This window comes from Bactrocera oleae, chromosome 6 (assembly GCF_042242935.1).
Source record: "Bactrocera oleae isolate idBacOlea1 chromosome 6, idBacOlea1, whole genome shotgun sequence".
NCBI classification, from domain to species: Eukaryota; Metazoa; Arthropoda; class Insecta; order Diptera; family Tephritidae; genus Bactrocera; species Bactrocera oleae.
Genome location: NC_091540.1, coordinates 35,422,194 through 35,494,282, shown reverse-complemented (window position 1 = coordinate 35,494,282; position 72,089 = coordinate 35,422,194). Strand labels below are relative to the sequence as shown.

The 72,089-nt window shown below is 35.5% G+C and overlaps 1 long non-coding RNA gene and 1 pseudogene across 1 annotated transcript; both read right to left on the bottom strand.

Moving 5' to 3' along the window:
- Positions 1-46,955: 46,955 nt before the first annotated feature.
- LOC138857840 (uncharacterized) lies at positions 46,956-50,092 on the bottom strand. The gene is made up of 2 exons (XR_011397040.1): positions 49,939-50,092; positions 46,956-47,495 (listed from the first exon to the last, which is right to left on the bottom strand). It is a non-coding gene; the product is annotated as an uncharacterized lncRNA (long non-coding RNA).
- A 2,157-nt stretch (positions 50,093-52,249) lies between these two features.
- On the bottom strand, positions 52,250-53,106 carry LOC138857898 (uncharacterized; annotated as a pseudogene).
- Between the last annotated feature and the right edge of the window lie 18,983 nt (positions 53,107-72,089).

The window sequence follows — 72,089 nt, the reverse complement described above, 5'->3', positions numbered from 1 at the left end:
ACAGAAAATGGTGAACTCCTTGATCTCAATTAGCCGTCCAATCGAGCATCATACAAAATTCAATTTGCACCTTCTCGTTCTTCTAAATTATCTGCTTAAACGAAGCTATATCAGAGGTAAATGCTGGAAATTATACTTTTAAGCAAAAACTTAAACATATATTTTACAAACTTATCTCAGGCACAGAAATATCTGCACAAGAAGCAGTATATTTCTGCATTGGGCTCCAACTTTCGGAAGCAAGTAATGCAGAAATATTTATAAATACCTTTCGACCTGAGGAACGTGTTTGAATGGTGAAACCTAGAGCAGAACTTCAGAACCTTCCTTCAGGTTCGACTGAAATATTCGTAGCCGGTACTTTAGACCGTTATGTTCAAAGATCCGATCAGTTAGAAACTCTTTGCTTAGCTGATTTTGCATCTAGGTATAAATATGATAAATCTAGTAGAAGAGCACAAGACAGTGATCATGAAGAAGAAGAGAGGGAAAACGATAATTTACCAGAAAGCGGGGTTATCATGCCTCTTAAAGACGGTAGCGGTTTTGTTAAGAAACGTACCAAACCTTGTATTATTCGGTATAGAAGGTTTAACCCAGATTTGGCCAGAGTTGAGTATATCCGCGAAATGTTAATGCCTTACTATCCTTGGCGGAATGAACAGCAAGATCTCATTGTAAACGATAATGAGCAGACTTGCATAACACATCGTATTATAATTGAGGAAAATCAAAGAAAATATGATGTTTTTGAGCAAAGAGAACTTGAAAATGTTCTAGAAAGTCTTTATAATGAAATAGACTTAGAGGAAGGTGCTCAATATGAACTACCTACAGTGTAAAATGAGTTCAGAGTGTTGGTGAAGATTCAACAGATAATGGCACTGAATCTGATTGCAATATTATATTTATTAAACTACCCCTTTTAATTCCAGTTGCGGAATTATTTTCCTTTGTTCAAAGTCTAAATACTAAGCAAAGAACTTATTTGACGCACCAGCTAAAAACAAATCGCCCATTTTATGAGTTCATTGACGGCGGTGCAGGTGTAGAAAAGAGTCGTTTGTTATCTGCAATATATCAAGCACTTAACCATCGTTACAATTCTACACCTGGATCCAATCCAAGTTCCTTAAAAGTTCTTCTTTGCGCACCTACGGGTAAAGCAGCATTCGGAATAGGTGGAATGACCCTTCATTCAATATTCTCTTTACCTGTTAATCAGTTGAATAGAGAGTAGAGGCCACTTAGCAATGACACAGTTAATTCATTGTATTCCAGACTTATCGATTTAAAACTAATCATAATTGATGTAATATCGATGGTAGGTACTCGTATGTTTATCTCTGTTGATGCGAGATTACAAAAAATTTTCAAAACAGACAGCCCCATCGATGGTATACCGATCATAGTGTTTGGTGATTTGAGGGAGGATCAGGCCTTTGCAATTGCATTAAACCATGTGGCATCTGGTACTATGACAAATGAGGACATATCACTCATTGAAACTCGAGCAGTTAATTTCGAAGAAGTTCCCGATGAGGCCATACATTTACGGTTTTATTTAAATGTTTCCGTATTAATATTCTGGTTCTATACAGAAATTCAGCTTTCTCTGTCAGACATTTAAGTGTAGAACTTCAGGAAGTCCTTACTTCTGAGTTATACAATCAAAATGTGCTAATTGTAGGAGATTTCAACATTTGTTTAATGTCTACAGGGAATTCAATAGGAAATCTGCTCCAAGAAAAAAAACTTTAGTTCCCTGCTTGGTGTAGAATATTCAACTACACCTGCCGGTACACAAATTGATTGGGTATTTTCAAATATGGATGCTTGGCATGTTAATGAAATTACTTTTGAGACAGTACACAGCTATCATGACAGTATTTGTGTCTCTATTTCGAACTGAAGTTTTCAGACTTAGTGCAATAGTTCTTCATTTTTTTTCCAAATATAATCGAATTGGAATGGTATAGGAATTTTGACAGTAGTTTTTAAGACAATTTTAAGAAAAATATGTAAATAATATAATTAAGAAAATTTAAATTATATATATAATTTGTTATTATATATGACATTATTGTATAAATATATGATAGAAATTAAATAGTATGAGGAAAAAAGAAATATAATTTGGATATGTGTATTAGAATCTATATAAAAATTTATGTTTAATATTGTAAATATTATATACAAATTAATATAATAATATTATATAATTTTTCAAATTGTTAATATTTATTATTTTTAAGCTAAACATGTATAATAATATTGATATAATAAATAAAAAATGTTATTCATTGTCCAAAAACGATTTCTTTTCATACTTGTCAATACAGTTGTAATGCATTCTATACAAAATCAATTGTAAGCGTATACAAAAAGCACAAGAACGAATTCTCATAATTTGAGTAAATTTAGTTTACAAATTGCTCTAATTATTTTCACTGTGAATGTAAATAACTAAGGCAACAGTTCCTACTTCTAATTATTAAAATATATAAAGAAATCTCAAACGAGTATACCTATGCGAGAGTATAAAATGTTCGGTTACATCCGAACTTAGCCCTTCCCTACTTGTTTTTGTTTATATTGTTTGGCACTACATCAAGGAAAGACTTATGCCTGAACAACGTTTATAAATCGTTTAACTTTATTACGAAAATTCACGTTGTAAAAGCATTCATTATTGGATAATATTCGACCGAATAGATCACGTCCAGCACAAAGTGAAGAATATATAGTGGCCGTAACTGAGAGTGTACACGAAGACCGTGGAGAGCCGATTCGGCGCCGTTCGCAGCTCTTGACAAATTTCAAGAAGATCGGACGTTTTCGAGCCAAATTTTGTTTAGCGATGAGACGAATAGAAATGAAAAATCAACCGTTTGGTGTGGTTAGTGAGCCGGTGGAATCATCGGTCCATATTTCTTCAAAAATAATGACGGTGAAAACGTAACCGTCAATGGCGACCGTTATCGCGCAATGACAACCGACCATTTGATTTTTGATTGAGATATATATAATATATATATAAAGTCACCCGGAAGTTCGAAAATCTTTATATTAGGTATATGGGGGCTAAGGTATGTATTGACCCGATTCAACCCAATTTGGACATTCAGACTTAATATTGACAGCAAAGGATTCTCTGCGAAGTTTTATTATATGTATATCTTACACATTGATCGATATTGTCGGTAAAAAGTTAACTATAGGCACCGGGGTCCAAATATTCGGTACCAAGGGACTTGAAGGATTTTGGTTCAATTTGAACAATTTTTGGTCATAGGGTGGCACACTTCGAGTAAGAGCAAATTTTTATCGCGTTGATACGTGATTTACCTAAATGTAGTCGATGCCACGCACATCGTCCAATTTCGACACCGGCTCCTCTAAAACTCTCGTGTGTCATCTCGGATGTAAAATTTAATGCCTCGGATTTTCGAACTTTCAGTTGACTTTAACAACATACCTCGTATATCGGCCACTATGTGAGTAATTTTATGGAAATTGGGAAATTGGGAGAGCGTGTTATTCTAATAACAGTGTATCTTTGTACCTAAAATGGATAAAATCGGACGAAAACTTGCTCTACCTCTCTCAATTTTCACACATCCGGCTGACTTTTCTTCGTATTTACTGGTGATGGTATGTGAGGTACTTTAATGAAATTCAGTCAATAATATGTGGTATTGCCAAAATTGGATAAAATCTGGTCAATACTACTCTTTTCCCCCAAATACCTAATAAAAGATTTTCAAACATTCCGTTATACCTATGTATACTGTATAAATAAGTCAACATTTAAGACATCTTTGCAAAATTAACTGAGCGTATAATATGAAATATAATATAGTTTAATTTCAAAAAATTTAAAATTTGTCTACGAATTACCCCAACTGCCGTATTCTGCAATGATTATAATTGTTCTAACAAACCTTTTGACGAATAGATCGGTCAGTGTGGGAGTTATATATTTATAAAATTGCTTGAAAATAAGTTGACAAGGATACCTGAGTATTGTAAAAAATTAATTTAATCAGCCTTTCCGTTGATCTGCCCCTAATATAGCAAATATTATGATTTCCGACTTTCCAGCTGACTTTAAATCGCTTAGGTTGGGCAAACTGTGTGATATTTGAATGGCATTAAGTGGACAAGTTTACTTAAAACTTATGAAATTATATTAATGTTGTAACGCTCAATATGAAAGGAATTTGTCTTGGTCTAAACCACACATCCTAAATATCATGAATTCCGATTGTTTGGTTGACTCAATATATTAAACTTAGCCTATTCGGTGGGGTTTATTTCTAATATAATATATCTCAGTTGGGTATTATTTTAGTATAATTTTCGCTGACTGGAAGTTAAATATAGTTATAAAATTAAGAGAGTCTATGACTTTAAAAATAATTTTGTAAGATACTAAGTTGGAACCATTCACGATTTCGTCGAAGTTGAAGTTGAAGTCTTTCGCTACAGTTGTAAATATGAAGTTTTGCAAACACCTGAAAGTATTTTCCCGGCTTTAATCCTTGCAAGTTGCAAGAGTATAAAAAGTACGGTTACACCTGAACGTAGTCCTTCCTTACTTGTTTTAAAGGAATTTCGTTGAGAAAGTCTTCACTCGGATGAAAAGATTGAGACTGGATTCGGAAGTTCATTTGGTAACTATAAACCATTTTACGAATCTTGTTGGTCATAAGATTTGCCTAATTTCGATATAAACAGTGGTAATCGATTGCAATAATATCCCTTAAAAATATTAAGTTTACGTGTGGACAAGCATGGAAAGAAACCCTAACGTGCTTGAAAGCGTTAGTATGAATAACTACTTGAATCGAGTTGGCGCCACATGTGCGAATCAGCCACACAAAAGCCTGGCACTTTGCCGTTTGTTTGTTTATAGCTTCCCGTGTAGGCGCAGCGTCAAATGGGTACGAATTTACCCCAATCGTTCTGCTATATTGCAAAAACAACAACAGTATTGCGTCAAAACCATGATTTTTCGCACTTCGTTTTACACTGTTATAAATAACTAGGATTTATGTGTATTTGCGAACTTTCGATTGCGACCAATAACTCAAAAAGTTAATCGGCGTTGTTGGCTCCACAAAGACCAAATGAGGCCATTTCCGGCAACCAATGGTCGCCAATGAATCAACAGACGTAATTGTTGCTTGCTTGTTTGTACAAGTATATCCGTACAGAATTCTATGAGAGTATGTGATTGCCTATTACATTCCTCTCTAAAGTGTGTAATTTTCAAAATTAAAACATATGGTAGTTATGAAAAATTGCAGGAAATGTGCATTTAGAAGTAGGAGTGTTAAATTTGTTAGAAAAACCCGTTAATAACACAAATTGTATTATTATACCAGATAATGTAAATTATTTACATTCTTTGATTGTACTGCGTTCACAGGGGGACTCTTTTGTCGATCATCGGCAAATCCTCTTGTGCGTCCAAAGTCCAGCAACTCGAGTCGAATTTTTCTCATTCTATATCATACAATTTTCGAAAATGCTTGTGCGGTTCGGCTACGCGACAATATGCATAATACCCGCAAGCTAATTGATATCATTAATTGAATAAAGATATTTTGCCGATCACAAAAGCCGTAGATGTTGGTTTGCTTCACTTTTGCGAAAGAAAGAAGCTAATAAAAGACTTTTAACGTATAATTCGGGTTTATTGATTTATGACTGCCAGCTATTGAATGGAGCATTTATGTGTGAACTATTTACCTAGTAACATCCTTGTTATAAAGAAAAAGCTCTTACGTATGTAGGTATGTAGGGTAAAAGGTTTACCAAAAATATTGACGTGAACAATTCATACTCTTGAAATTTGCCAGGATCAAATCCAGGGGAATAATTTTGCTAAGGTATCTTACTTATTTGCCGATATATGCGTTATAAAGTTAGCCGGTAGTTTGAAAATATTTCTGTTTGGTTTATGGGGGCTAAAAGAATTATTGACCCGATGCAACCCATTTTAAACAAACAGACATATTATTATCAGAAAAGGATTCTCTTCAAATTAATATAATACAAGCATATCTCACAGATTGACCGATATTTTTGATACAATTTTCGTTGTAAGAACTGGGGTCCACATATTCGGTATCTGGGGGCTTGATAGATATGCAGATATATATATATAAATGATCAGGATAAAGAGACAAGTTGAAGCTGTGCACAAAAACTTTTGACAAATTGATTTCAACCAAATTCAATAAATAGCAATATGCTTACATCCCGATGTCGCAGTGCAAAAATGGGAGAAAGCGGACTACAAGCACGCTAAGATATGTATATGTATGTGATATTAACTCGACCAAAGAGGCTAAATTCAACATGTTGGGTTGATGTGGAAAACGAAATCAACGGAATTGATTATATTAGGGTAATGAGGTTTAGACCAAGATATAGACCAATTCCATTCTAAATTTCATTAAAATATCACACATTGTGACCAACCTAAACGGTTCAAATAGGTGGAAAGGCAGAAATCATTATGTGGGATATATTGGGGTAATAAAAGGGATTGAATATTTTATTGATTGATTTGAATAAATTTTATACATTAATATATAATAAATACCGACATATTCGCCATAAAACTGATTTTAGTTATATGTGGTCTAGGTCAAGTCGCCTAATTTTATCTTTTTTAGGCACAAAGATATACTGTTATTAGTGAAACACGCTCTCAAAATTTTAAGAGAAAAGTATGGACCCGATTCAACCTTTTTTGACATACAAAAATACTATTATCAGGAAAGGATCCTCTCTGAATTTCAATTGTATATCTCACACATTGACCGATATTTTCGGTCAAAAGTCACGTATATGTACTTGGGTTCACATATTCGGTATCTGGGGATCTAAACAGTTGTAGTCCGATGTTGACAATTTATGGCCATAAGGTTGCCTAACATAAGCACACCAGTCGCGTTAAGTTTTATCCCGATACATTCTTTGGTGCTTGATTTGCATACTGGAAAGTGAAAGAATCAGATGGAATTTAAAATTGTGTTATATGGGAAATAAGCTTGGTGGTAGTCCGATTTCGTCCATTTTCGCACTATGACATGGAACTGTCAGAAGAATGTTATGCATCGAGTTTGGTGGAAATTGGTACCGAATGTCCCGAGATATGTGATTTCAGTTTAAAGTGGGCTGCACCATGTCGAGAGTAAAATAAAATGTCTCTGTTATTGATTGTGACAACAAATTGATAATTGTCAAGTGTAGAATTCACTTTTTTTCAGATTTGTAGATATCCACCACAGTAGTCGGTCTTGTCTGGAATCAGCGGCTTAAAATACTTTCACTGCCAATATCAAAATGAAAATATATTTTTTAACTTTATATAATTATAATAAGTAATAAAAAATACGTAAGGAAGAGCTAAGTTCGGGCATAACCGAAAATTTTCAATCTTGCAGCTTCCAGGGATCAAAGCTGGGTAAATACCTTAAAGTATTGGTAAAACTAGTAAGGAAGGGCAAAGAACATTTCACACTCTTGCAAATTATCAGGATCACAGATTGATTTTAGAAATATTGCGGAAAAATTCAACATTCATAGTTCGACGAAATTGTAAATGGATTACAAGCAAATTTGTATCTAATTAACTTATATTATAGGTCATAGACTAAAGAAATCACTATATATACTATATATTATATACTTATAGGTCCACATATGCGGTGCCTGGAGGTTTGAGTAGCTTTTATCCGATTTGTACAATGTTTAGTCGTAAGGAGGCGCACCTCAAAGGCACTATTCGTGCAAAGTTATATCCGCATACATTGATATATTTGACTGATTTCACCCACTATAATGTAGGAATGTCAGGGTAATATTACCTACCGAACACGGTTGAACTCGGTCGAGTTGGTCCCGAGATGTGGGCGGTGCCATGCCCGTCGCCCAAGAGAGACTATGTTTCTGGCGCATTCATTTAAAGATTTATCGCACTTTTAGTAGGTTTTAACAAAACCGATATATGGGAGTAGGCCCCCCTCTTAAACGGACAAAAATTCAGGAACTAAGTTTTACGTTGGGTTTTCAGAACGAATTCCTCTCTAAAAGCCGGGCACTCTCATGACCGTACGTGGACACTTTTTTAATATTTTTTATTAACTTTCGTAAGCGGATGCCGACCTCTCGATAATGAAAATGAAATTTACTGGCTGTACAAATGTGTAAAGAAAACAACAAAAACAGCTCTGATAAACGGACGGAAAACTGTTTGCGGACAACGAAGATTAATAATTTAAATAAAGGTAGAGTACTAACCGGAACAGCCGAAATCTATATAAGTGTTAAATGAGTTAATACACCCACCATATGTAAAGATGGGAGGACGAACATACACATATTAAGATGTAATGGAATCTATATGTTATAAACTGTTGCTTTCAGCACGAAAAGATCAAAAAATATAAATCATTTGAATTGTCCTTACAAATCGTTTAACATTTAACTTACCCACGAGAATTTAAACTTAAAAACATAGAGCTGATCTTTTTACCTGCTATTACAACATCCGTTTATCAGCCCCTCGATCAGGGCATTAATCGGTTTTTCAAATAAGAGCATTATGATTTGTTTACTAAAAAAACACACTAATTGTTAATTATGTTCTGAATATAACATCGTTCAAATTGTCGAGGAGGCCAACATTATTTCCAGGAACGAATTCGATGAACCCAATTTTCGAGTACTTTTTAAACTAAATCGAGTCGTATGGCATGAATAGCACGTTCAATATTGACTTCTAAAGCTTGAAGAGAGTCTGGTTTATTGTTTAAGGCCAATCATTTCAAATAACCACACAAAAAGTAGTCTAATGGTGTTAAATCATAACTCCTTGGAGGCTACTCAATGTCACAATTTCTTGAAATTATCGAATACCCAAACTTTTATCGGTTAACTTAATTCGGTTGTTACACGTGCTGTGTGGCACGCAGCCTCGTCTTGTTGCAACCAAATGTTGTCAAGATCAACTTCTTCCAATTGCGGCCATAAAAAGTTGGTTATCATCGATCTATACCGATCTCCATTACGGACCGATGATTCCACCAGACCAAAAACCACACCAAACTGTCAATTGTATGTTGTGAATGTAATGGTTGTTTATGAATCGTGGATTTTCTTTGCTCCGAAATCGACAGTTTTGTTTCTTTACCTCACCCCTCACTATAACCGTAGGGACAATTAAAATGTCAAAAGCGTACTAAAGTTGCAAGTGGAGAACGATTATTTTGATAGTAAAATTGGATAATTCGTAAACGTTGTTCTTGCGTATATCTTTCCCCGATGAAATTTTAAACATCAGAGATAAAGAGATGCCAAACTCATCTCTCACTGGAAATGAGAGCGCAATTGCTAAACGTCAAAACCTCCTGAACTCAGGCAACTGTCACATTTTTGCCCTTCAGGCAAATTTGTATGATCTATCTCACAAATTGCCGGATATTTGCGGTAAAAAGTTGGCCACTGAAAGTTTGCTTGATAGAGCTTTAAAGGTTTGGAAGATATGTACATTAAACCTTTTAGAGGGCGGAGAGCTACGAACACTTTTTAAAACTGTTCACCCCTCATGTACCCCTCATTTCTGCACCAAATTCCAGATTTATTGTATTATATATCATTATTGAAAACTTAGTTATAGCACTTAATAGGTTTTTGCTTGATATCATTTTGTGGGCGTGACAATGGGTCGTCTTCCCAATTTAACCAAGGACCAGGTGTACAAAGCTTCATGATGATATCTCAATTCTTTCTAAAGTTACAGCGTGGGCAGGCAGATATACCGACGGACGGATAGACATACTATCACTTAGAATTCAACTCGTCTCGTCATCTTGATCATTTAACTATATATGTATATATCTCGATATATTTTAGATGACAAACAACCGTTAGCTGAAATGCATTTTGCAAGAGTATAAAAATGTTGCGAAAGAATTCAACATTCATTATTCGACGATATAGTGAATAGATAATCAAATTTGGTATTTCATTAAGTTATTATTAAGGTCACTCATTCGCTTAGTTCTGTTGCTATATTTTATTATTATACCAAAACGTCTTCAAATGAGATACATATAATATATGTGTTGTATATTATGTAATATAAGCCGAACTGAAGAGGCAAAATTCAATATATTGAGTTGATGTGGAAAACATCAACCAGAGGATCGAAATTCATTATACAAGGGATATGAGGTATAGAAAAAAGGTGTAGAGCAACCCCGTTCATATTCAACGCTTAAATACATAATTGTTAAGAAAATGTGTTAACTTAATTACAATACTACATATTATTAAGATAAGAAGATACTATCTGAGTTTCATTAAGGTACCTTACATATCATCACCAAAATTTTAGCAAATCCTTAAATGAATATCCATTGATTTTACTACAAAGTTTTTGAAAGAAGCCAGCTGTTAGGTGGAGGGTCTCGAGTATTCTGACGTTTATAACTATTAGGTAGGGCTTTGGTTGGACTGTGCTTTCGGTGAGGGTTTCTCGACCCATTTCATTGAAGCCATTGCTATACCAATAAAAATAATTATATGTATTATATATACTTGTACATAATATATGGAGGCAAGGATAATTCATGGAGTAATTTCACGTATTTTCGGAATTAAACTCAATTATATTAAATATTATACGTTCACTTAATTTCCCTTAAGTATCTTACATATTGACCGATATATACGTAATTACGCCAAACGGTAGCTTGAACTTTTTATATTAGGTATACGGGTAGTACTGACCAGATTTAATCCATGTCTGGCAATATGACATACTATTACCACAAAAATGTGCTCTCAGAGGGTCATAAAGGTACCTCATTTGTAGACGTAGCTTAGAGAAACAGATGGGTGAACAATCGGAGAGACAGTTACCTTGATGTCAACCCTACTCGTCACTCTTATCCTGTATACATATATTTAACTCTATATCTAACTCGATTCGTTTTAGGTGATACAACTCCGTTAGGTGAACTAAACTATTATACTCTGTAGCAACATGTTGAGGGAGTATAGAAACCAAGTGCTGAAGTAATTTGCGCTGTCAGCAATGTAAGAATGAGGACGATGCAATAGGGAACTGTCAGTTGTATGTATTATTTCCAGCATTGGAAGAATATAACGATTAATAAACTGCGATTTTTATTTGCTTTTTACATTTTTCTCTTTGAAATGACTTCAATGGGATTGTGGAGCTTTACAGGATGTCATAACCTTTTCGTAATCCGTAATGGAATTTTGAAGTAATTTTTTTGCTATTGTTGTTAAAATGGGAAACAGTGAAAGTAACTCAGCATTTGGCTCTGACTAGATTGCCTATGGCTTGGTCTATTATTTTCATAGTGGCAAATTCAGCTTCATTTACTTCAATTCAAAAGCAAACTACCCTCATTGAAAAATACATATGTACTATTAAAAATATTTTCGCATTAGAAATGAAATGGCTCGCGTTTTGGATTGAAAACCCATGCATTTCATATCATATGTATGTGAGATAGTATCTGGTATGTTTTTAATTCAAGACATGTTATGTATATAGTTATTTACCCCTGTTTTAAGTTCTCTGATACAGCTCTCTTAACTTGCCCAACGGCGAATATTGAAAAGAATATAATAAATATGTATGCCATTTGAAATATATTCCCTTTTATTGAACTATTATTTATTATTATTATTTAAATTATTTTATGTTAATTCATTTTTACTTTATTATAAGTTATTAGTAATAATTTGTAAGTATTTTGATATTCTTAAAATAATTCATGTACTTGACAGCATTATGGAGTCACAATGTATATAATTGTGTTTTGCCGTCGGCATTTTCATATCATGTGTACATGTAACGAAACATGAAAGAAAAATATAAGTTTTGGAAATTCAAAACTCCAAAATTTTTCATATTGAGTCAAAATAAAAATAGTAAGGAAGTGCTACGTTCGGGTGTAATCGAACATTTAATACACTTGCACCTTGCAAGGATCAAAGCCGGGGAAATACCTTCAGGCGCTGATAAAACTTTATATTAAGAAATGTAGCGAAAAGCGTTGTTCGATGAAATGGGGAATGTATTACAACTAAATTTGGTATCATATTAACTTATTGTGAAGGTCAATCACTTAGTTTTATTATTATATTTTACTTCCCGGCAGCAAAAATTATACTAAAACCATTTTGGGCATAGAAATGGTAAGGCTGATTGCACTAATTTTTGACATTGCTCAGGTATACATGAGAACTTATTTTTAAGCTATTTTGTAAATATATAAATATAAACATATATATGGAGTAAATTCAGATGGACGTTTCAAAATCTTGAATATGCGTTATAAGGGGGCTAGGCAAATTTTCGCCCCATTTTACCAATTTTAAACATTTTGTGAAAGTGAGCGGAGCGACGCCCATTGCAAAATGTTTACACTTGCTTCTATAAAGCCTTTTGTGTCATTTAGGATGTTAAATTTATTGTCTCTGACGGATTTCATTACTGATTTATCTCAGTTTAAGTAGTTTTTAACTAAATGGTTATATGGGGAGTGGGCGTGGTTATCATCTGATTTCACTTATTTTCATTCTGTCGCAAGGCCTCGACAAGATATGCTTTCTGCAAACTTCGGTGATATAGCTTGAATAGTTTGGAAAATATATACATTAGACCTATTAGGAGGCAAGGCCGCGCTCAGTTTAAAAAAATTTTTGAAACCACAGCTGGCCCTCATTATTGCGAATTGTTGTACCTAATACCGGTTGTCTATCTTAATTGGCGGCTAAGTTATGGCAGTTTGTAGGTTTTCGATTAATGACGTATTGTGGGCGTGGCAGTGGTCCGAGTACGGCCATCTACGTGCTGGTCCTTCCTTTTTCCCAAGGAACACGTCTTTCATTAAGATACCTGAATTTTTACTCAAGTTATCGCTTCCACAGACAGACAGACATCGGATTTCAATTCGTCTCGTCACCCTGATCATTTATATATAAAACTCTATATCTATACCGAAGTTTTAGGTGATACGAACAACCGTTAGATGAGCAAAACTATTATGATATACTTTGTAGCATCGTACGAAAAATAAATTTTGAATGTATTGTATATTTTGATATTATGATCACTCTATAAAGGTGAGAATCTGTTTTTATTATTCCTTTAAATGTCAAAGGCAATATTTATCCAAATTTTTTCGATATCGTTGTCTTTGTATTGTATTGTCATCCGTAGAGAGATGACGTTGCTGTCCATTCTAATGTTTTTGGCACTCGCTTCCACCAAAGCTCAAAGGTCCGAAAATTTTTCAGAAACTTCATCTCAAACCTCTACGACCTGCATCAGAGAACATTATAATATGAACCATATAGATTTTAGATTTAGACATAATGAAAATTGTATAAAGTGCAAGTTTTGTTCATCGGTAGAAAATTATTTCTCAATTTCCCACTCAGTCCAAAATAGGCATTTATCAATAGTTATTCATGACTTAAATTTTTTTCTCCAGTAGCTGTTAAAGACCGCATGGGTAAAAAATGCATGTTTATATCAGAAACGGCTTATCAAAATGCAATCAGAAAAAACTTACTTCAAATGAAACAGCGCAGAATAAACAAGAGGTTATTCATTGCATACGTTTCCTCTTGAGCTCGTATTTCTGGCTCATGCGAATGTTTGTGCAAATTTATAGTGCCGTAAAACTGCCGTTCCACTCGACATGCCTACTGCGGGTGTAGCGTCGTTTCAATGATCGTAAATCTGTACAAATTTACCACAATGGTTATACAAATTAAACTCTGAACAATTTCTTCGGAGACTACATACGCAACAATATGCTATAGTGACCCGAACTAGACAATTGCTTTGATGATTCAATTTCTACCTTAAGTAATGATGGTAAAGTTATTTCCGTAAATAAAAAACTTGATTCTGATTGTTCAGTTTGTATGGCAGCTATATGTTATACTGGTCCGATATCGGCCATTCCGATAAATGAGCAATAGGCTAAAAACTAGAGGACTAGTTTGTATATATACAGACAGACAGACGGACATGGCTAAATCAACTCAGCTCATCATGCTGATCATTTATATATATTTTTTTTATAGGGTCTCCGAAGTTTCCTTAAAGGTGTTACAAACCTCGTGGCAAACTAAATATACCTTGTTCAGGGTATAACAACGACATTGGGCGTTAAACTAAAAACCGTCAACATCTTACTTATATACTGTGGTAAATGGTGCACCGATTAGAATGCAATGGAACAAAAAATTAAATAAGAATAAAAAAACTAGTTTTTTATTAATTTGTATGTATTATAATTCTTAAGCTATTGCATAGCTTCTATCGCAGGCTTTGAGCATAGGGACTGAATCAAGAAATTCCGTAACGGGTAATAAACCTAACATGATCCCAAAGTATGCGCATAATGTTTGCATACTTGTAGGCATATTTTCGCATATCTCAAGCGGAACAAATCAATTAAAGAGCAGGGTGATTCAAAAATATTAATATTTAAGATAAACTTGTTTTTACTGGAAAATTAAAAAATAGAATTTAATACAAATTTAATTAATAAAAAATAAATTCAATATTCGGAGTCATAATATTGGTAACATTATTATTATTTTGGTAAATAGCTTGACTTGAACAATACAATTGAAATAAAGTACTTCAATCGGATTATCAATTGTTATAAATTTCCACTTATCTTGGCTGGCGATTTTAACATCAACTGCGCTGATAAATATCAGAACGGTTGACATTTTCCTGAACCAATCCTTCTGACGCATTCGAGTTAAAATAGGAACAAGGGAACATACACACATATGTACATACCTACTTCTATATATACCTATCCCTAACATAGACTTTTGATAACATAAAACCTTTATAATTTACAACATTTTGTGTGTCCCTTGGACTTTAACTTATCGAGGTTCTACTGTATTACAACAATGGAGATGTATATACGAGGCGTACTCATGCATATTATAACGATTACAACTTTTATACATTTTTGAATTGTTATATATATATAATATTATATTATAATACAATAGAGATAATTTCATAATCTACAATTTTGGTCTAAGAAGTTTTTATTTATTAGCTTTGACCTTGAAAAGAATTTTTTCATAAAGGGGAAAACTGGGGAGCTTTGAAATTTTATTTATAATTATATTTGAAACAATCTCACCAATTTTCAGCTTGTTGTGAATTTATGTAACTTCACTCTCATTTTTTGGTCTAATTTGACCGGACTAATATTTGTCTACTCATGTAACATGTTACTCCAGATTATAATAGTTTCGTTCACCCAATTTTTCTATTTTCCTTTTTCTTTTTAAAATCACGTCGTTCTTGTTGGTAGACCCTTTACATAACACCATTTACGATATACACACAATGAATGGAGATGAAAATTATCTCTCCATTTGTCCTTGCAGTGTGCATGCCACTTAAACGCTCCTATGCCAAAATGATATAATAAAGCTGAATAAGCAAAATTTGACCCAAGTGGCATAACATTCCCATAACACCGCATTATCACTATTTGGAAATGTAAAGAATTATGTAAGCTTCCTATGCAGCGCCTTCCAATCAGTTTAATTTATCTTGGAATCAACAAATTAAGCATCAATGAATATTTTCTAACAAAACTTATTGCCTTGTTTTTAAATAACTTGTTTTTGTGAAATTAAAGTTTTTAAGTTAAGATAAAAAGTTGTGAACACATTTGTGAATTTGTAACCCAGTTAATATCAGTAGTCGAAAAAATTAATTTTGTTAGTGATGTGGAATTAGCTGTGAGACTTGGAATGTCACCATCCGTTATTTGAAACTTATTATCTCTAATCAAGCACTATGGAGCCGCACACAAAGAGATCCCTTGCATTTCGAAGTTCCTAAGCGCAAGTAGGCATCAATTGGACACACCTAGCTCAAACATGCAAATGATATCGCAAAAAATATTATGTTAATCAGTATGAACGTTGTAATATGTACTATTTGCCGATACGCCAAAATACAACTAAACTACTCTATTGAATGACTATTAATACCATGGGCGGCAATCAACTATCACAAGTTCAGAAGCAGTCATTTTTACTTTTTTTAATTCCAATAAAAGTTAGGTTTGTTTTTCGTAAACTCAACTTGGAAATGGGCGTAAAAAATAATAAACCTCTTAGAACTACCAGTAGCTTCATATTTTCGTATCCCACGTGTACAATTGACTCGAAATAGAAATAACGTCAGATATATTAAGGAGCTTCCATTCACCACCAATGCTTACCAAATTTTCCCTCATCTTGAGTAATGTCATTATTTACTTTATTTTTATACCCTGAACAGGGTGAAGTTTGCCACAAAAATGATAACACACAGAAAGAAAACATCGGATGCCCTACTAAGTACGAGTCTATATATATTCATAAATGATTTAGCTATTCCGTCTGTCTGTCCGTATTTCCGTCTTTATATACGCGAAGTAGTTGGTCGGTTTTTGAGATGTCGATATGAAAGTTTGCACATGTTCCTTCCTGTTATACAAACTGACCGATTGAATCAAGATAAGCAAATACATAGGTGCTGTAAGAAATGCTCCCGAGAAGGGTATTATAGCTCCGGTGCAGCCGAATTAACGTTTTTTTTTTGTGTAATTAGTTTTATTGATTTCGTTTAGTTCATCAATTAGTGATCACTCATCAAGATATCTTAGAAAAAAATTCTGGTTAACGCTTGAGTAAACTGCAAGCGACAGAGCGGTTATTACACCCAAATTGAATAATTATCAGCAATGAGTATGATTTTCAATAATCATTACAAATTACGGCTGATAGTCATGCAATCAAATTTCGGTCAAAACAAAATTTTTTTAACAGTAAAGCGTGTAAAGCAGAAACTGATACGAGCTCACTGGAATATATATCTGCATATGACCAGTTTATACCAAATATGGTCAATCGCCCAAATAAAGATGAGAATGGTGTTTTAATTACAAGGAATCGAGAACAATTGGCCACAAACCGCCAAAAATATTAATGCTCTAGCATTAACATCTGTCAACCATTCTTCATCAACATCATCTTCTACGGCCAACGTGGTTTCCTTTAACTCTTTTTTATATTAAAATAAAGAAATAGCAGCTGCTATTAAACAACTTAAACTAGGAAGAGCCTCAAGTGGTGATATGACTACACCCGTAATCTTTGAAGTTGTTATTTAGAGCGGATTGATATAGCATGCCGTACAAATTTAATGATCGGAATCAAGTTCTTGTATGGAAAACGCTTTTATTTGACGAGGTATCTTTACAAAATTTGGCATGGATTATTATTTAAGACAATAATGCAATTTCAGAAGAAATTGTTAAGATCGGATCACTATAGCATATAGCTACCATATTAACTGAACGGTGGGAATCAAGTGCTTGTATGGAAAACTCTTTCATTTGACGAAATATCTTCAAGGAATATGACATGGATTATTGTCTGTGGAGGGTATTATAGCTTAGGTACAGCTGAAGTTAACGTTTTTAGATGTTGTTCACTTGCCACATGTTACTACAGAGTATAAGAGTTTTGTTCCTCTAATGGTTGTTTGTATTACCTAAAACTAATCGAGTTAGATAAGAGGTTATAAATATATAAATGATCAGAATGTCGAGACGAGTTAAGATCGGGGTGATTGTCCCTCCGTCTGTCCGTGCAAAAGATAACTTGAGTAAAAACGCCCACAAAACGCAATTAAGCGAAAACTTATAAACTGCCATAACTAAACTCCACAATGAGGCAGAAGACTGTTATTTGGTACAATAAATCGCATTAAGGAGGGGCATCTACATTTGCAATAACGTTTTAAAAGTTGGCGTGGCCCCACACTCTAATAGGTTTATTGTTAGTACCTCCCAAGCCATACAAGCTATATCACCCAAGTTTGAATAGGAAAATCCTTTCAAAACCTTTTACGACAGTGTGAAAATAGGTGAAATCGGATGAAAACCCAGTCCACTCCTCATAAAATGGGTTTGTTAAAAACTACTAAAAGTGCAATATATCTATAAAAAAAAATGCTCCAGCAAAAGGGGGTCTTTTAGGAGCCGGTGTCAAAGTTGGACCATAGGCGTGAAACCGCCTACATTTAAGTGAAAACCCATATCTCGGGACATACTCCACTCTTTTCAAACAAATTCGGACGACGAAAAAGGACGAAAGCACGCAAAAACCACGCCACAAATCAAAAACGAATATTGCCTATGAGGTGTGCCACCTTATGACCATAAATTTTCCAAATCGGATCAAAACTATACAAGCTCCCAGATACCGAATTTGTGGACTCCTGATTTTAATGCAAAAATATTGCGTGATTTTCTAATAACGGTAGATCTACGTGCTTAAAATGGATAAAATTGGATGAAAACTTGCCTAACCTCCATATAAATAATTTCAGGATTTATAAACATGCTGTTGACTTTACTCCTTTTACATTGATTATGGTAATGTCAATAATCTCCCATATACTTCAAACTTCCGATTAGCTTTGTACCGTATATATTGATCACAATGCAAGATATCTTAGCAAAATAACTGAACGTACACTACTACATAACATGATTCATACTACAATACATAAAATGATTGTCGTTAATAGTTTTGATCACCGTAAACTAATCGAGATAGATATGGAATTTTATATACCATATATATAATATATTATATATAAATGATCAGGATGACGAGAAGTTTTAAGTCGGGGTAACTGTCTCTCGGACTTAACTTGATCGTTGTCTCATTGGAATTTGGAATGCTGTTGAAAGTAAGTTTAGTACTAACTTTACTGATCTGTCCGATGAAGGAATGTTATTCTGTATCCAAAAAAAAAATTTATTATTCTTTTAGGTCATATTCCTTATTAAATATGCAACCTCAATGTCACAGGGACACAATAATGAAAATTTGTTCAGGCAATCAGAACTGCTTTGTTCTATTTGTCAAGAATACGTCACTCGGGATCAAAAAATATTACGAACGGCTTGCAATCACTCATTCTACCGTTCTTGTTTACTAAATTGGTTAACACCAAATCAGTCGTGTCCCCAATATGGTATTGAAGTAAGTCCTGCTCAATTTTCTGACACCAACCTAACCGGAATTAGGACAAAATTACAATATGTTTCAAAAAGGGACTTTAAGGGGTTACATGGGTTTCGTCGGGCAAAAAACGCCATATTTTCATTTTTTTTTCATATAGGTACAACATGAAATATTTTATTCAAACTTTTTATTATCCCGAAGATACATATTTGATAAAGATTTTGTGAAATTTTCAAAGGAAAATATTCAACACTCGGTCATTACGACGACATTTCCGGCAGTGCCTCGGAAAGAAAGCACTTTCGCGTTGACAGAAGAACTTTTGACAGGATCATCAAAAAAGTAAAAAGAAAAAAATATCTGTTTAAACTAAGACCATTAATTAGGTATTGAACGAAGAAAAAACAAATAAAGTGAAAATTGTATTTTTGCAGACGTTTAAAAAAAACGCAAATTTTGGTGTAAATTTTTCACTTTTTTTTATACTCTCGCAACCTGTTGCTACAGGTTATAATAGTTTTGTTCACCTAACGGTTGTTTGTATCACCTAAAACTAATCGAGTTAGATATAGGGTTATGTATATATAAATGATCAGGATGAAGAGACGAGTTGAAATCCGGGTGACTGTCTGTCCGTCCGTCCGTCCGTCCATCCGTCCGTCCGTCTGTCCGTCCGTCCGTCCGTGCAAGCTCTAACTTGAGTAAAAATTGAGATATCTTTATGAAACTTGGTAGACATGTTTCTTGGTACCGTGAGACGGTTGGCATTGCAGATGGGCGTAATCGGACCACTGCCACGCCAACAAAACGCCATTAATCAAAAACAAATAAATTGCCATAACTAAGCTCCGCAATAAGATACAAGACTGTTATTTGGTGCACAGGATCACATTAGGGAGAAGCATCTGCAGTTAAAACTTTTTTTTAAAAGTGGGCGTGGTCCCGCCTCTAATATGTTTAATGTGCATATCTCTTGAACCGCTAATGCTATAATAACAAAATTCACTGGAAGCAAATTTTTTTAGCACTTCTATTGACGGTGTGAAAATAGTTTAAATCGGGTGGCAACTCCGCCCACTCCCCATATAACGGTACTGTTAAAAACTACTAAAAGCGCGATAAATCCAGCACTAAACACGCCAGAGACATTAAATTTTATCTCTGAGATGGTATAAGATGACTTTATAGGAACCGCTTTCAAAATTAGACAGTGGGCGTGGCACAGCCCACTTTTAGGTGAAAACCCATATCTTGAGATCTGCTTAACCGATTTCAACCAAATTCGGTGAATGACGTTCTTTTCATGTTTCTATGTCATAGTGCGAAAATGGGCGAAATCGGACCACAACCACGCTTACTTCCCATGTAACACCATTTTCAATTCCATCTGATTCTTTCACTTTCCACTATGCAAATCAGGTAACAATGAATATATCGGGGTAAAACTTTGCGTGAATAATGCAATTAAAGTATGCCACCTTGCGGCCAAAAATTGTCTAAATCGAACCAAAACTGTTCAAACCCCTAAGTACTAAATATATGGACTCCATTGCCTATAGTTGACCTTCTACCGAAAATATCAGTTAATCCACAAAGAAATCTCAAACGAGTATACCATTTGACTTTGCGAGAGTATAAAATGTTCGGTTACATCCGAACTTAGCCCTTCCTTACTTGTTTATTTTTAATTTTATTATTTTTAATAATTGTAATTGCAAGATGATAATTGTAATTGTGTAAAATTCATAAAGATCGGTTGAGTAGTTCGCGTGCGGTAGTTCTTGACAATGGATTTTGAAAACACAGTTTCGAGAAAAACGTGTTTAAAGTTTTAAGTAACTATACACCTGACCTCGAGCGCGTATCTTTTAAAGTTGTACCTAAACTATTATTGGCATCAAATTAAGAATTTACGACAATATTCTAGAGATGTTATAGAATTAAATAAGACAATAAAATTTTTTATTATTTTTTGAACCCATGTAACCCCTTAAAAAATTACGCATCAGCAACGTCTAGTCAAAAAGTAGCGCTTGACTCAGAATATTAAACAAACTACACGTCCAGGTGAAAAAAAGCAATTAATTTCAATGAAGGCACAATTGGTAGCAATTCAAACGAAATCCGCATTAGAAACATTCTCACAACTTTTTTTCCGACAAACACACTGCTATCTTAGAAGATTTAGAAGGTAGAATAACACAACTAATTAAGATTAACTTGAAAGTTCTATACATGCAGCTCTAGGTCGAATGAAATGAAGCACTCCGCAACAATGCAAACAATGGTACTAATCAGGATGCCAACAATGCAACATGACCTATGGAGGAGCCACGTTTTTCTAATTCTACGCCTAGATATGACAATTTCAGTTGGGATATTAAATTTGACGGTTTTAAAAATCCCTCAGTAGAAAACTTTATTTACCGAATAGAATTGTTAGTTACAGATACACTTGAAGAAGAGATGTTAATTCGCTCTGTGACCATTCCTGATGTTTCTTCAAGGGAGAGGTAAAGTATCGGTTTCGGCGATTTCGGAAGGATTAAAAAAAAAAAAATTGTTGAACATTCTATTGAATTAAAGCCTAACGCAAAACCTATAAAGCAGAGATACTTTCCGACATCCCCAGCTATCGAACAACTCATACACAAAGAGATCGATGAGATGTTAGAATTCGGATTAATTGCGGAAGCCCCTAATAGTTAATGGGCAAACCCTTTAGTGTTCGTGCGAAAACCTACTAAAGTTAGATTATATCTCGGCGCTAGAAGAATTAACAGTCTTACAATAAAAGATGCGTATCTTTACATTGATGTAATACTCATTTGATTGCCCAAGACAGCATATATTTCGTCCCTGGATTTGCTTTTCTGCTTTCCTTTAAAAGAAAACTCTCGTAACTTTACTCTAAACGGCATTACACACTTTACAATGCACCATAGGCCGTATGTCGTTTAATGGATCATGTTATCCCAGCTCACTTACAGGACGTAGTATTCGTATACCTTGACGATTTACTTGTAATTTCTAGTAGATTTTATAGATACCTGTTTGGGTTGACCAAAGTTGCACAAAAACTGAGAAAAGCTAAAATACAATATATTATATATATATATAATTTAAAATACTGAATAAAGTCTACGAAAGTTTACAATGAGTTCCGCTATTTTAGCTTTATTTTATTGAAAAAAGCAACGAAAAACAAGTAAGGAAGGGCTAATTTCGGATGTAACCGAACATTTTATACTCTCGCAAAGTCAAATGGTATACTCGTTTGAGATTTCTTTGTGGATTGACTGATATTTTCGGTAGAAGGTCAACTATAGGCACTGGGGTCCACATATTTAGTACTTAGGGGCTTGAACAGTTTTGGTTCGATTTAGAAAATTTTTGGTCACAAGGTGGCATACTTTAAACGTATTATTCACGCAAAGTTTTACGCCGATATAATCATTGTTGCTTGATTTGCATAGTGGAAAGTGAAAGAATCAAGTGGTATTTAAAATGGTGTCATATGGAAAATAGGCGTGGTTGTAATCCGATTTTGCCCATTTTCGCACTATGACATAGAAACATGAAAAGAACGTTATGCACCGAATTTGGTTGAAATCGGTTAAGCAGATCTCAAGATATGGGTTTTCACCTAAAAGTGGGCTGTGCCACGCCCACTGTCTAATTTTGAACGCGGTTCCTATAAAGTCATCTTATACCATCTCAAAAATAAAATTTAATGTCTCTGGCGTGTTTAGTGCTTGATTTATCGCGCTTTTAGTAGTTTTTAACAGTACCGTTATATGGGGAGTGGGCGGAGTTGCCACCCGATTTCAACTATTTTCACACCGTCAACAGAAGTGCTAAAAACATTTGCTTCCAGTGAATTTTGTTATTATAGCATTAGCGGTTTAGGAGATATGCACATTAAACCTATTAGAGGCGGGACCACGCCCACTTTTTAAAAAAAAATTTTAACTGCAGATGCCCCTCCCTAATGTGATCCTGTGTACCAAATAAGAGCCTTGTATCTTGGTATGGAGCTTAGTTATGGCAATTTATTTGTTTTTGATTAATGGCGTTTTGTGGGCGTGGCTGTGGTCCGATTACGCCCATCTGCAATACCAACCGTCTCACGGTACGAAGAAACATGTCTACCAAGTTTCATAAAGATATCTCAATTTTTACTCAAGTTACAGCTTGCACGGATGGACAGACGGACGGAAAAAATCAAGATATTTTAGAGGATTTACATAACATAATTTAACACCCAAATTCGTCTTTATTCCGTCGATTTTGTGATATAAATCTGTAAAATAAGCATGTATACAAACATATAAGTAAATGCAAGCCAAATTCCACATGCAATTCCCCTGGTGCATCAAGTGGATTACTGTGATCTCTTAATTTCTTCCTTTTAATTTATACTCTCGCAACCTGTTGCTACAGAGTATAATAGTTTTGTTCACCTAACGGTTGTTTGTATCACCTAAAATTAATCGAGTTAGATATAGGGTTATATATATATAAATGATCAGGATGAAGAGACGAGTTGAAATCCGGGTGACTGTCTGTCCGTCCGTCCGTCTGTCCGTCCGTCTGTCCGTCCGTCCGTGCAAGCTCTAACTTGAGTAAAAATTGAGATATCTTTATGAAACTTGGTAGACATGTTTCATGGTACCGTGAGACGGTTGGTATTGCAGATGGGCGTAATCGGACCACTGCCACGCCCACAAAACGCCATTAATCAAAAACAAATAACTTGCCATAACTAAGCTCCATACCAAGATACAAGGCTCTTATTTGGTACACAGGATCACATTAGGGAGGGGCATCTGCAGTTAGAATTTTTTTTTAAAGTGGGCGTGGTCCCGCCTCTAATATGTTTAATGTGCATATCTCCTAAACCGCTAATGCTTTAATAACAAAATTCACTGGAAGCAAATTTTTTAGCACTTCTATTGACAGTGTGAAAATAGTTGAAATCGGGTGGCAACTCCGCCCACTCCCCATATAACGGTACTGTTAAAAACTACTAAAAGCGCGATAAATCCAGCGCTAAGCACGCCAGAGACATTAAATTTTATCTCTAGGATGGTATGAGATGACCTTATAGGAACCGCGTTCAAAATTAGACAGTGGGCGTAGCACAGCCCACTTTTAGGTGAAAACCCATATCTTGAGATCTGCTTAACCGATTTCAACCAAATTCGGTGCATAACGTTCTTTTCATGTTTCTATGTCATAGTGCGAAAATGGGCGAAATCGGACTACAACCACGCTTACTTCCCATGTAACACCATTTTAAATTCCATCTGATTCTTTCACTTTCCACTATGCAAATCAGGTAACAATGATTATATCGGGGTAAAACTTTGCGTGAATAATGCAATTAAAGTATGCCACCTTGCGGCCAAAAATTGTCTAAATCGAACCAAAACTGTTCAAACCCCTAAGTACTAAATATATGGACCCCATTGCCTATAGTTGACCTTCTACCGAAAATATCAGTTAATCCACAAAGAAATCTCAAACGAGTATACCATTTGACTTTGCGAGAGTATAAAATGTTCGGTTACATCCGAACTTAGCCCTTCCTTACTTGGTTGTTTTATTTTTATGTTTTCCCCTATATAAATAACCATAAATTAAATCGTAAAATAATATTTATATTTTCTTAACTTACATTTTAAATCTGTCAGCAAAAATTCTCTTGCTTTGTTTCTGATAACAAAACCGATAAAATTTCTGTTTAGAACGTTAAACCAATAACATCTGAACTCATGACACCTACTAAATTTTTTTATCGATTTCAATTCTGATTCCAACAACTATCAGATTCTACAACACCGCTGTATGATATTTTTCGAAGAAGCAAACAAGCCAACTACAGTATAAGAATGATACTAGAATGCTTAGCCATAAAAAGTCTTAGAGCGTGATTACAGACAATGCAAGTATAAAATAGCGTGTGTGTCGATCAGACCTTCTGTCCTCACTGATTGGCTATCCCGACAAAATTTTAGAATTTTCTGAATTGAATTTAAGTCCAATTATTGAACTCCCGAATTTGAGTCTGAAGAGTACAGAAAATTACGTTCAAGAAATTCAGTCTCGTCTACCGGATTTACAAATTGATGACGATAAAATCTATAAGCGTACAGAACATCCAAACGGAATTGTCGAATCTGAACGATACAATTGGAATTGTGTGTATGTTAACAAGGAAAGCAATTGAAAATGTACATTCTGCCGCAAACAAATGACTTGCAGGCACAGCCAAGACATTAGATCAATTACGTTTAAAACTTATATTGGCTAGACAAACGATTTTTATCAACTGTGATATTTGTGAACAAACCAAATCCCCCAATACCGTGCTTAGACCTCCAATGATGAACAGATTACAAGTTTATGGCCCACAGCCGAGATCAACAGCCGGAAATATAGGTATATAATAGTTGACCATATGGCTAAGTTTCCATTTATAATTCCATTGAAAAAGCTTAATTCATCATTAATAATAAAACATCTACGTGGGCAAGCAATAACTGTTTTTAGAACACAGGAAGTTATTTTAAGTAACAGCGGTAAAGAATTTAACTTTAAAAAAAAATTAAACATAAAACATGTCTATACAACAATTTGTAGTCCACAGGCTAACGCTAGCGAAAGAGTTAATCGTTCAATAATAACCGCTACACGTAATTATGTTTCTAAAGAACCGGGATACCGAGTTAACAGAATTCTTACGTAGCTTTGATAAATAAACTATTGGCTACAGTATTATCCATTAACAAGAAAACTACATTTCAAAGCGTACCACTGACTTCCACGGATAAACAGAAACTAATTCGGAATACTATTTCGAATAACCTTTCCAAAGCATTCGATGCTTCTGCTAAGAGATATAATTTTCGCAGTTCCGATATAACTTTTAACCTTGGAGAAGAAGTTTATCGTAGAAATTATGCCCAAAGCGGTGCAACAAGTAAGGAAGGGTTGATTTCGGGTGTAATCGAACATTTTATAATATTGCAACTTGCAAGAATCTAACTTCATTACGATTTCTTACATATTGACCGATAGACGTGGTATAAAGTGAACCGACGGTTCGAAAATATTTATGTTATGTATATGGAGGCTAAGGGAAGTGTTTTTGCTGCTTTTACACATTTTTGGCACAAGTTATGTATAGTGCAGTTTCGACAATTTTTGGAGGTAAGATGAAATACATTTTTTTTTTGCACTCTTTGCGCAAAGTTTAATTCTGTTAACTTTATTGATGTTTGATTTGTATACTGAAAAGTGTAAGAATAAGACGGAATTAAAAGTTTGTTATGTGGGAATTTGATTTCGCCCATTTGCAATGTCTAATAGGAATGTTTGTTGGTTCAAATCGGTCAACTAGTTTCTGAGATATAGGATTTTAACTAAGGGATGGCGGTGCCACGCTCCTTGTCCGATTTTCGCACAAGATCCTCCTGGTTGGGAAATTAATTGCTTGTGACTCATTTATTCAGTGAGGTGTAGTACTTTTGTAGTTTTCAGCATAACCGTTATATCGGAAGTGGGCGCCGTTATTATCCGATTTAAACCATTTTCACTTCTTCTCAGATAATTAGGGTGATAAATCTTAAGCGGTTTGGAAGATTCGTACATAAAACCATTTAGAGCGGGGAGCTACACCCACGTTTAAATAATTTTTAGTCCACAGGTGTCCCGGGCCGCTGCTATCTCCGGTATTGAATTACAGATTTGCATCTTAAATTGCGGCTTGGTTATGACACTTTAAAAGTTTTCGCTTAACGAAATTTTCATTACCAACTTCCCTTGGGTGCCCAGAATTATGTGTACCAAATTACATAAAGATATCTCAAGCCGGATGGACGATTTCAACTCATCTCGTCATTTTGACAATTTATATATGCATAACCCTATATCTATCTCGATTAATTTTATAAATATATTACTCAGACATTGAACGACATGTTCGGCATAAGGTTTAATAAAATAACGAAAATCAATGTAGGTAATATTTGGGAGTTGGGGTAATTCGTAGACTAAATGCACATATTTTCGGCATTAAACTGTGATACTTGTATATTACAAATTATACGCTAAACTATAGTACATTCAATATTATTCAGTTATTTTTGCTAAGATATTTTTCATATTGACTGATATATAATATTTGGCATAAGGCTAACCGGAAGTTTAAAAATCTTATGTTCGGTATATGAGAGATTGGGGGTAGAGTTGACCTGATATAATTTTAGTTTGGGTCGATTTCGACTATCTTTAAACTTGTGATGACATATATCACAAGCTTTATTCCTGCATAGTTTTATGACGGTACATTTATTGGTGCTTAATTTGTATAATGGAAAATGAAAGAATCAGATGGAATTCAAAATTGGGTTATATGGGAAGTAGGCGTGGTTGTAGTTCGATTTTCGCCGTGTAACATAGAAATATCAGACGAATTTTATGTACCGAATTTGGTTAAAATCGGTCGAGCAGGTCCTGAGATATGGGTTAAAAGCAGTCCCACGCCCCTTGTCAAATTTTTGGCTCTTATAAAATTTATATGTACCATCCTATGTGTAAAATTTAACGTCTCTTTTCGCCCATTTCCACACTGTCAGTAGAGATGCAAAAAACATCCGTGAATTTGGTTATTTTAGTTTTAGTGGTTTAGGATTGAGATGCAAAACTATCGAAAGGGGTCCGACCCCTCGAAAGATATGATATTTGAAAAGGTACTATCGATAGTATTTTTCCCCTAGAAATCGACATACTTTTCACTGGTTTAAATTAAGAGGCCTTGGCTTTGTACACTTTTATGAAATAGTCTTTGAACTTATTTATAAAACAAAACATGAACAAGTAAGGAAGGGCTAAGTTGGTGACAACACCGCCCACTCCCCATATAACGGTACTGTTAAAAACTACTAAAAGCGCGATAAATCAAGCTCTAAACACGCCAGAGACATTAAATTTTATCTCTGAAATGGTATGAGATGACTTTATAGGAACCGCGTTCAAAATTGTACAGTGGGCGTGGCCCCGCCTACTTTTAGGTGAGAACCCATATCACAAATTGGGATGTGCTTAACCGATTTCTACCAAATTCGGTATATAACATTCCTTTTATATTTCTATGTTATAGTGCGAAAATGGGTGAAATCGGATTACAACTACGCCTGCTTCCCATAAAACACCATTGTAAATTTCATCTGATTCTTTCACTTTCCACTATGCAAATCAAACAACAATGATTATATCGGGGTAAAAATTTGGGTAAATAATGGGTTTAAAGTGTGCCACCTTGTGACCAAAAATTGTCTAAATCGAATCAAAACTGTTCAAGCCCCTAGGTAATGAACATGTGGACCCCAGTGCCTACAGTTAACTTTTTACCCAAAATATAGGTCAATGTGTAAGATATATAATTGAAATTCATATAATAAAGTAAATAAATGAAACTTTCGATAATAGTATGTTTTGTGTCAAAAATGGGTTAAATCGGATCAATACTTCCTTTAATATAAAACTTTGCCAACACCTGAAGTAATTTCCCGGGCTTTTAAATCCGTAAGTGGCGAGAGTATAAAATGTTCGGTTACACCCGAACTTTCTTACTTGTTATATACCTATATAACTCTATATCTGACTCGATTGGTTTTAGGTAATACAAACAACCAACTGTAGCAACATGTTGCAAGAGTATAAAAAAGGGAAAGAAAATAAGGCAAGAGACAGGTCGATACCGCAATTGTCCGTTAGGCTCGTTCGTTAAGTGCTTCGCTCCGGCCCTGTTAATTATTTACATATAACATACATATATGTATGATATGGTAGGGTATATTTCACATTTTCAGACACATTTTCTTGGGTAAAAGTAGTTATTTTAAATCGAAATTATTGACCTTTATACGGCTAAGCACAGGCGTACAGTCATTACGTGATGTATGTACATTGATTGCAACAGATAGATTTGTATCCCTTTTTGCAAACCGTTTAATAAATAACACGTGTAAATATACATATACCGATGCATTGATATATTATTTACATACATACATATATATCTAGTTTCGAAGATTTGTAATGCGTGATTCACTGTTAATCAATTATGTGCTCGATAGTACATATGTATATAACTATTTACTTCTCTTACTCTCACATTCTTAACTAGTATTCGCATGTTCAACTGTTTAATAAATAAAAGTAGGTCATACAGTTTATATAATTCGTACAAATAATAAAATACATTGCGAAATAGAGTCTAATTTCAAGATTTCTTTTTAATAAAAGGTTGGTTTGTTGATGGTAAATATGGGGTTTCTAATTATCTAACACCTGAATAAAGAAACCATTGAGAAGATGGTTATGTCAACGTTAGATGGCAATACGGCAGAGGATGAACGTTGTGGCAAAGCAGACAACGAGTAGTCAGTCGAAACGAGGCAACGAGACAGGACAGGCAACGTAGCGCGAGTTGCGAGGATTATTCAGTTAAATAAAATGTATACTTTGAATAAACAAACTTTGAATAAACAGACTTAAATAAACAAAAGCAATATTTATTTTGGTCATTTTCAGTTATAGCATGGTTAATACAACGACACATAAGCGAATTGATTGAACATGGAAGACACTAAAAAATAATATTTGTTTTTTAGTTAGTTGTGATTTTTGTCGCTAGTTTGCACATTGTTCTTGTTTGTTTTGTAACCGTCTGGTCATTGCTTTTTTCTTAGTGTTGCTCTTATTTCTTTGACTCACGGCATATGTTAAATTTCCCAAGCAAGGTGCACAACAAGCAAGAGGGCAACTAAGAAGAATCCTGGAGTATATTTCATTTTAATATTTCAATTTCTATTAAAGTTTTCTTCACATCAACCAACACACCCATAACATTACGACGATGTACGTATGGAAAGTTACTTGGTGGCGCGCGAATCGTGCTACAGAAATAAACCGTAGTAACATTTTTTTAAATCAACGCATTACATTTATTTTTTATTGTATTGAAGAGTTGAAGACGGGATTGCCTCAATTATCGATTTAATAGACTGCTTCAATTCAGCCGGATTCCATAAAAAAAGTCTGTTCCAGTCGGGTCAGGTGACCTTGGGGGCCTGCGTAAGTTTCTTGATATAATTTGTTAACCACAATAACCGGTCTGGCTATATGTGCAGTTGCTTTATCTGGGTAAAAAACTCATTCACCATCTTTAAATAACGGTGCTCATTGACAGTTACTGTTACACCGTTTTCTTCAAAGAAGCATGGCCGACAATACATCTTGATGAAACTGACCACCGCACAGTGGCTGGTTCTGGGTGAACTTCCGTCTCGTGGATTTATTCTGGATTTGACATTACATATACGGCAATTTTGCTTGTTTACATTCCCGTTTAGATCAAAATGGGCCCCATCGTCTTCTTCGACCATTTCAATAATTTTTCGGCAAAATTCCAGGCGAAAAGGCAAATCTAGAGGGTTTAACCGGCTTGTTATTTGAACTTTGTACGGAAACAGGCTTAAGTCATTATGAATCATCCGTTGTACTGACCGTCAGTTAAGTGGTAGTTGCGCCGATAGGTTACGACTCGAAACTCTTGGATTTGCCTAAATTGACGCTGCAACACCCGCGATTGTTTCTTAAACGCTACTTTCAGATTCGGCAAACATGTTTACCAACCTCATAATGGTCCATCTACTTGGGGGAGTGCCGCCAAAATCCCGTCTGAATTCCCTTTGGACGGAAACGACGAACTGCAAAGCATGGTGCCGCTGAACTATATAAACCCAAAAAGTATGTTGATTACTCTCACAGAAAAAAGTTATTAGAGTTTGTTTTTGTAGCACGTTTCGTACTCTACGCTGTATGTAGATAAGTAGGTGGGGCCCCCCTCTATACAGAACTATTTCTAATACCTCATAAATTTCAAAATTTGCATCGTAAACGTGTCTGAGGTGAATAGTCTCGTTCCACAACTTATCAGATACATCAATGAAATACTTTTTTGCAAAATTTTTTGCAGTTGCGTTGAGTTTATCTTCTTTCATAAAACGGAACTCCCATAGAAATAAGAACGATGCGCTTATGTCACTCACTGCGGCGAATATTCTCTTTATTCCACAGATATAGCTGTCAAGTATGACATAGAAAGTGTTTCTTTTAAATTCAGTTTCTTCTTCGCTGCAATTTTATTCCTCTTCTTGTAGGTCATTTTCGTTTTTTTCCTGCTGATGGTAACATTGTCTCGGCATGCTCTAAATTCTCTGCAACAGTTTTACATCCATTATAAATTGCTTTCCGCTGGTTGGGCAGAAATTGCGAATCTACAAAAAGACGTTCTATATATCCAACTTCAGCGTTCATTGATTCATCGTCTGACTTAAGGATTTTACACTATATGGAAGCCATAAAAACTAAACTAGTTTCTGCCGTAACGTTGAGTTATTTTAATTTCTTTTAAAGCGGGAAGATTGCGAATGCAAATGGATTGGCATGCATTATTCAATGAAACCAAATGGATTACAAGCATATTTGGAAGCCTTTTACCATTTACCAGGTATTCATATTAAAATCAACCTGAAATGAGATGTATGTGATAAAAACTGAAACAATTTAATATATTTGGCTTTTGATATTAACTAGAGATATATACAAGGCGCGTTCCAAAGTAAACAGTAAAAAAGTAACAAAGTAAACTCTAGTCCTAGTCTAGTAAATCTGTCCCTTATCGACTTCCAGTAAAAATTTCATGACATTGGAAGTGAAGTTATTGCGTTTTAAGTGTCAGTATGTTTTTGTCATCGGTGTGAAAATGATGTTGAAAATGTTCGAAGCTTCGAAGAGCCAACATTTAATTTTGTTTTAAAATTGGTAAAACTTTTACCGAAACGCTTCAATTGATGAAACAAGTTTATGGCGATGATTGCCTATCCCGTAGCAGAGTGCACGAGTGGTTTCAACGTTTTCAAAGTGGTCGTGAGGACATAAATAAGAAATGAGCTGAGACCCGAAAAACCGCGCCTGGAGAAGTCAAAAGTGAAGACATGTGGTTTCTTTCTTTTTAACACTATCGAGGCGATGCCTAAAAGATTTTTCTTCAGCAAATTAGGTTGACTTAGTGATTTGGGAGATATGTATGCACATTAAACTTATTAGGAGACGGGCCACACCCATTTTCAAACCACAGGTGTCCTTAACTAAGCTTTGTAGGCATTCTGCACGCGGTCAGTTGACTTGAAAAACGATAGAATAGTTAGGGACCCTAAATATTTCGATATCACATCAAAGTGAGTGAGGATTCCGCAGTATCTAGGTAGGTCTAGGTTCAAATAGATACCCAGCTTCTCTGTCTATAATAGCAATTTTCTCTGGTATACACCTTGCGGCTAAGTCGACGGATGCTACGAGCAAAGTGGCATTAAATGTCACATGCGAGTGAGCGGGGCCCGTAGACCACTCTCGAGTTTATTGCCCTTTGTAATGCTTTTCACCATTAGACTTTCAAAAAATCTTCTTATATAAGATTTCTTCACCTTTTTTGGCAAGGCTGTACTTATGAAATTTTTTTATGATTATCATACATCGTCTGCGTAGGCATCACGCGGTAGCCTCGTATCTTTAGCAGGTCGTTGAAGACCATAGTCCAGAGAATTGGGAAAAAACCTCCCTTGATACATGTCGAAAAGCGCAAGTGCCACCCCACTCTGTTACGATTATTCTATCGCAGAAAATACTGAAACACCTCATTTTCAGTTGATTCATCCCCATATCTATCTAAAGCTGTTATGATCGTCTCCGGCGATCGCTCGATATATAGGAAAGTTTCTACTGCATATGTATACCACAAATCTGTTGGCTTTCCCTAGCCATGTCACGATAATGTGTTGGGCATTCTTTATTGACCTACCTTTACTATAAGCGTACTGCGCTTCTGAAGAACGGTCCCTTGGAATACGATCCCTAATTTTGCAGCTTTAACATTAACCACAGAGATTGGATTCTTTCGAAAATTTTGCCTGCATCTTAAGTAAAAGTCCCAGTTCCCATTTTTAGGGCTCCCATATGGTTTCCTACGTTGACGTGCTTCGTCAAAATGAAACATATCTACCTATAGTCAGAGAAGTAATGATATTCAAAAACCCTTCAGGGTAAGATAGAAGACCTATGGATTTATTGAAAAATCTTTTTTATAATACGCATGGATGAAATTTCTGATTATTTCCATTAACTATTCAAAAGCGACTTTGAACTTTTTAATATGCGACAATAGAATATTGACTACCGATTCATCCAAACACCTATTCGATTTTCCGGTGGGCACTCAATGTATCAATATTTAGTTTTTATAATATTAAATCCGTTCAATACTTTTGCTTATCATAGACTCTCAGGGCTGTTACTGTTGTTATAAATTTTCACAAACATATTCCAGTTTTACTACTTTCTATAAAAATTTTTACAACTTTCTATAAACATTTAGGACAAGCCAAAATTTATGGTTTAACTATGGCGCTCAAATGTAGTAATCAATCACATTTAATGTGTCGGTTAGTTGAATAATTTATTTTAAAAAATGTCAATAAATTGGCTAATAATGGCTTTGACTACTTACATACATATGTACATGCATCAACACCGACCAAAGTTTAGTTATATTTAGTTATGTAAACTCTAGACAAAACAACATATTGAATTCAAAAATTATTTAAAATGTTTAGTAAATTTATGTTATCAATAGAACAGGGTTGATTGATTTCAATATATTTTTTATTTAAAAAATAATGAACTATTTCTCAAAAATCAAAGAAGTTTTCAGAATAAAACTTCGCATAAATGGTGCCGACAAGTAATTTAATCGTATACCCAAAAATTGTCGAAATCGGATCATAATATTTTAAGGATCCGGTTAACAAATATAACTATCCAAGTGCATATGGCTGATTTTTTACCTAACATATCGGTCAATTTGTGATCAATCTAGTATTGAAATTCCGGGAGAATATTATAGTGATGACCGCATGCCCTTGGGCTAAATATTAAAAACACCAAGTCAATACTTCATTTAGTTCCCACATATCTAATATGAATATTTTCAAACTTCCGATTGACTTTATACCTCATATTTCGGCCAATATGTAAGAAATCTTAATGAAATTCAAAAGAAATCTTTTTCTAATAAGAGTGTATCCTCTTACCTAAAATGGATAAAATTTGCTTAATGAAATATAGAGGGAGCCTTTATTTCTGGTCATGATATTTCGTAATAGCAAAACTAGATAAAATCGGGTTAAAATATTACCTAACACACATATACCTTTTATAAGGAAATTGATAAGAATTATATAAGATTTTCATATTTCCGGTTTGCTTTATACCGTATATATGTAAGATATCTTATCAATATTAAGTGAAGGTATAATATTGGGTATACTACGTATATTTATATATAGGTATAATAAAGTCTAATGCCAAAAATGTGCTATATCGATCCACGAATTACCCCAGCTTCCATGTAAAGAGTCTACCAACAAGAACGACGTGATGTTAACATGAAATGAAGTAATAAAATTTGCTCAAAATGGGTTCTGCTTTTTTTGTTATGCATCTATGCCATTTATGATTTTAAATGTCGGTCAATTAGCCACCACGGCTCAGTTTGCATATCTCCACCCGATTACTACAATTTTCGATGACCCGTTGCAGCATTTCGGCTGGAATTTCGACAATAGTCCGCTGAATGTTGTCTTCGAGCTCATCGAGCGTTGCTGATTGATTGGCGTAAATCTTTGATTTAACATACCCCAGGGAAAATAACCTAGAGGCATTAAATCCCATGATTTTGGTGAACATTTGACTGAGCTACTTCTGGAAATTAACGAATCGTAAATATTTAAGGGTGTTATTGCATTTCCGGAACCACATGAGAATTTGAGTCACCCCAATAAGAAAATTTTTGTGTTGACGAAGCCATTAAGCCAGAAATGGGCCTCATCTGATAAGACGTTTTTTGAGGTAGATACATGAATTTATGAATTCTTCGTAGAACGTGAATGTGCATAATAATCTTGGATAATTTCCAAGCGTTTTACCAAAGTGAAACGTGACATGATGAAATGACAAACCTTACTGAACACACTGACAAAAGTTGGCACAAATCCGTTAACCGACACGGCCACCACGAGCTGTCAAAATAGCATCATTCCTATTGGTCCAGAAAGAAATTTTGATTTCTTATCATTTGTTGATATTTTCCTTATTTGCTGCAACATGTTGCTACAGAATATAATATTGTAGTTTTGTTTACCTAAAGGTTGTTTGTACCACCTAAAACTAATTAAGATAGATATGGAGTTATATATGTAAATGATCAGGATGACGAGACGAGTTAAATTCCGAGTGACTATCTGTCTGTCCTCCGTCGGTCTGTCTGACTTTGCAAGCGATAACTTGAGCAAAAATGGGGATATTTTGATGAGTGTTGTTGGTAGGCATGTTCCTTGGCACCTAAGGAAGGTTCGTAATGCAGATGGGCGAAATCGGACCATTGCCACCCCCACAACACGCCATTAATAATAAACTTAGAAAGTGCCATAACTAAGCTCCACAATAAAATAATTAGAAAAATGCTTTTAATTTGCTTTTATGTATAAAAAATTAAAAAATGCAACTCAAAACAATACACAAATATTTTTCATATAAATAATGTATTCAAAGATACGGGTCATCAAGTTAGGACTCATTTTACAATAGACATTTTAAAATAGATTCCAAATGTGTCCAAATAAACACTCTAATTTTTCCTGTCATGTACCGTAGAAGTCTTTCTTATAAATTTCTCTCTCAAATTTCATTATATCTTGATGGTATCGTTCTCCTTGTTCTTCCGAATAAGCTCCTATATTGTCTCTCAATTTATCTACGTACGCATATATACGTTGAGTATATAAGTCTACGGCCCTACGACACTGCATACTCTTCTAACAAAAATCATATGGCTATCTGCCCTGAACTCGCTATAAACGATATTAACTATCGAAATACAAAAACTGTGCAACTTGTAGTCAGCCGAAGGTATATTCACGTTTTCGAGGTGATGAGCTGCCACATTGCTTTTGACTGTCCTTATGATCAGAGAATCTAAAAATATAGACATAGACTATAGACCCCAATACTGCAAAATGTATACCTCTTTTACAGAGAGTGAACCAATATAACAACGATATCATATATGACAGGTGTTAATAAGTGTATGGGTATGTTTTGGTTAATAGGAGTTCAAAATATAAAATAGTAGTCATATGGACGATCGTAAAGGAGTTTCATGGGAAGCTTTGTTTGTATTTACAAAGCAGATTTATGTTATAAAATTTGTACATTTTATAATCTAGATATATATGAATATATGCATAAAAGCATAATGATAGTATTGAGATAATTAGTACGTTCTGACTTTAAGACAATTAGAGGACGAGCCCACGCCAAATTTTTAAAGAATTTTAAACCACAAATGCTCCTTCCTAGGCGTGGAAATAGTTCGATAACGTTTATTTGTAATAATAACCTTCCTATAGGGATGTGTACATCCTATTCCTATACATGTGTACAATAAGATTTTTGACCTTCCGGTTGACTTTATACCGCATATGTCGGTCAATATGTTAGTTATGTTAACGAAATTCAGAAAACGTGTTGCTCTAATAGCTGTGCACCTCTGCGTATAAAATGAATAAAATCGGGTGAAAACTTGCACTAGCCCCATAGAAGTATAACATTTATCACGGTTTTCAAACAACCGGTTGACTATACACCTTTTACATTAGTAATGGTATAAAACGAGTAAGGAACCTTAATGAAACTCAGAGAGTATTTTTAATAATACTTGTATATATTGTAGTAATGACAAAAAAAGACAAAATCGGGTCAATACTAAACCTGTACTGTATATTTCAGTAAACATGTAAAATATCTTAGCAAAATTAACTGAGGCTTTAATATTGGATATAGTATAGTTTAATGCCGAAAATATAATATTATATATGAAATTATATTCTAATATATATAATGATTTTCGTTATTCTAACAAACCCTTTGCTGAATATGTCGGTCAGTGTGGGAGTTTTATAAAGAGAATTTATAAAATTGTTTGACAATATGTTTGTTAGGTATGCATGAGCAATCAGCCCAGACTTTTCTCTGCTCCAATATACCCAATAATTTTACTTCCTACTTTACACTTAATTTTAAACCTTTTAAGCTGTTCAAAATGTGTGATATTATAATATAATGAAATTAAGTAAGTAAGTTTTTCTAAAAGTTATGTGATTTAGCACTATTAATGAAATTATTCTAGACCTTAGTCGAAACCTCGTATCCCTAATGTAAAAAATTCCGATCTTCTAGTTGACGTTTTCCAATAACAATATAATTTTCGCTGATGCGAAGTAAAATATTGTACTAAAACTAAGTTAGTTTGTGACTTTCAGTATATGCAAGTTAATAAGATACAAAAGTTTATTTAAACCCATTCAAGATTTCGTCGAACACTGAATTTTGAATCCCTTCGCAACATGTTTAATAAAAACAAGTAAGGAAGGGCTAAGTTCGGATGTAACCGAACATTTTATACACTCGCAAAGTTAAATGGTATATTCGTTTGAGACTTCTTTATATATTTTAATAATTAGAAGTAGGAACTGTTGCCTTAGTTATTTACTTCTCACTCACAGTGAAAATAATTAGAGCAATTTGTAAACTAAATTTACTCAAATTATGAGAATTCGTTCTTGTGCTTTTTGTATACGCTTATAATTGATTTTATATAGAATGCATTACAACTGTCTTGAGAAGTAGGAAAAGAAATCGTTTTTGAACAATGAATAACATTTTTTATTTATTATATCGATATTATTATACATGTTTAGCTTAAAAATAATAAATATTAACAACTTTAAAAATGATATAATATTATTATATTAATTTGTATATAATATTTACAATATTAAACATATATCCAAATTATATTTCTTTTTTCCTCATACTATTTAATTTCTATCATATATTTATACAATAATGTCATATAAAATAACAAATTATATATATAATTTAAATTTTCTTAATTAGATTATTTACATATTTTTCTTTAAATTGTCTTAAAAACTACTGTCAAAATTCCTATACCATTCCAATTCGATTATATTTGGAAAAAAAAAGAAGAACTATTGCACTAAGTCTGAAAACTTTAGTTCGAAATAGAGACACAAATACTGTCATGATAGCTGTGTACTGTCTCAAAAGTAATTGCATTTACACGGGAAGGATCCATGTTTGAAAATGCCCAATCAATTTGTGTACCGGCAGGTGTAGTTGAATATTCTACACCAAGCAGGGAACTAAAGTTTTTTTCTTGGAGCAGATTTCCTATTGAATTCCCTGTAGACATTAAACAAATGTTAAAATCTCCAACAATTAGCACATTTTGATTGCATAACTCAGAAGTAATGACTTCCTGAACTTCTACAATTAAATGTCTGACAGAGAAAGCTGAATTTCTATATAGAACCAGAATATTGATTATGAAACATTTAAACATAACCGCTTCTAAAACTTTGCGGCCTGAATAAATTTTCTTTACAGCCTTTGATTCTACAGAGCAAGCAATACTATGCTTTGCATATATTATAATGCCCCGTTTATTTCTGTTGGTTGTTTCCGTGCTATCTATCCTCAGCTCGTTAAATGAAGTAAATCCTGGTATATCAAAACTTTCGCAAGGATAACTCCAAGTTTCTACAAAACATAAAATATCTGAAGATAGCATCAAACAGTCGGTTTTTATATCACTAATGTGAGCGTGAAGACTCTGAACATTATGGAATAAAACTTGATGTCCTGCTGTTCGGGAAATTATAAAATTGAAACTTGTTGTCAGAGCTTTATTTGTGTTTAATTCCCTCAGTTCCCTAAATACAGGATCCGATTCAGAAAATTTGTTAGAAAATAATAAAATTTCCTATGATGAATAGACCGTCTGCAGAAATAGTTCAACTACAAGCGACATATATTGAAGCTCTAGGCATTCTTGGTCGAGTATGAACTACAACTTTATTACATCTGGCACCCTGACTTTTATGAATAGTTATTCCCTCAGCCGGAACAACTGGAAACTGATTTCTTTCAATTGAAATTTGTTCATTTCTTTTATATTGAAAAGATTTTAGAACTTTTTCAATTGGTGTCCAAGAACTTTCTAGAGGATGAGGCTTTTTTGATCGTGCTATCAAACCAACAGAAGGTTCCAAAAATTTAATCCACAGAATTGTTGGAAAAGAACAATGGAAATCAATTTGCATAAATTGTCCAGCTTCCCCATTAACCAAGCCATCACACGTGTTTATGTTCACTATAATCATATATTTGGCGGAGGTTTTTAGTGTCAATTCATAGGACACTCCCTGCGTTTCAGAAGTTTTGAAAAGTTTAACTCTTTCCAAAATATTATCATTTTCACTTATACCAATTCCTTTAACTAAGTCTTTTGTAGTTGAAAGGCTAGCTTCAGTTGGGATTCGACTAAGGTTAAGGGCATTGAAATTATTTGTCTTTTCATTGGACCAAAATAAATGTATGGCATCATGCTCTTAGGTGGTGCATCAAATGTGTCAAAAGGTTCTTTGCTTAGTATTTAGACTTTGAACTAAAGAAAATAATTCCTCAACTGGAATTAAGGGGGGTAGTTTAATAAGTCTAATATTGCAATCAGATTCAGTGCCATTATCTGTTGAATCTTCGCCATGCAAGTCCAGCAAATTTATATTTGGGTTTATTTCTGGAAGTGCCAACACTCTGAACTCATTTTCCACTATAGGTAGTTCATTTTGAGCACCTTCCCCTAAGTATATTTCGTTATAAAGACTTGCTAGAACATTTTCAAGTTCTCTTTGCTCAGAAACATCATATTCTCTTTGATTTTCCTCAATTATAATACGATGTGTTATGCAAGTCTGCTCATTATCGTTTTCAATGAGATCTTGCTGTTCATTCCGCCAAGGATAGTAAGGCATTAACATTTCGCGGAAATACTCAACTCTGGCCAAGTCTGGGTTAATCCTTCTATACCGAATAATACAAGGTTTGGTACGTTTTTTCACAAAACCGCTACCGTCTTTAAGAAGCATGACAACCCCGCTTTCTGGTAAATTATCGTCTTCCCTCTCTTCTTCTTCATGATCACTATCTTGTGCTCTTCTACTAGATTTAACATATTTATACATAGATGCGAAATCTGCTAAGCAAAGAGTTTCTAACTGATCGGATCTTTTAACATAACGGTCTAAAATACCGGCTACGAATATTTCAGTCGAACCTGAAGGAAGGTTCTGAAATTCCGTTCTAGGTTTTACCATTCGAACACGTTCCTCAGGTCGTGAGGTATTTATAAATATTTCTGCATTACTTGCTTCCGAAAGATGGAGCCCAATGCAGAAATATACTGCTTCTTGTGCAGATATTTCTGTGCCTGATATGAATTTGTGACCTATATGTTTAAGTTTTTGCTTATAGATAATACTTATATAATTCAGTCCGTCCGTGTGTTAAAAGTTGGATCCTTGGTGCTGCTCTCTTTCACTGTTTCCTTGTAAGTCCTTGCTATGCTATTGCTCGTCACTGTACACTGTACTGTGTAATACACTAAAATTAGTTTGAATAAAGCCATCTAGTGAAACTGAAACTACAAACACAGTGTACTGATATTTATTATACTCTTGCAACATGTTGGTACAGCTTGCGTACTTTTGTATACCTATATATTACTTAGCTATTCACTAACATAACAATACATAATATTTAGTTATATTTATATTTTAGAAATTAGTAGTTTATTTGATTGTATTGAAATTAAGTTCTCGGAAAATCCCTCCGTAAATTACTTTTGTTAAACGCTTTCTAAAACAGGGGGATCTATGGTATCTATTTTGAAGGGTCTACCCATGAAGGCTAAATTAACAATAACTTACATATAATTAAGTATGGTAAACACATATGTAGAGCAGGTATGTAGATTTTCTTCTTTCTGTCTTAATATCTAAACCTTTCATAAGCTGCCAACGGCGCTAGTTAAAAATTTAATTTTCTTGAGTTTAAAGTTCACCTCATGACCTTCATATTAAAATGTGTCGCAAAACTGAAATAATAGACAGTAGCATGTAAGCCGATGGTCGCAGTTTAAGGGTCTTAAACCCTTTTGATACTACATTACTAATATTTATTTCATGAAATTTTTTCTAGAAAGATTTTTTTGCTCTATGCAAAGTCCAGCACTCTAAGAAACTTTTTTAGCATTGTTGTCTGGTATATTTTATAATAAGTTCAACATGATGGCTGAAAAAATATACCTAACCACTGATTATCACCAAATATTAGAAGAGATATATGTATATAGAAATCTATATCTATCACTTTAGGTGATGCAAACAACTCTTTGGTGAACAAAACTATACTCTGTTGCAACATGTTGCGATATTTCATTCATCATATGCAGCGATATACATTATTTTTAAGAAAAACTGTCCATTTAATTTCATTAAATTATCAAATTGACGAAAAAAATCATACCATAAGTAGTACATGTGAGCTGGGAAAATCAAAGACCAGAAAATTCCTCCAAACCGTATATTAAAAAATGTTGAATTAAACATGCATTATTAAATGATATCGTGATTAAATTACAATCAAATTTGGTATCTCTTCTTGACTTATATTAAAGGCCATAAACTTAGTCTCAGTTTTATTGCTTGAAGTGAGATATACATAAGTATGAATGTGATATTAACTCCACCAAAGTGGCTAAATTTTATATTATAAGCTTATGTGGAAAACGTCAGCCAGAGAATCGGAATACATTATATGAAGGTGTGAGGCTTAGACCTACAATAGTATATACTAATTTCATTCTAATTCAGGGTCAAACCACATAATTTTTAAGAAATCTTTTCCACTTAATTTCGTTAAAATATCACGTTGATCAACCGGAACGGTGTAAAGTCAGGTGGAAAGACGGAAATCATATATACTTATATTGGGGATAGAGAAATATATTAATTTTGAAATTGCTCAGCTATACTCGAGAACATATTTTGAAGCAATTTTATATATAACAAGTAAGGAAGGGCTAAGTTCGGATGTAACCGAACATTTTATACTCTCGCAAAGTCAAATGGTATACTCGTTTTAGATTTCTTTGTGGATTGACTGATATTTTCGGTAGAAGGTCAACTATAGGCACTGGGGTCCACATATTTAGTACTTAGGGGTTTGAACAGTTTTGGTTCGATTTAGACAATTTTTGGCCGCAAGGTGGCATACTTTAATTGCATTATTCACGCACAGTTTTACCCCGATATAATCATTGTTACCTGATTTGCATAGTGAAAGTGAAAGAATCAGATGGAATTGAAAAAGGTGTTATATGGGAAATAGGCGTGGTTGTAATCCGATTTCGCCCATTTTCGCACTATGACATAGAAACATGAAAAGAACGTTACGCACCGAATTTGGTTGAAATCGGTTAAGCAGATCTCAAGATATGGGTTTTCACCTAAAAGTGGGCTGTGCCACGCCCACTGTCTAATTTTGAACGCGGTTCCTATAAAGTCATCTTATACCATCTCAGAGATAAAACTTAATGTCTCTGGCGTGTTTAGTGCTTGATTTATCGCGCTTTTAGTAGTTTTTAACAGTACCGTTATATGGGGAGTGGGCGGAGTTGCCACCCGATTTCAACTATTTTCACACCGTCAATAGAAGTGCTAAAAACATTTGCTTCCAGTGAATTTTGTTATTATAGCATTAGCGGTTTAGGAGATATGCACATTAAACCTATTAGAGGCGGGACCACGCCCACTTTTTAAAAAAAAATTTTAACTGCAGATGCCCCTCTCTAATGTGATCCTGTGTACCAAATAACAGTCTTGTATCTTATTGCGGAGCTTAGTTATGGCAAGTTATTTGTTTTTGATTAATGGCGTTTTGTGGGCGTGGCAGTGGTCCGATTACGCCCATCTGCAATACCAACCGTCTCACGGTACCATGAAACATGTCTACCAAGTTTCATAAAGATATCTCAATTTTTACTCAAGTTAGAGCTTGCACGGACGGACGGACGGACAGACGGACGGACGGACAGACGGACGGACGGACAGACAGTCACCCGGATTTCAACTCGTCTCTTCATCCTGATCATTTATATATACATAACCCTATATCTAGCTCGATTAGTTTTAGGTGATACAAACAACCGTTAGGTGAACAAAACTATTATACTCTGTAGCAACAGGTTGCGAGAGTATAAAAAAAATATTAATACTCACTGACCGACATATTCGGCATAAAACTGGTTAGAATAACGAAAAGCATTATAAGTAGTTTGTGGAATCTGAGGGCAGTATTTACCCGATTTTATTAATTTTTTCCAATACCACATACTACTAACTACCTACAGACTAATAAAATGCTCCCACTGTTTCATTAAGGTACCTCACATACCATCACCAATCAAATGGAGTAAAGTCAGACGAATGTTCGAAAATCCTGATATTAGTTACATGGGGGCTAAGGAAAATTTTCACCCGATTTGATCTTGTTATGAGTAAAACACTCTCTCTCATTTTCATTGAGATAACTCACATATGCGGTATAAAGTCACGCGGAGGTTCAAAAATATTTATATTAGATATATGAGGACTACTAGAACTATTGATCCGATTCAGCCCATTTTGAAACAAAGACATACTACCAAATTTTTTCACCTAAAAGTGGGCGGTGTCACGCCCACTGTCAAATTTTGAACGCGGTTCCTATAAAATCAGCTCATACGATCCCTGTGTTAAAATTTAATGAGCGTGTTAAGTGCTTGATTTATCGCGCTTTTAGTAGTTTTTAACAGTACCGTTACATGGGGAGTGGGCGGGGTTGTCACCCGATTTTACCCATTTTCACACCGTAGGTAGAGGTGCTAAAAACATTTGCTCTCAGTGAATTTTGTTATTATAGCTTTAGCAGTTTAGAAGATATGCACATTAAACCTATTAAGGGCGGGACCACGCCCACTTAAAAAAAAATTTTAACTGCAGACCCCCCCTAATGTGATCTCGTGTACCAAATAACAGTCTTGTATCTTATTGCGGAGCTTAGTTAGGACAATTTATTTGTTTTTGATTAATGGCGTTTTGTGGGCGTGGCAGTGGTCCGATTACGCCCATCTGCAATACCAACCGTCTTACCGTACCAAGAAACATGTGTACCAAGTTTCATAAAGGTATATCAATTTTTACTCAAGTTACAGCTTGCATGGACGGACAGACGGACAGACGGACGGACGGACAGACAGTCACCCGGATTTCAACTCGTCTCTTCATCCTGATCATTTATATATACATAACCCTATATCTAACTCGATTAGTTTTAGGTGATACAAACAATCGTTAGGTGAACAAAACTATTATACTCTGTAGCAACATGTTGCGATTGTATAAAAATGAGGAGGCAAATTTCGTACATATTAGAATAATAACGGGTGATCCAAGAAGAGACACTTTTTCGAATAACCTTCTTTTGAGAGTTCACGCGTGAGTCGTGTCAACTTGTCATGTTATTTTTGTTCAGTATTATTTGGAATTTCATTATGGAAATACTTACCTTGAACAACGTTTCCAAATCGCTCAACTTTCTTACGAAAATTCACGTTCTGTGAAGAATGTGTTTCACACGCTTCGTTCAACTTATGGTCAACATAATCGGCCTACTGAGCATACTATTCGCAACACCATAATTTATCTTTAGACCCAGCATTCATTATTGGATAATATTCGATCGACTAGACCACATCACGCAGTGAAGAAAATATAGCGGCAGTAGCCGAGAGTGTTCACGAAGACTGTGGAGAGTCGATTCGACGCCGTTCGCAGCAACTCGGACTGATGTATGGAACGACTTGGCGCATTTTACGTCGAGATCTTAAATTAAGAGCGTACAAAATACAGCTTGTGCAGGAACTAAATCCGTTAGACCTTCCCTAGCTAGATCTCTAGCCTCTATGTGCCCTTAAAAAGTTCCAAGAAAATCCGACGTTTTGGAGCCAAGTTTTGTTCAGCAATGAGGCCCATGTCTGGCTCATTGGGTATGTAAACAAGCAAAATTGCCACATTTGAGACGAACAACCACCTGAAGACATTTTAAATCTGTCATTTCATTTAGAAAAACCAACGGTTTGGTGTGGTTTGTGGACCGGTGGAATCAAAAACCATGATAACCGACAATGTGATGCCTGAAATTGAACAAGACGGCGCCACTTCCAACACATCGCATCAATCATTGGATTTATTAAGAAAAGACTTCGGTGAGCAGAAAATTTCCCGTTTTGCGCCGGTCAATTGGCCTTGGAGCAAAACATCACGCATTTCATTCGCCAGTTACCAGTTGAAATGCATGAATGAGTCATTGAAAATTGAACTCAACGGATGGACCACCTGAGACGTAGCCGCAGCCAACATTTGAAAAAGATAATCTTCAAAAAATAAATGCTAAAGAGTTTTTATACGAATGATAATAAACATTCCTCATTAGATTTGAATTTTCTGTGTTTTTATACTTTCGCAACCTGTTGCTACAGAATATAATAGTTTTGTTCACCTAACGGTTGCTTATATCACCTAAAACTAATTGAATAAAATATAGGGTTATATACTTGTATATATAAATGATCATGATGAAGAGACGAGTTGAAATCTTACCGAAAATATCGGTCAATGTGAAGGATATATATATCATATAATAAAATAAATAAATGAAACCTTCGATAATAGTATGTTTTGTGTCAAAAATTGGTTGAATCGGATCAATACTTCCTTTAATATAAAATTTTGTCAACACCTGAAGTAATTTCCCGGCTTTGATCCTTGCAAGTTGCGAGAGTATAAAATGTTCAGTTACACCCGAACTTAGAACTTCCTTACTTGTTTTCTTTAACAAAGTAGCAAACCCCGAAATGGATCACTTTATATATTTATTAAAGTGTCCATTTTACAAAAGCATAACAAATTTTGTGGTTCCAGCAGCAATTGCATTAGTATATTGTACACATGTATGTACACAAGAATTTTCGAAATGACAGCGTAAACATATCAATGGCAAACAATTTGATGTCCCTGTGGAACAATATTGTGAAGCCTTCAAACTGACCACCCAAATGTGGACGATGGTAAGGTGGTATGAAAGAGATAAAATATGACAGAAAAAGTTTCGAATCGAATGCAGCAAAAATTAATGTCAGCAAGATGTTAATATCTCATCTAAATAAAGCAAAAAATTATAATGAACAAATTGAGATATTGTATCTTGCATGCTACTATTGCTTGCGTCTTGCGTACCAGCAGAACAGCTCGAAAGTTAGCAGGAATTTGCGAATTCTATTTATATTTTTTTGTTTTGTTGTAATATTGAAATCTTCTATTTATTTTTGTTGTTTCTTCACACTGGAAAAGCAGTCTACAAAATTTCTATATAACCACTGCTTTTATCACACTTTTTTGTGTGTAGTTGATATGTACAAACGATTTTTTGAGCACTTTTCATCACTGTTCACTGTTAGCTAAAAACATAAATACATTGTAAATGTTATACGTACATTTCCCTAAATTATACAAAACATAAGCACCTACGTTTTCAGCTTCAACATATATAATATTATATTATACTCTTTATATACATACATAAAAACACTTTTCGAATGACTCTTTGAATTTATTTCTGTTTTAGTTATTTATTCATTGTAGGGTTAATTATTTAGTATTTCGTTTTTGTTTTTTATGTGTTTCTTGCTTAACAAGTTTTGATTTGGTTAATACATCAACATGGTTTGGCTAATTTACCAGAAAAAGATGTAGTGATTTATAAATTAATTTTCAAGACGAACGCTGAATATTCGATTTTATACATACTACATACATATGTTTATGTACAGATACCCACCCCTCCCGGTATGTAGTAAGTACGAAGTATTTTTATACCTATATCGCTTATGAACGTTTTACATTAGAGCACGTTTTCAAAGTCGGTGGCCTTCATAACTTCAAAAACACTACAACAATCCTTTTGAAATTTTTAATATTTGTACTATTGTCATACAAGTAATTTACGAGGTAACGCTGTATACTTATTCTTAAGGTTAATTATGAGTATAAGTCCGTATAATTGCTCTCATTGCCGTGATTTTATACATTGAAGTTTGCCATGAAATTTGTAAGACCCAGAAGTAAACTGCGGAGACCCTATAAAATATATACATTTCATTTATTTATTGACAAGATTAAGTATACAAAAGTGGTGTCCACTAATACTCAACATAAGAGTTTAGACATAATTGTCTTATCTACTTAATTATAACAACGCTTATTATGATATAAGCTTAATTATGACAATATATAATATAATTAGAGAGCAAATTTAAGGAATAAAATCAATTTGAAGAAAAAAACAAGAGATAATAGTATAATAAAATTTTACACTATGGTTAAATGTTCAATTATGTGTTGATAAACTGAATTACACCATTTGGAGTTATAATTTCGCGTTATTTTATGAAGTCTGTCCGAAAATAGCTCTATATTAGCCAGAAGGTGCAGATTCACAGTGGAATGGTCCCAGGTGAGGTTCAGTATCATTTATATTTTGATTTTTCACCTAAATTATAAATTATTAGTATACCCAATATGAATGTAATTATTTCATGCTTTCAAACTTTGTTTTATTAGACGATATATATTTACGAAATTTTGCACGAATTAATACGTAAGCCAGCGGTATAATATGCGAAAAAATTGTTCAGATCGGACCACCAAATTTATAAACATATGTAGGTGCCATACAAACTGACCAATCAAAATCAAGTTTATTCGTGTTTATTGTTTCTTCGTGAAAATTTTTACAATCTTTTTTGAATGTCATATTTTAATGGACAGTTGCACAGTGGTTTCGCCCATAGGCCAAAACTTAAAAACTCATGTCAAAAAAAGTAATGAAAGAGTAATCAAGTTGTTTCTAAAGAGTCCCAATTTCTTAATGACAAATTCTTTTCTGGGAATCTAACAAGACTTTCTAAAAATAGCATTGAAGTTGTGACCACTTATTATTTGTTTAAGCACAATTCAACGGAGAATGAATATTTCTCAACAAAAGTAAAGGTCAAAGTGGTCAGGCGAATTATTATATTAACGATTTTAAATTCATTTTAAATATATTTTAAAGTTAAATGTATTTATTTTATGTTACAAAATTGTGTTTTAGTTATTCTTAAATCGATACTTTAGTTTATTCATTTTATGTGCGCCTTTAATATGTTTACATAAAGTTTTAGTTGTATGCCCTCCCGATTCCCCCATTCATTTTTTTCTACAATATGTCTATTTGTGTATGTTGGAAGTGTAGCTGCCCAAATTTGTCTATATGCGAATAATCTGCAATATACTAACGTCAGTTTTTTCATTCAAAGTCAAATTTGCGCTGTTGTTGTGCTGTATATTTGGGTTTTTCAATAATCCTAATAGATCCGCCGATATTACGGGAATTGATAAAGATTTAATACTTAGAGCACCAACTTTGTTGCAAGCCATACCTTTTAATATATAAAAGGGTTCCAATTACAACATACACGGAAAGTTTCTAGCGTCGCTTCAAATACAAATTTAATAAACATATTGCTTTTAAGCTCTGATCCCTATATCACTGGGCAACGAAAACTTGCTTATCGGATTTTCCAATAAGGATGATATGATTTCTAAGTGTCGATATATATAGATATACGCAATAACAAGAACAGGTTGGATGAGAAGTTTCTGCGCTCGAAATTAAAAAATACTGTTTTTGCTATGAAATATATTTTTTTATTCAATATAGTCCTCCATAACTTCAATGCACTTCTTCCAATGATTATCCAATTATTTTATGCCATCATTAGTCTAAAATTCACCAGCCCAAATTCAACGGTGTTAATAAATTTATAATCGCTGCGCGATATTCAATATTTTCCATATTAAAAAAATACTCTGACACTTCAACTTCAAATGGCTTGTAAACAAAAAATTAATTGACAGAATGCTTGTAACTTTGCATATATTCTCACGACAGATGTATCAACTTGAGAAAAAAGAATTTGGAGTGCTATTTCTTGGTGAGATCAAAAAACTTTTCAACCAACCTGTAGATTTACTTAATGAGACAATATAAAAATTATTTATTAAATTATTGTTTATTTTCTAATTATAATATATAAATTTTTGATCTTGGTTTATTCTTCTGTTATCACAACATTTTTGAGTACCACCAATCAATGCCAATATTCTTGAAAGTGTGTATTTTACATTTGTGTTGTTTTATTATTAGTAATAAAACGTCCAGTTTCACTTAAAATAAAAAAAATGTATCGATCCGTCACTGACTGTTACTATGGGAGCTATATGGGAATATAGTCGTCTGATTTGCCCAATTTTTTATGATATATTTATAGATTTTTGGTGAAAATTTCAAAACGATATCTCATCTTAAAGTATTTATGGGCGCGGCTCCCATACAAGCGAAACCACTGTGCGTTGGTTTCAATAAAATATTTTTAACTGTGTCGTCACAAAATAACTGTTTAATTTCTCAAAATAAACACTAACGCCCTTCTTACTGCGATGTACCACATTTCTCAATTTCCTTCTGTTTTTGGCTTACCAAATGTCACAGCACTGTAAAACCACAAGCGTACGTTAAATCCGCTCACTACTTCTCTCACATCGGTTTGCTGACATTTTCCTCGCTTTTTTTTAGATTTTCGAATAGAACTTTTCGTCCAAGTCCGCAATCGAAATGTTGCAGCCGAAGTTTGGAAACCAACTGATGCCAAATACAAATTCGGAAATACTTAACAGCCGGCATTATTAGAGCACTGCGCAAACTCCATGGGGGTTTGAGTGGTCAGAGCGAATATGAGAGATTCCCAAACGAACAAATCGCTTTCGAATGAAACATTTCAGTTTATGAATCAAAATATCTAAATACCGGACACGTTTATTATAATTGTAAGTTTTATTACAAAACTCGGCGCCTTGTGGCTGATTTACTTACAACTTTTGCTTCAGACTTTTGCTTTGACAGATCGATGTATCCATTTGAATGAGCTCTTTCACATTGAGATGACGCAAAGCAAAGCGAAGAAAAATGTTGGGCAGCTTTCATTTTTTACGCTTTGTCAAGCAGAATGGCGGCACTTTTATTAAAGAGAAGCTCGGAAAGCAAAGCGTTCTTTCTGACATACCCTTTGTTTCTCTAGCTTCATTGTTAAAGTATAAATTGTCAAGTAAAGCAAGGAAGAAAGTTTGATGTGAATGAGGCATCAAAGCGAAAGGACAAACATTTTCTACATAACTTCACACAACTTTGTCCTTAAGAAAGATATTAGTAAAATTTCGCTCCGTTACTTTCTTCTTATCCTCTTCTCGTAGTCTTTTCGCACAAGAGTTAATTGAACAATTAACCGGTCTTACCTAAATCTCATTTTACTACATTAATTTAATCGAATTCAAATTGACTTGAAAGTGGAATGAACCTCTGCCGGTTGTTGTCCAGGCTAGAAATTTGGTTGTAAGGTAAAATAGCAATCAGCTGCTGAAAATTTATCATTAGAAAAATTACAAAATGAAGAACACAAGCAAGTATAACAGCAAATCGGTAATCGAGCCTATTATTAATCGAATAACCGGTTGTGCGAAATTCCCACATTAAAATCTTAATTTACTAAATTAATTTGGCTGTGCGAAAACGCTATTATGTAGTCTATTTAACGATTTTACAAATTGTTCGCACCTTGTTTGTATCTATATTTTGAGGGGTCATTAATACTAGGAAAAAGTTTCCTTATAATTTTGATTGGTATTGTTAACAATTGGATTTGCATTTGTCTGTATCGGCATAATGAACACACCTTTACAGAGTGCCTTTTTACTGTGACAACAACTTTATACTATGACGTCATTGCTGTGTTGTAACAATTTATTCGTCTTCCGTTTGAGTGGATTCTCATGGCAAGCAACATTGTCATTAAGGCAAATTCGAAAAGTGCTTACTCTGGTTTGCTCTCTTTCTCTCACTCACTCACTGAATTACATGAGTAGCTATTAGCTATTTTGAAATTTCATTCATGCTTCCATACAGTACTTAATTTCATTATTTACGAGTAGTACCAATGCTTATACTCATACTAAGGTTGTTCATAATCGATGAATGCTATTACACTAACACACTGTTATACACTGAACAGGGTATATTAAGTTTGCCGCGAAGCTTGTAACACCCAGAAAGAAACGTCGGAGACCCTATAAAATGTATACATAAAAGATCAGCATAATGAGCTGAGTTGATTTAGCCATGACCGTCTGTCTCTCGGTCCGTCTGTCTGTATATATAAAAACTAGTCCCTCAGTTTTTAAGCCATCGGTCGAAACTTTGCACCTGTCCTTTACTCACTCGTAAGCTGCTCATTTGGCGGAACGGCCGATGTCGAACCACTATGGCATATAGCTGGTATACAAACGGAACAATCGGAATCAAATCGGAAAATAGCTACAGCTGATCTCCGAGAGCTCCTCTCAAAAAAGACGTTGTTCGGTGACCACTATATCTCTGAACTGGATCATCTGGAATTAAAAAACTACACAGATTTTGTTAAAGTAATGTTAAATCTAGTGATGAATCGAAGGAATAAGCAAAATAAAATTTTTTGACAAAATGGCAGTTTCTCAAAAAAAAACAATAGATTTTTCACCGAAATTTCGGCCTTAAATTGTTTATAAAAACAAAAATATTTTTTGGAAAGATAAGTCTTCGATTAATTATTGAGCTACATTTAAGAAGCTCGTGATAAAATTTGATACAAATCGGTTTAGCCGTTTTCGAGTAATGTTAGTCACCGACTTTGAAAACACCATTCTGAAAAGCACGTTTAAATTTTGGAATGCACTTTACATGGTATATATTTTTTTTTAACTTACATGGAGTCTATTCCAGGCCAATATAAGAAACCCTCAGCCGATTCGGCAGCTTCTAATAACGCGATCTGATGTTATCTGCGAGCCATTCTTTCATCTCAGCTGCTCTCACGCGCTCTGCGATCGGAAATGGTCACGCGCTGCTCATCTTCTTTTTCGGCATATGAATGCGCATTAGGCCCAAGTGTTATTCCTATTGCCTTCATATAATACAATAGTGTTGCCATTCCTTCATTAAATATGCCGGCAGCTATGTATGAAGGCATTTCCATAGTTTTTGAACCGCCCAAACAATTTTGGGAGAGATTTTCCAAATCAGTTGAATGTAGCTCTTGTTGTTGTTTTGGTTAAAACCACCTACACATCTTTCTAATAAATTTTTACTGCTGATACATATCTGTACAAATCGGACGTATAGCCTCAGCAACATCTTCTGAAAATGGCTCATACATGTTCGAAAGTGGATAATTGATTGGCAGCTGCAGCCCTCTATAAGCTGCACCATGAGTCTGATCCATCCGAACAATAATGATAGTATGTGACACAGATAGCATTATAAATTTTTTAATGGAATCACAATTTCTCCATATTGCTTAGCCATAATAAACTGTCAACTTATCGACCATCTTACCAGTAAGTTTGCCTTTTCTACCGAGAGTTTTTTTTTGTATTTTTTCCCTCTTTTGTTTTCAACGGTTTCAACATTTTTTTTTTTGACACAACCTCGGAGTCGCGTGCTCATTCATTTCTGTACGTGTCCAATACATTCTTTCTTTACAACTTCTTGATGACCATAAGGTGCCTTTAAAATTCCCGAGTGCGTTTTTGAGTCACCGTCTCCGATGTCATTTTTGTACATGACTCATAGTTTTTCTAATGAACGTTGGAACTTTTCGACGATTGAATCAACTTCCCCATGATTTGCAGTGCAAGTATTTTCATGTTCTGCATGCCATTCATAATATTCTTTGGTATCGAGTTGCTTCTTCCAAGTTTCACACCGCCTGTAGTGGGCACTTTTTACAACAATATCAATGATTTTACCAGAATAGTATCCGATCAATAATTTTACGCCGTACAAGGAAGTATACCCTCTCTTTTTCCATGTGCCATCACCTTGATGTTCAGAAGTCAAAAAATATATAAACAAAATCGATTTTTTGGAAACTCTAAATGTACGTAACCTAAGTAATATAGGAAATTGGTTTAGAGTCGCATTAAGACCATCAACTGGGTGGCCACACGTGCCAGTAACTGTTCGTAAAACTCAATGTATTTACATTTTTTTACTAACACATCCATAATTTTCAAACAGGAAAGACTACTGTTACACGCTAAATTTAGGTACAACGTAAATGCAGACAACAATATAACTATCTGCAAGCTGGCTGAATCTACAATCATCCACCACAACATCACATTAGGTACGCAAAGAAGTTGGAGATCGTGCGGTGATTACTGCGCTTTGAATTCAGTCACAGTACCCGATAGGTACCCACTTCTATACTCGCTATTATTATCAGTCAAAAATAAAAAAAACACCTACAGAAACCTTTTCATTAAATCCGTATCGACAACGGTTGTTAACAACACATTTAAACCACTAAGTTTCTTTCAGCGGAAATTTACAAAATATGAACAGCGATACAGCATCTACGACAGAGACCTGACAGCTGTGTATTGTATTATTGTATTTTGTATTATTACAATCAACTATGACGCCTCTGACCAAGCGACAGGTAAAGATTTCTAATCATAGTCATTTATTTAAACTAATGACGTAAGCTCTTCGCATTGTATAAGTCCGATCGGGTTTCGCTAGATGGCGTTAGAAAGATGACATTTTTTACTAAACAAACTTTTCTGACAGTTTAGTGATTGGTTTATTCAGTTTTGTTTTGGTTTCCTCGATTCCGTTCCGGTAACTTCGATGTAAAAGATGCACCACGCACTGAAAGGCCAATTGTCGAAAGTGTCGTTAAAATCATGGACATTGTCGAGTCCGACTATCATGTAAGCACTATTTCGATTGCCCAAGAGCTAAAGATTGCACACTAAACCGTTTGGAACCATTTGAATATGGCTGGATACGAAAAGAAGTTCGATGTATGGGTGCCACAAGAGTTCCCGCAAAATACCTCATGGACCGAGTTTTCATCTGCGAATCGCTGCTGAATCGCAACAAAATCGACCCATTTCTGAAGTGGTAGATGACTGACGATGAAAAGTGGATCACTTACGACAACCTCAAGCAAAAGCCGTCGTGGTCAAAACGCGTTGAGCCGGCGGAAACGGTGGTCAAGTCAGAATTGACGGCCAGGAAGGTTTTGCTGTGTGTTTGGTGCGATTGGCAGGGAATTATTTACTATGAGCTGCTCCCATATGGGAAAACTCTTAACTCGGAACTGTACTGTCAATAATTGCACCATCTGAAGGAAGCAATCTCCCAAAAGCGACTAGCATTGGCTACTTGTTTCATAAGCTACATCGATAGCGACTCGTCAGAAGCTCCGGGAGCTTGGTTGGTAGGTTCTTGTGCATCCACCTTATAGTCCGGACCTAGCACCCAATGATTATTATCTGTTCCTGTCCATAGCAAACAATTTTGCTGGTGAAGAATTCGTTTCAAGAGAGGCTTGTGAAAGTCGACTGTCTTAATTTTTTGCCAATAGGAACGAAGGCTTCTAAGAGAGAGGCATATTGGAATTAGCTTTAAAATGGGAACAAGATATCGAACAAAACAGCGCATATTTGACTTAAATCGGATCATATTAACTATGGTAATTAAAGCCTTAACTACACCTAATATTTCGTCCTCAGTACATCAAAATACATCGCAACAATGTCTACAATGTCAACGTAACAAAATCAAGAGACAAACCATTACTCCTCTGCAACGCCAAACTTGTGGCAGCGAATGTTTTATGCATTAACACATGGACATCTTAGGACCATCCCTCTTTCCGAGAGACATTATTACTGTCTTACAGTAATTAACTGTTTCACCCAGCGCCGGATAATCTCCCAATTTTAGACAAATAATTTAGCCCTTCTTTATTACGCCTTATAAATAGAAAAAAAAACTGCGTTTTTTGCTTTCACTGAATTGCTTTAAAATTATTTTCGCGTTAACAAGCCCGCTGCTTTATTGTAAGTAGGTTGCCTTTTATATTTCGGGAATTGGCAACCCTAGTGTTGCAACATGGCATCTCACAACTTAAGGTTTGACAATTTTGCCCAAAAATTTAATTAAATCGTGAACATTTTCGCGCGATAATTTTTTACAACTTTCGAGGTGGATTGACGCAGCAATAAGGACTAGTGTTTATCGATGGTATGGTGAATTCAATCGAGGTCGTAGATCACTGCAAGAAGAATTTAGTGAAGGTCGTCAAAAATCAGTTGTTGTTTCGGAAACCATTCATGCTGTTCGCAAACTGATATTTCAAGAGCGTCATGTGACCTATAGTGAGATTGGGACAACTATGGGTATTAGTGAGACCAGCATACATTCAATATTGCAAAAACATTTGACTGTAATAAATAAATGTAATGAAAAAATGTAAAAAATTTGTTACTTTGGATAACTCAAAAAATATGAAACCTTGACAGATGATGAATCGTAGATTTATACGTGTGATCCCGAAAGTAAACAGCAGTAGACTGTTTGGGTATTTCCACATGAGCCGAATCCAACAAAAGTTGTTCGCGTTTGAACGTCGCAACCGTACCACTAGAACTATGCAGAACTGTAAACCCACCGCCGAAGACGGATCACTAACCACCACGACAATACGAGCTTTCACACATCGACTAATATAACTGTATTTTTGATCACTCAAAACATCGATTTAAAGAACTATCCACCTCATAGTCCTGACTTAGCACATAATCACTTTTTTTATATTAGGTAAAGTAAAAAGTTCGTTCGGTTTTTATTTAAGAGATGGCGTTATTGTCCATAGTATTAGTGTTACGTGTCGCATCATGTCATACTATACGGCGCTGAAAACGTGTTTATTCGCGCTAAAAGTCTTTGACAGATTTTCGATTGATTGACTCAGTACGTTGTGAGCGCTCGTCAAAGATTGACACCAGCAAAGAGAAAATTCGCTATATCTTACAATTTTTCTTCGATCAAGGCGGAAAAGCAGCCAAAGCGACTGAAAAAATTAATTTAGTTTATGGGCCCGATACTGTAAACGAACGTGTAGCACAAAAGTGGTTTGCTAGGTTCCGTTCCGATAATTTCGATGTCAAAGATGCACCACGCGTCGGGAGGCCTGTCGTCGAAAATTGCGATAAAATTATGAAAATAATGGAAACAGACCGTCACGTGAGCACTTATTTAATTGCTACTAAAGATAAGCCAGAAAACCGTTTGGAACCATTTGCATAACCTTGGATTCAAAAAGAAGCTCGATGTTTGGGTGGCACACGAACTAACGCAAAAAAACATGATGGACCGAATTTCCACCTGCGAATCGCTGCTGAATCGCAACAAAATCGACCCGTTTCTGAAGCGGATTGTGACTGGCGATGAAAAATGGGTCACTTACGACAACATCGAGCGCAAACGGTCGTGGTCAAAGCTCTGGGAAGCGGCCCAGACGGTGGCCAAGACCGGATTGACGGCCAGGAAGATTTTGCTGTGTGTTTGGTGGGATTGGCAAAGAATCATCTACTACGAGCTGCTCCCCTATGGCCAAACGCTCAATTCGGCCCTCTACTGCCAACAAGTGGACCGCGTGAAGGCAGCACTTATCCAGAAGAGGCCATCTTTGATCAACAGAGGCCGAATTGTGTTCCATCAGGACAACGCCAGGCCACACACGTCTTTGGTGACTCGCTTGAAGCTCCTGGATCTCGGATGGGAGGCTCTAATGCACCCACCTTATGGTCCGGAGCTGGCACCAAGTGATTACCATCTTTTCCTGCCCATGGCGAACGCGCTTAATGGTGAGAAGTAAGCCTCAAGAGAGACCTGTGAAAATTGGCTCTCCGAGTTTTTTGCCAATAGGGACGCAGCCTTCTACGAGAGGGGTATAATGAAGTTGGCATCTCGTTGGCAATAAGTTTATGAACAAAACGGCACATATTTGACTTAAATCGGACAAATTTGTTTTTGTTTTCTAATCCCGAAACATAAGAGGCAACCTATCTGCCAAGGTTATATACTTACACTCATACTTTCACGCATACATATTGTAAATATATTTATATATAATGCTTACGCTCTGCTTCGTTTAAGGCAACTCATTTTAAGATTAATGGAACGAAAAATGCAGAATATTTTTTCAAAATACAAATACTCCTATACATGTAATGAAATGTGAGGGAAAATTGCTTATATAGTAACAGAAAAAAATAAGAAATCACAGTTACTCTAGTATCTCGCCTCAAATGCAGATATAAGTTTGCGCAAGCTCGTAGAAAGCAGACTGAATTAAATAAGAGGAGTAGCCGCCTTCAAATAACAGCAATTCGGTAAATAAATCTCTATGTGCATAAAACTTCTGCATGATTGTTCAGGAGGAACGCAAGCGAAACTGAAGAAGGTATTCCACATTTAGGACTTGTAGAATGAAATGAAGGAATAAAGGGGAACCAAATTGCGCCGGATGAGTGGTCAACAATGTAAAATAAGCGGATTTCTTTGATGATGATGAAATCGCCAAATTTTCCCTCTGTTGCAATGGGGAGAGATAGAAGAGTGCTTAGTACGCACATTTCGTTAGTCGTTTCCATTTCTATATTCTCGCAACATGCTGCTACAGAGTATATTAGTTTTGCTTACCTAACAGCTATTTATTACACTTTATACTAATCGAGATACATATGAAGTTTTATATTGTATATAACGGGTGATCCAAGTAGAGGTACTTTTTTCAATAGCCTTTTCTTGAGAGATCATCACGCGTGAGCCGTGTCAAACAATTATGTTACTCAGTATTGTTGGGCATTTCTTACGCCAGAACAAATTTTACAATCGTTCACCTATATTACGAAAATTCACGTTCTACTAAGAATGTGTTTCGCGCGCTTCGCTCAACTTATGGTCAACAAAATCGGCCCATCGCGGCAACTCGGACTGACGTATGGAACGACTTGGCGCATTTTACGTCGATATCTTAAATTGATAGCGTACAAAATACAGCTTCTGCAAGAACTAAAGCCGCTCGACCTTCCCAAGCGACAGCACTTCGCTCTATGAGCTTTTGAAAAACCAACGGTTTGGTGTGGGTTGTGGGCCGGTGAAATCAAATATGATGCCGGTGTGAACGTAACCGCCAATAGCGACAGTTGTCGCGCCATGATAACCGACAATTTGATGCCTGAAATTGAACAAGACGGCGCCACTCCCCACACATAACATCAATCAAATGATTTATTGAAAGAACACTTCGGTGTGCAAATAATTTCTCGTTTTGGGCCCGTCGATTGGCCACAAAGATGGTATGATATCACACGGTTAAACTTTGTCCTGCAAATTAAGATGCATAACTGTAATTTGGTACAAAAAATCATATAAGTATGTACCTGTGGTTTATAAGTCTTTAAAAAGTGGGCGTAGTACAAAGCCCTAATAGGTTTAATGTATATATGTATCTCCAAAAGTACAACCAAACTTGCACGAGACAAATCCTTTAGATATCTCCTGCGACAGTGTGAAAAGTGGTGAAATCGGATGATAGTCCTGCCCACTACTCATATAACGGTTTAGCTGAAAAAAACTTAAAATGAAATAATCAATAACCGAACATGTCTGAGACATTAAATTTCACACCCAAGGTGGTAAAAATTCGTTTCAAAGCAGCCGGTATCAAAATTTGTCGATCGGCGTAGCACTGCCCACCTTTGTATGAAAATTTATATCTCAGGATCTACGAGCTCACCACAGATCAATTTCACCACCAAATTCGGAACATAACATTTGTTCTGCATTAATATGCTACATTGTTAAAATGGAAAATCGGACAACAACCACGCACTCTTTCCATATATCAGAATTTTAAATTCCATCTGATTCACTTGACAGTTTAGAAATCAAGTACGAAATAATATATAGGTCAAGTAAGAAGCTCGTTCGTTTTTATCTAAGAGATGGCGTTATTGTCCATAGTACTAGTGTTACGTCTCGGATCATGTCATACTATACGGCGCTGAAAACGTGTTTATTCGCGCTAAAAGTTTGTCTGTGACAGTTTTTCGAATGATTGACTCAGTACTTTGAGAGCGCTCATCAAAGAGGAAATTCGCTAAATTTTAAAATTTTTCTTCGAGCAAGGCGACAAAGCAGCCAAAACGGATGAAAAAATTAATTTAGTTTATGGGCCCGATACTGTAAACGAACGTGTAGCACAAAAGTGGTTTGCTAGGTTCCGTTCCGGTAATTTCGATGTCAAAGATGCACCACGCGTCGGGAGGCCTGTCGTCGAAAATTGCGATAAAATCATGGACCGAATTTCCATCTGCGAATCGCTGCTGAATCGCAACAAAATCGATCCGTTTCTGAAGCGGATTGTGACTGGCGATGAAAAATTGGTCACTTACCACAACATCGAGCGCAAACGGTCGTGGTCAAAGCTCGGGGAAGCGGCCCAGATGGTGGCCAAGACCGGATTGACGGCCAGGAAGGTTTTGTGTGTGATATTGACCAAATTTAGTATGTAATATTATCTTTACATCCCTATGTTCTGGTGCGAACTACAACCACGCCTACTTCCCATATAACTCAATTGTAAATTACATCTGATTTTTTCTCTTTTCAGTATGCAAATTTTATCGAATGTATCGGGGTAATAGTGCACTTAAAGTAGATTACCTTATGACCAATGAGTGAGTAATGTTATTTAAATTCGGAGCAAATCCTTTTCTGATAACAATATACATGTGTGTCAAAAATTAAGGTCGCTGCTCTTCGCCGTGGTATACCTAATACAAAGCTTTTTGAACTTCATTTCCATTTATATACCGCATATATCGGCCAATATAAGAGTTATTGTAGTGAAAACAAGAGAGCGTGTTTTACTAATAACAATGTATCTTTGTCCTTAAAATGGATAAAATCGGGTGAGAACTTGCCCTAGCCCTCATATATCTAATATTACGATTTTCGAACATCTGGCTCCATATATATAATATATTGGTAATGGAAAGTACACCTTAATGAAACTCAGGTAGTATATTATTTGTATGTAACATGTTAATAGTATGTTGCATTGCCAAAAATAGATAAAATCCAGTCAATATATTGTAGGTAGGTAGTTCTCACCAAGAAATAGCACTACTATCTCAAATTTTCAAAAGTTGGTACATCTGTCGTGAGAACACATGCAAAGTTACAAATCATTCTGTCAATTAATTACAAGCCGGTTGAATTTGACGTTGAAAAACATTGAATATCGCCCAGTGAGTAGATTCTTTGTTTTAGAAGGTTTAAAAGCAAAAAAGAAATTTATGAACAATTGCTAAAAGTGTATAAGGAGTTCTCACCTTCAAAACGCACCGTTGAATTTTGTGCTGGTGAATTTAAACGTGGTCGTACTAGGCTTGAAGATGATCTACGCGCAGGACAACCAAAAACCGCAAACACACTAGAAATCATTGAGCAAGTTTATAATATTGTTAGCGAAGATTAGGCTAAGCGTGCAATTGCTAATGTCATAGCCTATCAGACGAATGAGTACTTCATATTTTACTACAGCCGTAGACGGGTATTTTGCAGAGCTTCCGAAAAGTCATTATAGGGATGGCATAAATTAATTGGAGGATCATTGGAATAAGTGCATTGAAGTTAAGGTAGATTATATTGAAGAAAAAAATATTTCATACCAAAAACAGTATTTTTTGCATTTCGAGCGCAGAAACTTTTCAACCAACCTACCTTTTTCTAACTATATAATTATTTCCGACTTTCCACCTGGCTTTAAACCGTTACCAGTTTAGATAAAATGTGTGATACTTCAATGAAATTAAATTAACAAGTTTCTTTGAAAATTATGTGGTTTACAACTGAACATGAATCGAGTTGGTCTTGACCTTGGTTTAAACCTCATATTTCTAATATAAAAAATTTCGGTTCTCTGGTTGACGTTTTCCATATCAACTCAATATATAATATTAAATTTATCCTCATCGGTTGAGTTTATATATCACATATTTCTCATTTAAGGATGGTTTAAATATAATTTTCGTTGACATGATTAAAATATATTGATAAAACGAAGTGAGTACATTAGTGAGTTAATAAGATATTTGCTTTTACCACCGAGATGGTTTAAAAAAGGTGTAAAGCAGCCAACCTAAATTTTAGGAATTGATAGCCGTTTTCACCTAATTCGGTTCATAAAATTATTTTGACATTAGTATGTCGCATTGTGAAAATAGAAGTAATCTGACCAAAACCATGCTTACTTCCCTTATAAAACAAATTTAAATTTCAACTGATTCGTTCGCTTTACACTGTACAGTTCAAGAACTAATAAATAAATCGGCTATGCACAAATAGTGGCATCACTTAAAAAAAAGTGAAAATCGCACCATATATTTTTAAGCCCCTGGATACCGAATACACGGTACCTAGCGCCTTTGGATGACTTTTTGCCTAGAATATTGATCAATCAGTGAGATATATTACTGTAATTTGGAGGGAATCTTTTTATGATTACCGTATGTCTTTCTGCAAAAAATGGACATAATCTTGTTAACACTTGTATGCCCCATATACCTGGCATACAGTTTTTCGAACTTCCGGTTATCTATATGGTAAGGGTTAAGTCGGGAGCAACTGAACATTTGATACTCTTGCAATTTGTGTGTCTCAAAGGCGGTGAAGTATTGTAAGGTTTTGACAAAACTTTATATTAAACAATAAAGAAAGGGTTCAGGTCGCGTGTACCCGAATATTTTATAATACAATAGAATTAAACATACATTGTTTAATAAATTGTGAATAAATTACAATCAAATTTGGTATTTTCTTCACTTATATTGATAAGCATAAACTTAGACTTAGTTTTAATGCTATATTTTACTTCGTGTCAGCTAAATTATATTATAATAATTTTCAAATGAGTTATATGGGATGTTAACTTGACCGAAGTGGCTAAATTTAATATATTGCTGATGTGAAAAATGTCAACCAGATGATCGGAATTCAGGATATGAGGCTTAGACTAATTCCATTGTAATTCAGCGCTAAACCACCTTATTTTTAAGAAAACTTGTCCACTTAATTTAACAAAAAGGTCAGACATTTTGACCAACTTAAACGATTAAAGACAGGTGGAAAGACGAAATCATTTTACGGGATATAATGGCGATAAAAAAGGGATTAATTTTGGCATTGCTTAAGTACACTCGAGAACATATTTTGATGTAATTTTATAAATAAAGAATACTTACTGACCGACATATTCGGCATTAAACTTGTTAGTATAACGAAAATCGCTATAAATAGTATACGGGGGTTGGGGATGTATCGAGCCAATTTTCGCCAATACCACATACAACTAACATGCCACAAATTAATAAATTGCTCCCAGGGTTTCTTTAAGATATGTGAGGTAATACCATCCCCAATCATATGAACTAAAGTCAGCCGGATGCTCGATTTTGATGTTGCTAGGTCAAGTTTTCACTCAAGTATATACATTTTAAGCACAAAGAAATACTTTAGTTATTGAAACACGCTCTCTAATTTTCATTGAGATAACTCATATATTTATATATGCGGTATTAAGCCAGCCGGGTCAGAAGACACGACAAAGTAATTTTGTTACACGACAATGCACCTGAACACAAAGTAAAATCGGTTCGGGATACAATTAAAGTACTTGGCTTGGAGTTGCTACCCCACCCGTCGTATTTACCAGACTTTGCACCATTTCATTTGTTTTATCGATGGGACACGCATTGGCTGAGCAGCACTTCGATTTCTACACAGAAGTCGAAAATTGGATGTCTGATTGGTTTGCTTCAAAAAATTTCTATTGGCATAGTATCCACAAATTGCGAGAAAGGTGGTCAAAATGTGCAAAAAGCAATGGATAATACTTTGAATTAATTTTTTTAACTTTCCCATTCAAAATTAGTATTTATTTTCAAAAACGTCATTTCATATCGGTACACCTCTCGATTAGTTTTTGGTGATACAAACAAACGTTAGGTGAACTAATTGAGTTAGATATAGGGTTATGTATATATAAATGATCAGGATGAAGAGACGAGTTGAAATCCGGGGGACTGTCTGTCCGTCCGTCCATCTGTGCACATGTTTCTTGGTACCGTAAGACGTTTGGTTTTGAAGATGGGCGTCATCGGACCACTGGTACACCAACAAAACGGCTTTATCAAAAAAATAAATAAATTGCCATTATTAAACTCCACAATAAGATACAAGACTTTTATTTAATATACAGGACCACATTAGGGAGGAACATCTGCAGTTTAATTTTTTTTAAGAAGTGGGCGTGGTGCGCCTTCCTAATAGGTTTATTGTGCATATCTCCTAAACCGCTAAAGCTATAATAACCAAATTCACTGAAAGCCCACTCTTCATATAACGGTAATGTTAAAAACTATTAAAAGCGCTATAAATGAAGCACTAAACCCGCCAGAAACATTAAATTTTATCTGTAGGATGGCATGAGCGTGGCACCGCCCACTTTTAGGTGAAAGCCGATATAACACCATTTTAAATTCCATCTGATTCTATCACTTTCTACTATGCAAATCAAGTAACAGTGATTGCATCGGGGTAACACTTTTCGTGAATAATGCGTTTAAAGTATGCCACCTTGTGACCAAAAATTGTCTGAGTGGAATCAAAACTATTTAAGTCGCTAGGTACTGAATATGTGGACTTCTTACCGTAAATATCGGTCAATGTGTAAGATATACAATTGAAATTCATATAATAAAATAAATAAATGAAACTCTCAAAAATAGTATGTGTCTTTGTGTCAAAAATGGATAGAATCGGTTCAATACTTCCTTTAATATAAAATTTTGCCAACACCTGAAGTAATTTCCCGGCTTTGATCCTTGCAAGTTGCAAGAGTATAAAATGTTCAGTTACACCTAAACTTATTACTATATTTTACTTCCCGTCAGCTAAAATTTTATTAAAAGCATCTTCGAATGAGATAAATGGGATATAAGCTCAACTAAATTTTAAATAATGCGTTGATGTCAAAACGTCAACGAGATGATCTCAATTCTATATATGCAGTAGGCAAATGATGTGTAGAATAAAGTCTACAAAAAATTTCGAAATGATTCGCGCACAATTTTTAAGAAAACTTGTTCATATAATTAAAGTATTACACATTTTGTCAGGTCGAAAGTCGGAAATTATTATACACGCTATATTGGGGGGCTAATTGAGTTAATTTTGACATTGCTGAGGTATACTTCAATTTTTTTTATAAATATATAACTCACACATTGAACGCCATGTATGGCATAAGGTTTGATTTTGTTAATAACTAAAATCAATATTTGAAGTATTTAGGAGTTGGGTTAATTCGTATACTAAATTCCAATATTTCCCGTTGAGTTTTTTTGACAAGTATGCTAACGATTCAAAGTTGCTTCCTGTTACCTGGTGCAAAACAGCTCCTGCGGCTGGCCGCTATGTACCGTCTGCTTAACCATGTGAAGAGAGATATCCCAACTGCTGCTCGATGAACGACAAATGCAATGAATTCTGCGGTAGCCGCTGCCAGTTTATCTGGAGAAAGACGTTTCTTCGTGGGCTGATTCCGGATTTCTTGTAATGTAGTTGGATCATCGCTGGACTCTTTGGGGGCGCTTATTGCCGGTTGTTGATTACCTACTACTATTTTTTGTCGAAAATTCATAAAGTCGGTAATAGCGTCTGCAATTGCGATTTTATCTTCGAGTCACCCTTTGATACCATCACCGCAGCCTGAGCGTGGGGTAGTAGAAGGGAGGCCCACAGATCGATAAGCACTGTTTCACAGAACGCGGTGCCAACCACCCGTCGCATATCGTTGAAGAGTTGGCTTGACTTTAAGTTATCCAAAGCATATCCTACATTGCACGCCACGTTGTTGGATGTCAGCAAAGCTATTACTTTGGATTTAATGTATTCGTAGCGGTTAAGCGAAGGTGCTGAATCGGTGACTGCTGGTGTTTGCTGCCGAGCGTCTTGTCCGCTCGGAGTCCGTGAAAAAAAGGGACGAATTAAGGATGAATGAGATTGGCGTTGCTCATAACTTTAAATATTATATAAAAACGCAGTAAAAGATTGCCGGTCGATAATGTAGTACGTCTGTCACAGTCGGTAACATAGTACAACATAGTTGTAGCCTGTCGGTAGTGTGTCTACTTTTTTAAAGAAAAAAACCCCAGAAAATTCAAATTTGATGGGAAATGACGAAACACATTTAAAAACACAACTGGTTTCTTCTCTTTCGCAAATAAGACCGCTTCTGGCATCAGATCGAACCACTCGAGCTTGCTGCTATGTCCGGCTGTACCGCACATTCCAGTAAGCTCAAAATATGCTGAGTCTGCTGTTTGGGTCACGTATTGGCGGCTCATGCGATGTGATGCAGTGCGTGCCGTTTAAACCCCAGAAAACGCTGAATCGAAGCGGAATTGTTCGCATAGACTTTAGACTTTAATATATATAAAAAGTCTAACGGTGTGATATTACACGATATTGGTGGCCAATCTACCAGCTCAAAACATGCAAATTTCTGCTCACTGAAGTGTTCACTCAATAAATCGGTTAATTGATGCGCTCTGTGGGGAGTAGCACTGTCTTGTTGAAACCAAATGTCGCCGAGATCACAATCATATCATGATGCGATAATGGCCGGCATTGACGATTACGTTCTCACCATCGGCTCACAAACCACACTAAACCGTTGTTTTTTTCTAGATAAAATGGCAGCTCTTGAATCTCTTCAGGTTGCTCTTCGTCCCAAATGGAGAAATTTTGCTTATTTCCATACCTATTGAGCCAGAAATGGACTTAATTGCTTAACAAAATTTGGCTGGAAAACGTCGAATCTTTTTGGAAATTTTCAAGCGCCCATAAGGAAGGTCGAGCGGCTTCAATTCTTGCACAAGCTGTATTTTGTACGATTTCAATTTCAGACCTCGACGTAAAATGGCCAAGTCGGTCCATACGTCAAACCGAGTTGCTGGGAACGGCGCTGAATCGACTCTCCACGGTGTTCGTGTACACTCCCAGCTAGGGCCGCTATATTTTCTTCACTGCATGCTGGACGTGGTCTATTTGTTCGAATATTATCCGATAATGAATGCTCAGTCTAAAGAAGGGCGATTGTGTTGCGAATAGTACGCTCAGTAGCACGATTATGTTGACCATAAGTTTAGCGAAGCGCGCGAAATTTTTAAACGTTGTTCAGTCGTAAGTTTTTCCATGATAAAGCATCACACGGTTCAGTGTCACGAACAAGTTATGTAAGCAGAGGGGCTCTTCAAGGAGGTGTCCTTCCCAACTCAAAGGAGGAGGAGTGAAAGCTGTAGCTTATGCAGACGATATAGTGTTAATGTTATCAAGACTGTTTCCTTCCATAATCAGTGAGATTAGAGAGTATTGACGAATAAACCAAAAGCTCCCCATTACTCAGTGGTACTACAATTTCTCTGTCCCTAAATGCAAAATATTTGGGGGTGGAGAGAGACACCAAACTGAACTAGAAATTGAATATTGGGAAACGTATTGGGAAAGCTTACATGGCGTATTACACGTGCAAGAGGATACTCAGCAAAAACTGGCGCCTGAAACCAAAAATAGTCATTTGTATGTATACGGCCGTTATTAGGCCAATGCTTACATATGGATCACTGGTCTGATGGCCAGCAATACAAAAAAAAAATAAATAACATCAGAAAACTAAATGGAATTTCGAGCGCAGCCTGTGCAGGAGTTACCGTTTATGGACACCAACTGCCCATAGACAATTGCACTGAAAGTGGCAACACTTTCTGCGATAAGAATTAAGGAAATCGAAATAAATCAGACTATATCCTCCTAGGGTTGGACTTCAATAATGACTTTCAGGTGAGCATACCATCTAGACGTGAATGAAGAAGAGGTTTAGTAGAGGAGGCGAATACTACCTCAATCTATACGACGGGTCTAAAATGGACTGCGGTGTAGGGACAGGGGTATACTCCAAAGTTCTAGATATATCTTTATCTTTCCGTCTACTAAACTTAGCTAGCCTCTTCCAAGCGGAAGTACTAAGCATAGAGAAGGCCTGTGGAGTTCTACTGAATAACTACGGGAGGATAGTCGTCGCCAAAGATCAACTCTAGCTAAGTAAACAAATCTAGGAAGGCAGGTAAACTCGACTTGTCCTTAATTGGTGTCCCGGTCACAGGAACATTTTCGGCAATGCAAAAGCAGACGAGTTGACTAAGTCAGAAGCTTCTCTCGATGAATCCAAAACAGAGACGTGTCCGCTTGGGATGATCAAGAGGGAGCTCAATACGATAGCAAAACAGATATGGCCAAAGTATGGCAAGACAAAAACTATGCCCTTATTACATAGTCCAGGAAAAGTATACATAGACTTACCATGCGTTAAAAATAGATATACCCTATAATAGCAATTGCAGTACCTGCAAACTCGAAGGGAGCAAGGAAACGATTCTACACTTCGTCTGTGAGTGCTCAGCTCTGTCACAAATCAGGCATCGAACTTTTGGAATCCATCAGGTACCAAACCTCGAATGTATATCTACAAAATGCATAACGGACGCAAGTAGTTTCATTGAGGGCACCAAATGGTTTAAACACAACAATGGAACGTGATATCAAGATATAAGGTCTTACGACAAGGTATCAAAATGGCGCTTCTAGCGTTAATGGTGCCCGCAGGGGCAGTACTCTTACCTACATACCTAACTATGAACAGAAAACGCTAACTGTTACTATTTTAAAATAATAAAGATAGTATAAAATGCAGTAACATCAAACTTGACTCGGACTGGTCCATGTAAACTGCGGATGGAAACCAATTTTGTTTGCATTTTTGGTATTTAATGTTGGTGTGAAGTTTGATCTCCATATGTCCAATAATGTCTTTGGAAAGAAAAATTGAACAGAAGTTTGCTTGAAACTGTGTGTTCCCAATGGAATCACGACTACAGAAAACGTCGCAGGACGTAAGGTACATACGTATGAAGAAATAGAGTGCTGGCTTTGGTGCGCTGAAAGACTTCCAGTCACGCTTGATAATTTGAATTGCAAATTATGGTCATGCGAAAATGTGGCGCTTATCCAGCTAGCAGTTTCTACAGCAAAAATTCTACATTGTTGCAATTTTTGTAATGTTATTTAATGTGTAGACGCCTCATGCGACTCATGTTGCAGTGGATCAGAGAAGTAGTTTGAAGAAAGCAAACAGAGGTTTGAAGTTAGACAAATAAGTGTCGAGTCTAGATTTGATTTATATAAAATAACAGATGTTTTACCGGGTCTCAAATTATATCCATGAAGCCCGAAATGTTGACGATATATTTTATATTTTCGCAAATTACGCTCGAAAATATTATATATGCTGATTACGAGTTGGTTGACTCAGTCTTACCTCTTATACGGACATTACATAACATTTTTTACTAGCTGATGCTGTAATATTATCACTTTTTATCAGAAAAGGTATTTAAAAAAAAAATATGAATTAAAACTTTCAAGAATATTTTCGAAACAGAGGTTGATTACATTTTTTTTTCACCACATCTAAGGTTGCAATGTAGACGCTATCTAAAATTCTAAATCAATATACAAATGCTTTAGGCAAAAATAAATATATAACAAGTAAGGAAGTGCTAAGTTTGCGCGTAACCGAATATTTTATACTCTTGCAATTTGCAAGGATCAAAGCTGGCTAAATACCATCAAGTGTTGGGAAAATTTAATACTAAATGTTGCGAAAGAATTCACGTTCATTATTCGACGAAATCGTAAATGAATTACAATCAAATTTGTATCTTATTAATTTACATTTATCAAGGTACCTTATATACAATCACCAGTATTCAAGTATAAGGAGTAAAGTGAACTACAAGTAGATGTTTTAAAATCCTGATATTAGTTATATGGAGGCTAGGGCAAATTTTCACCCAATTTAATTCATTTTATGCACTACAAGTAAAGTACATATAAGAAAAACACGCTCTTTTCATTTGATTAAGATAACTTTCATATTGACCGATATTTGCGGTATAAAGTCAGCCGGAAGTTTGAGAATTTTTTTATTAGATATAGGGGGCCTAAGAGAATTATTGAACCGATTCACCCCATTTTAGGCATATGAGCATATTAATATCAGATAAACAATCTTTCTGAGTTTCTATAATATATCTCACAGATTGAGCGATATTTTCGATAAAAAGGAACTGGGGTTCATATATTCGGTACCTGGGAGCGTGAATAATTTTAATTCGATTGCGATAGTTTTTGGCCAATATGGCACACTTCGAAGTCACTATTTGAGCGAACTTTCATCCCGTTACATCAATTTCTTCTTGATTTGTATACTGGAAAGTGAAAGAATTATATGGAATTTAAAATTGTAGTTTAAGGCTTATAAGTACCATCCTATGTGTGAAATTCCTGACTTGTCTCTACATGTTTATTTAATGAGTTATCGCACTTTTAGTAGTTTTAATCAAAATCGTTGTATAAGGAGTTAGCGGAGTTATCACTTGATTTCACCCATTTTCACGCTGTCTGTTAGTTAGTTATTATATAGAAGATAAGCACATTAAACCTATTAGAGCGCGGGGCCACGCACACTTTTTCAAACATTTTTAAAATGCAGATACCCCTCTCTAATGTGATTCATTGTACAAAACAATAGTATTGTATCTTATTGTGGAGCAATTTATTTGTTTTCGATTAATGGCGATTTGTGGTCGTGGCAATGGTCCAATTACGGCCATCTACAATTCCAACCTTCTTACGGTCCCAAGAAACTTGTGTTCCAACTTTCATCAATATCAAGTATCTCTATTCTTTCTAAGTTACATTTTGCATAGACGGAGAGAAGGACGAACGGACAGCGTACGGTGTGTTTTACGTGCCGTTGACGGCCTTACCTCACGGTGCTCCAAAGCACAACGTATCAAAACAATGCGTTGATCAGCGCCCCAAATAATACGAGCTTTTTACAAGTATTAATTTGGTTACCAGTGGCCAGTGTGTGGGGGAACACTGACCATCTTGGTAGGATCCAAGGCCGACCTAAAACCTCTTCCTTTTTCGGGTACGAAACCAAGTTGCTTGTGCAACTCCTTAAGAATTAAGTCTCCGATCAGACCTCGTAGTCGAAGCTACTAGCAGTTGAGCCTCCATACTGCTCTGGCCTGGTTACCAGGGGTTGAACCCCTTTCACCCAAGAAACTAACCCTAATTCTCAGTTAAACGCCTCCGCCGCCTCAACAATTCACGGAGATCACACCGCTAACATCTAAACGTCCATCAGTCGAGATAATAGCCATACCCCCGAGATCCCTAATGTCCGAGTATATCAGGCACTCCGCGATTATGTGAACCCAGTCTTCACATCGCGCCCCAAACAAACACCCCGACCTATCAGAAAGGTGCCTCTGATGCAAAAATGCATTCAGAGGCCCATGCCCCGTTAACAAAAAACCCAGACTCAGACAAAATCTGAAGTCTGGGTTACCCTCAACAAGCCTAACGTCCCGGATGTACTCATAAGTCACCCGACCGTTAGGACTATTGTCCCAACGGTCTTGCCACCTACTCCAAATCCTATCATCTAGAAGCCTCTTGCTCCTTAGAAATCCCTCCCTCTCCACATCATCATTGGAAATCCAATCACTCCGCAGCAATGACACACTCAAACCCCTTCTTAACCTGAATGCAACAGCTCGCTGTACAACAATCAGGACAAGAGGGGGTGCACCTTATAAAACCTACTTCGCATACGTTGAAACGGTGCGACATACAGGCAAACATGCAAGCATCATGCAACATTGCACCGAGAGGTGTTTTCGGCGACCAGAGACCGTCATCGCTGATTCCCACCATATTGTGGCTCCATAAGTGGCACAAGCCACAAATAGACCACGGTATATGGTGCGAACAGCACGGCGTCCAAGGTCCCAATTGCTCCTCAAAACGCGTCGCACTTTGCCTACGACCGCCTGCAGTCGCTCCTTCAGATTCGCCAAATGTGGAGTAAAACACATCCTTTCACTCATGGTTAGCCCCAGGTATTTGACTTGAGTCACGTACCTGATGCAGACCCCATTCACCCGGACAATTGGTGGACGAACCGGCGACAATCTGCCTTAAGAAGCATTGTCACCGTTTTGTCCATCGATATGTTAACCCCCACACCTAAACCCCAACTATTTACAAAGTTGTCCTCCCGCCCACTCTAGCTCTAATCGCGACCGACCTTCAACCAGAAGGAGAAGGTCGTCCGCATACGCACAACATTTACAGAGGGGTTCGAGCTGTCCAAGCAGATAGTCCATCATAAGGTTCCAAATATATGGACCGCAGATAGATTCCTGTGTGCAGCAACGGACCACTCCGATCTCCACACTCCCGTTCATTCCGGCTAGAGAGGCTTTTCTGTCCGAAAAGTAACTCCGCCAAAGAGTAATTTCCGGACAGCCAAGCCCCTTGAAGTCAACAAATATGCCAAGGACATATTTGTTGACATTTTCCCTAACAGCACCCTGAACATAAAACCACGCATCCTCAACACTGCGTCCTTTCCTGAACCCATACTGTCTATCCGACCACAGAAAAAAAGAAAACTACAAGCTAAGCTATAGTGACAGAAT